Raw genomic sequence first — 72,089 nt, 5'->3', positions numbered from 1 at the left:
ACACTCACCTTTCCCCATCCCTGGTGGACGATTCTGAGGCACATTCTGTAGAACTCCACTGGGGCCCTGCTAGTATTGAGCCCCAGGTGCACCCAGCCACCTTCTTAAAACTGCATCCTTGGATTGGCTTCCTTTCTTCCCTGTTCCACTCTTCCCAATCTGCTGTGCCTATCCTGCTTTATCAGATTTGGCTACAGTAGTTAATTAATAAATGGTTAATATACACTTCAAGAAAAATCACATTCCCTGGGAACCATTCATCAAGCCCTTGTCATAGAATCTGCTTTAGGGGGGAACCCAAACAAAATCAGAGAGTTTAAGTAATTTATAAAAGAGTCAGTTCATGTTGCAGTTAGAAAATAGGTCTTCTGTCTCTTTATGGAATGTGATTAAAAGCACAGGCACTAAAGTCACATTCACCTGGGTCTGAAACTAACTGGGGTACCTTAAGAATGTGACTTGATTTTTCTGAGGCTCAACCACTGAATTGGAATATTAATATAAATGATAATAACAATGGCCAGTCATTATTGAGTGCTTCCATGTGTACACTCTTTGCATATATTAACCTTCTAATCCTCACCGTAACCTTATGAGATATATATGTATTTTTTTTTATTCAAGACCCATTTATTCTCTAATTCTGCCCACATGGAGACACCCTCCTTGAAAAGGCATTGAATCCTTCCATTCACTTTAACACCTTGTGCTGAAAGCACGTGTTCCGAGGTTTCAACTATGAGATCCACATTCTTAAAGCACTGATTCTTAAACTTCATCTAGATTTCTCCCCTTGGATGGGGGGAGATTACCCAAACCCAGCGAAGAACAGCTCAGGACTGTGGGCTCTGCTCGCCCAGAAGACCTTGCAGCTCCCCTGACCAGCCGGCTGGAGCCAGGACTAGGGCCCTGAGACGAGGGGCGTCTGCCGGGCTGCCGCCCCTGCCCCCAGCTCCTGTCCTTTTCACCACGCTGGCTGTCACCTCTAGTTTCCCTGGAGTGTGGGGATTCCAGACGGTCTCTGCTCACACTTCTGTGTCACGCCTGCCGCCTCAGCACTGCTAATCCACACTAAGGGGGAAAAGCACACAGAACTGCTTTTCAACACACCAATGTTCCACACACAAGTTATTTGATAAGCCTGCAGGTTCTTTTTCAGCAGAGGAGATTCCCAAGGCCATGACTCCCCCCGGCTCCCCACTGCCCTCGCCGGCAGACTGCACGTGCCTGGCCGCAGTGATGAGTCGGGCACACCCCCCTGGCTCCAGTCCCACTCACTCTCCTGGAGAACTGAGGACGGTGCCCTGGGCTCATCTGTCCTGAAGCCAGTCCTAGAGTGACAAGAGCCACACCTGCAGGTCTGTTCCACTGACCAGCCGCCCAGGACCGAGCTGGGCCCACGGACCTCAGTCTGGATTGTCGGCTGGTCATTCTTGCTGAGATTCACAGGCCAACAGCCAGTGTCCTTCCTTCCGTGCTCATCACTGCACCAGCGGCTCACTCCTACCTGCTGCCGTCAGGCGCATGGCAACCTCGTGTTCCGGGGCCAGCCAAGAACTGAGACCCCAGCAGGCCCCTAGTTCCCAGCAGGCAAACTCCCCATTAAACTACCGCTGCCTGGCCGTGTTCTCGAGGCTTCAGAGTCCGGAAAGTGCGGAGGGCAGAGCAGGCAGCAGCGCCCCCAGCCCCGGACCCGCGATGCTCCGCGGAGGCGCCGGAACCTGGCCGCACCACCACCCCCAACACAAGCGACCTCTGCGCCCACCTGTCCCGCGGACCCGGGCGCACCTCCGGCCACTGCGACCCAAGACGCAGGCGCGGGGCGCAGGGCGCGGGGCTCGGCGCAGGGTTCGGCGCGGGGCGGGCGCTGGGGTGGGCGGGGACTCCGGGTTCCGGCCCCGAGGCCGCGCGGACCCACAGGCCCACCTCCGTCCCCTCCGCCCGGAAAGCGAGATATAGTAATAATAATAATAAGAAGAAGAAGAATATTACTAATATAATAATATATTAATAAGTAATATATAATTATATTTTATATAATAATATAATAATGTTGATACTATAATATTATTAATGTTAATATTAATAATATATTATTATTGTCACCATTTTGCAGATGAAGAAACTGGGGTACAAAAAGCTTACTATGCCCAAGATCATAGAGCCAATATGTGGCACTTCAGGTATTCCAACTCCAGACGATCAAATTCTAGGGCTCACTCATTTAATCATTATTAAACACATTTAAACACTATTAGCCTCCTCACAGGGTTGTAATAATAAAATTTAAAATAAAGCATTTAGCACAGTGCCAGTTGCATAAACAGTGCTTATAAACATTAACGCAAAAAGGAAAGAAAAATACTTTTTAAAAATTTTAAATCCTGATTTAAAAATTGACAAATACTTCTTTTCTGTTAATTTATCTTTGTTTCTCTAATTTCCTTTTTTCTTGGACTCTCTTCCATTAAAATGTCATTGCCCTTCCACCACTGTGACTCACTGATGTTTTACCTTTCCCTTGTTCCTGGTCCCCAGTCGCCTGCTCCAACTTCACCCATTTCTTCCTTTCAAAGCTCATTGTCTCAATTTCAAGGCTGCTGACAGATGAGCTTGTGAAACATTAGAGAGTTTATTTTCATACCATTCCCTTCAGAATATCACCAGAATAAACGTGTTTGTGGTATTTGAGACAAACACCCCAAAATACATGGACAGTTGCAATGAGTATCTGTCAGACCCTTCAGTACGTAAACAGAGGATTCTCAGTGATCAAAAGGGATCAAGAAGAGGATCTCCCTGCATTGTGGGTGCTGCTTACAGTCTGAGGTACAAGCAAAAAAAAAAGCAAATAAACTAAATAAACACTTTATTTGATTCACTGACAGATCGTCTTTCTTTTTAATTAATAGCATAAGTGCTAACTCACTTACCTTAACCTTTCCTCACAAATGATACCAATGAGGATAATTTGTATATGCAAAAGATTCACTCAGGGAGCTTTAATTAAGGTCCCTGACAACTTCTCTGATTGCATTTTTCATAAATGTCAAGAAACAGTGAACTGCAGTGTGGACTTTTTTCCCCTGGTGGAAGAATATTGTTTATAGAATTCTGAATGATTCGATGATCACTAGTGAAACATCAGCAGACGACACATAGATGATTCCACAACTGATGCACTTTGTCTCCTTAAGCAACCTTGAATTATCCTAAGTTTTAAGAAAGCAACATCTGTAACAGCTTGACTCTTCTTTGGAACTAAGCCGAGTATGAATTAATTTAATTTATTTTAATTATATTAGGTATTTCCCAATGAAGAAACATTCCCAGGCACCATAAGTAAACTTGCAACTTAGGATCTCCCATTGATATAGCCAATATTTTATGATAACTGTAAATGGAGTAAAACCTTTAAAAATCGTGAAACACTACATCGTAACTTATATAAGATTGTACATCAACTATACCGAAATTTTTTTTAAATAAGACCTTCCATTGAACAACCTTTTCAAGGTGGTTGGCACATTGACATTTCCAAGGTTTGCACTGGTTCCTCTATTCCTGTGGAAAACAGCCATTTGCTCTGACTTCTGCACAATGGTTAATTAATAAAAAAATTAAACTACACATCAAAAGAGCTTAATGGATCCACATCTCACACTGAAATATTCTCCCAGCTGAAGAGTTTACATATTGCTTACTCTTTCAGTCATCACTTGTTTCAAATGAGTAATTAAACGAAAAGCAAGATTCACAGGACCCACATATTCAATGGTATCTGTGTTTGTCTAATGTCAAGGATGTGCATTTCCTTGCATTTTAGGAGATAATGTTTTCATGCCAAATATCAATATACTTCAGTGGTAATCATATAAATGTCTATAATTTCAATTTTCTCTGTGTGTTCCCAGTCTAGTTAACTCAAATATAGAACCCCATATTAACATTCTGAAACATTGTATCCTCCAGCTTTATCAGTTGAAGAAGTTGTACTGAACTTTAAAATATAATGGAATAAGATGTTTTTAAAGGGGAATTCTTAGCACCACTTTTCCAGAGCACTCTTGGTACAGGAATCAAAATTATTAGCTGTGCCTCTTTTTTTTCTTGTTTTAAGAGACTTCTCATTTTTGGCTGATGGTTACATCTCTAAATAGATTTCACACTCCATGCTCAGAGAAAGAAAACCACACACAGCTCTCCTAATATCTGAATAATAATCTCTTCACTCATCATCACAAAAGTCCAATCTCTATCCCAGAACCTATTAAATTAAATACAAAATCTTTGCTGGACTCGAATTCTCACCAAAAAAGCCTGTCTGTGAGGACACTGTACTCCTTTAACCTCACTATTCTACAGGATGTTCCTACATTCCAGAATGTACCTGAAAGGGTTAAAAAAAGTCCTTTCATGTGATCCTGTGAATTAATCACAAGGACTGCTCTCGAAGACTAAGAATGGCCCACATGAGGGAAATCTGAGTGTAAGAACTACTGCTTGGTAAAAGCTCTGGCTTAGGGATATGCCATCATTTAGCCATAGGAAGTTCAACTTACTATAGTTCAAAAACAAGAAAGGGATTACTTGCAGAATCCAATTGAAGATGGTAACAATCCAAGAGGCAACTGATTCCAAGGGAGGCACTGACACCAAAGCTAAGCAGGGCTCTAAGAGAATAGCCAACATTGGAGGTCAGAAATCGGGTCATAGAGTAAGGGTATCAGGAGGGGGCAACAGGCGATCAGCTCAGAGGACACCTACTCCCCAGGAGTGACACACCCCCACTGGTCCTTAAAGACCTACCACGGCAATGGTGCCTGGCAGGAAATATTCGCGAGAGATGAAAGCTTTTCCTTTTGAAGCTTTGATGGCTCTCCATAGCCTACTACTACCCAGAATCATCCTGTGCTGCTGCAAGGCATGCAGCTAACAAGTGAGAATGGCACTTTCATCCATTTGTTTCTCAATTCTAGAATGCTATCATTTTAAAAGAATATTCGAAAGAGATCTTACAGTGACCTCGGAGAAGGGGGACACACTGGGTGCCAATATGTTGCTGTCACACACACTCATTTAGTGCTGACTCCATCTCTCCCAATATCACCTTCCCCACAACCATCACTATCAGTCAGTTCACCAAGAACCAAGAAGCAATATTACCCAAAGTTACCAAAAATTTAATTTTAAGTTCAAAATGGTTTCAGAGGGTGTCAAAATTGCTAATGCTACAGGGCCTAAGCCAATGCTTCTCAAACTTTAATGTGCACACAAAGCTCCTGAAGGATCTTGTTAAAATTCTATAGTTCTGGGGTGTTAACTGAGTGCTTGCATTTGTAACAAGCACTCAGGTGATGTCAAAAGCTGCTGATCTATGGATCAAACCGTTGAGCCCCTTGGTGACTCAGAACCCCCATAATTGTCCAATACTCTTGATGCTCCTTCAGATTAGAATTCAGCCTAGAATCAAATCAAATTCTCCAAACCAAGGGTTCTCAAACTGAACTCCGTGGGTCTCCAGCTCTGGCACCAGACTGCCTAGGTTTTCATCTCAGTTCCTCTGCTTACTTCCTCCATTTCCTCATCTTATAGAATGAGTATAACATAGAACCTGTCTCATCAGGTCATTGCTGGAATTAATTGAGATGACTCAGGTAACATTCATCGCATAGTTCTTAGCATGGTAATCAAACAACAAAGGTTAGTTGTCCTTAGAGGACCCCAAGAAGAACTTCAGGGCACTCTATGAAGCCTTCAAAGTTATTTCTAAAATATTCTATGTGCTGAAATTCATTTACCCGAGAGAGAGTCTATGACTTTCATAGATTCTCAATGGGATTCACAACCTCAAAACGTTTGAGAACTGAATTTAGCAGCACATTAAAAGTACTATACACCATACCCAAGTGAAATGCAGTGATGATTTAACATATGAAAATCAATCATTGTAATACAGCAAATTAACAGAAGGAAAGACAAAACCACGTGATTATATCAAATGATGTAGAAAAATCATTTCACAAAGTTTAATACCCTTTCATGATAAAAACACAGTGAACTATTAAAGAAGGAAAGTACTTCAACATTATAAAAGCCATATATGAAAAACCCACAGCTAACATCATACTCTGCAGTGAAAGACTTAAAGCTTTTCCTCTAAGACCAGGAAGACAGAAGAGATACCCACTCTCATCACTACTATACAACATAGTACTAAATGTCCTAGCCAGAGAAATTAGACACACAAAAAAATAAAATAAAAGGCATCCAAATTTGAAAGGAAGAAGTAAAATGATCTCTGTTCACAGATGACATATTAGGCACAAAAATTCCTAAAGATTACACACACACACACACACAAACCTGTTAAACCCAAGAAATAATTTTAGCAAAGTTGCAGAATACAAAATTAACATACAAAATTCAGTTGCATTTTTATACATTAACAATGATCAATCTGAAAGAGAATTAAGAAAATAATCTCTTTTACAACAGCATCAAAAAGGAGAAAATGCTTAGGAATAAACTTAGCCAAGAAGGTGAAAGACTTGTACATTGAAAACTACAAAACACTGCTTAAAGATATCAAGGAAGATTGTATTTGTATATAAATGGAAAGACATCCCATGCTCAAGGAATGGAATATCGATAAAATGGCCATGCTACCCAAAGAAATCTACAAATTGAATGCAATTCCTATCAAAATCCCAGTAGCAGAAAAATATCTTATGATTCTTATGGAACCTCAAGTAGCCATAACAATCTTGAAAAAAACAAAGTTAGAAGCCTCACACTTCCTGATTTCAAAACACAGCACAAAGCAACAGTAATCAAAGTGGTATGGTACTGGTAGAAAAACATTTAGACCAATTTAGCAGAATAGAGAGCCTAGAAATTAACCCTTGCTTATATGGCCAAATGATTTTTGACAAAGGTGCCAAAAATACACAATGGGGAAAATACAATCTCTTAAACAAAGGATATTGGAAAACTGGATATCTACTTGCAAAAGAATGAATTTAAAAACTAAGTACAGGACCAAAACTATAAAATGCCTAGAAGCAAACATAGGGTAAAAATTTCAGGACATTACATTTGGCGATAATTTCTGGGATATGACACTAAAAGCACATACAACCATGCAAAAGTAGACAAATAGGACTACATCAAATTTTAAAACTTCCATGCAGGTAAGGAAACAATCAACAGAATGACAAGGCAACCTATTGGAATGGGAAAAATATTTGAATATCTTATATCTAATACGGGATTAATATCCAAAATATCTGAGTAACTTCCACAACTCAACAAAAAAAACACACAAATAACTGATTTTTTAAGGGCAAAGAACTTGAATAGAAAATTCTCCAATGAAGATATACAAATGGCCAACAAGCATATGAAAAGATGCTCAACATCACTAAACTTAAGAGAAATGCAAATCAAGACCACAATGAGACATTATCTCACACCCATTAGGATGGCCACTGTCAAAAGAACAGAAATAACGAGTGTTGAAGAGGACATGGAGAGGTTAGAACCCTGTGCCGTCTTGCTGGCAATGAGAAATGGTGCAGCCACTATAGAAAATAGTACAGAAGTTCCTCAAAAAATTAAAAATAAAAGTACCATATGATCCAGCAATCCCACTTCTGGGTTTATATGCAAAATAATTCAAAGCAGGATCTCAGAAATAAATCTGCACACTCTGCAACATTATGCACAATAGTGAGGAGGAGGAAGCAAACAAAATATTCCTTCGCAGATGAATGGACATACAAACAATGAAATATTATACAGCCTTTAAAAAAAAAAAGAAGGGAATCCTGTCAAATGCTACAACATGGATGAATGCTGAGGACATGATGCTAAGCAAAATAAGCCAGTCACAAAAGGACAAATACTGTATGATTCCTCTCATATGAAGTATGCAGAGTAGTCAAAATCATAGAAACAGAAAGTAGAAAAGTGGTTGCCAAGGAAGGGCTGGAAAAAGGAGGGTGGGGGAATTAGTGTTTAATGGGTATCGAGTTTCAGTTCTGCAAGATGAAAAAGTTCTAGAAGTCTGTTGCACGACAATGTGAATACACTTAAACTGCTAAACTATAACCGCTAAACTGCATTCAAGAAGCTATTTTTAAAAGTTGGTAGGAAATCTTAAATCTATAGCCTTCAGTCCCTGGCTTACTTTCATCCAGGTGCATAAGGGTTTTCAAAAGTAGTCAGGTTAGTTACCCCATATCACAACCCCACGTTTGTGGCAGAGATATAAAAATGTAACATGATATTTAAGGTTTTAGTTGCAAAATCATCAAGCCTCCCAGACAGAGGCAATAGAGCAAAATGATTACAGAGGCATGGATTTTGATTTGTTCCAGTGTCTTGGGCAAGTCACTTGGCCTCTGTATTTACTTGTACTTATCTGCACTTATCTGTCACTTGGGGGTTATAATTGTAACTAGTCCATGGGTATGTTGTACAAATTATCTGTAAAGTAGTCAGAAGACACCGACACAGAGTAAGCACTCCACAGACATTGGCTATTAGCTATTGGAAATATTTCTCCATGAAAAAGATTACTTTATCAGTGGATGACTCGGTGGGAGACAGTGAATCACAGAATCACAGCATGTTGAAGGTGACCTAGTTCACACTCTTATGTGAAAAAAAGAAAAGTGTGTATGTGTAGAAAGTGTCTGAAAGTTTACATAACAAATAGTTAATCACGTTAACTTTGAGGATTAGAATAAATCAGGAAAGGAGTAAAGAAAAAATTGAGTGTAATTCAATTTCTTTATCATTTGTGTTTCTACACTGAGACTTTTAATACACTGGAAGTGCAATTTTTTTTTAATGTGGCAGGATAAAGGTTTTCAAGTTTTCCTGATACATCTGTATTATTATTTCAGAATTTCTGGCATTTCTTGCCGTCTTCGGATCTACACCCATTTGAGTCAGTGGGCCATTCTGGACGGAGGAGATAATAGAGCAGAAGTGAAGTGAGAGAAAAGGAGAGAAGAGAGAAAAGATTTTCTCTTTTCTCTTAAAAGAGGAAAGGGCTTTGGAATGGGAACAACTCACAACCAAACCTTGGGGAAAGGATTTGATGGGAAATGAGAAAAACATCCTACCCCTGTGATGAGAAGGATTCCTTGGGCTGGATGGAGGGAGGTCGGAGGTGGCTGGACAAGGAAACCAACGAGGAAGAAACACACACAAGTGCAGAGCAAACACCCTGAGGCCACGCAGCCTGACTCCATGCAAACATGTGTCCAACAGCCAGCCCTTCCCCTGTGGCTCCCCAGCAAGACAGGTACCTCGGGGGTACCAACTCATTCTGAGTCCATTATGCCTGGCCATTCATAAACTGCTGTCTAACTTGTGAGGAATAAACTCTAAATGTTTATGAGGAAATTGGGGAAGGAGATTGAAAGGTTACTTAAACGGAAAAAAAAGTTCAGGAAGGCAGGATGGTAGAGAGACAAGAAAAGGACCTTAAAAGATAGAAAGGATTGGCCAAAGAAGAGAAAGAAAAAGAAATGATTCCGAATGGGTTAACCTGCAGCTAGGAAGTTAAGGAAGATTACTGATGTGTGAAGACTATGGAATAAAGTGAATAAAATTTATCAGAAGTTGCTGAGAATATGGTAAGAAGCATGATTATCAAATTATGAATTTGCTGCAATGGCATTCTAGGGGGACACTAGGAAGGGGAAGCAAATGTTCATGAGATGACAGTAGCAGGTGGAAAGTTGTTTCAGGGGAAGATCAGTCTTGCAGAGTGTGTATCAGAGGAGGGCAAGTGTGAGCAAGCAATGAAATACTAAGTGTATACAGTTCCTTCATTGAGTGCACCCAGCCCCGTGGTCAGCCTTGAGAACACGCAGGACTTCAGGTACTGGAGCTACTCTGCATTCATCAAGACTTGAGAAAACACCCTTAACTCAGGTCTTCTCTTCAAACTCCATCTTTCCTTCTTGAGCTTCATTTGGCCTCCTCCCTTACCCTCAAGCTGTGGACTAATGCCACAGAGCAAGATGGGTCACTAGTGTCCTCCAGCCCCTAGCAACTGTGGTTCACATCAGTGGAGTACCAAAGGCAATAACCAAGTAACAGAACCAAGAGTGTATGAACAAGAAGAGATTCTGATAAGGCTTTCTGTGACAGTGTGGACCAAGTCGGCTGTATACGCCTGCTATCACCTTAATTATGAGCATCCTTAGGGGAGAAGTTCTCAGAAGGCAGAGCCTGGATCTCTAGAGGTTCTGCGTCCTCACAGCCCACTCGAAGACCTCAGTTACAGCTTCGACCCCCAACATCTCTCCCTCTGCCTACTCACAGTTTTTGAAGTCTTTCCTCCACATTTCTCTTGAGAGATGGAGGAGGAGGAGGAGGTTCAGGCCAGCTCAGACTCCCCTGGGAGTCTCCCAGCAGGATGCCTATCATTAACCTCCCATCTTCTAGGAAGCTCCTAAGGTCTCCACATTTGGGGGAGTTTTCATTTCATCTGTGCTTCAAATTGCTGGCTGGAGATGGCCTGTTGGAAGGTGGCTAAAAGCAAGTAGGAATCCTTTGGGCCGCCTGGCCTTTCTCGACTGTCAGACATCTTCCGGGATATTCTAAGAAACACTGTTTGTTCTAGAGAAGGGAGGGAAACAATCCAATTGTCCAATAATGCTTGAATGGAAGATAAACGATGCTATATGCATATGATGAAATAATATCAAACAGTCAAAAATAAAAGACCTAGATCTATATGGATTGGCATGGATAAATCTTGAAAACATAATATTGATTGAAAGAAAATAACATAAAGAATGTTAGATTATGATAACAGTTATGTAAGTATTTAAATATTTAAATCAATTCAACATATTGCTTGTATATATAGAGATGCAAGAAAATAAACTTTATTCAAAGAACACATTATTTACATTTAATATGCTCATTTATCTAGGAAACCCAAAAGAACCCACAGATAAACTAGTAGGAACTAATAAGACAGTTCAACAAGGCAGACAGATACAAGATCAATACATTTTAAAACTCAATCAGGGTCCTCTACACTGGCGATAACAAATTAGAAACTGTAAAAGAAAATAAGAAAAAAATAAGATATTAAAAATAGCCACAAGAGGAGATTAGGACAAGATGGTGGAGTAGAAGGACGTGCTCTCACTCCCTCTGGCGAGAAAACCAGAATCACAACTAGCTGCTGGACAATCATCGACAGGAGGACGCTGAAACTCACCAAAAAGGATACCCCACATCCAAAGACAAGGGAGAAGCCACAATGAGACGGTAGGAGGGGCACAATCAGAGTAAAATCAAATCCCATAACTGCTGGATGGGTGACTCACAGACTGGCGAGTACTTATACCACAGAAGTCCACCCACTAGAGTGAAGGTTCTGAGCCCCAGGTCAGGCTTCCCAACCTGGGGGTCCGGCAATGGGAGGAGGAATTCAAAGAGAATCAGACTTTGAAGCCTACTGGGAATTGATTGCTGGACTTCAACAGGACTGGGGGAAACAGAGACCCCACTCTTGGAGGGCGCACACAAAATAGTGTGTGCATCGCGACCCAGGGGAAGGAGCAGTGACCCCGGGGGAGACTGAACCAGACCTACCTGCTGGTGTTGGAGGGTCTCCTGCAGAGGCAGGGGGTGGCTCTGTTTCACTGTGGGGATAAGGACACTGGCAGCGGACGTTCTGGGAAGTACGCCCTGGCATGAGCCCTCCCAGAGTCTGTTATTAGCCCCACCAAAGAGCCCAGGTAAGCTCCAGTGTTGACTTGCCTCAGGCACAACAACCAACAGGGAGGGAACCCAGCCCCACCCATCAGCAGTCAAGTGGATTAAAGTTTTACTGAGCTCTGACCACCACAGCAACAGTTAGCTCTACCCACACCAGAGCCTCCCATCAAGCCTCTTAGATAGCCTCAACCACCAGAGGGCAGACAGCAGAAGCAAGAAAAACTATAATCCTGCAGCCTGTGGAACAAAAGCCACATTCACAGAAAGACAGACAAGATGAAAAGGCAGAGGGCTATATACCAGATGAAGGAACAAGATAAAACCCCAGAAAAACAACTAAATGAAGTGGAGATAGGCAACCTTCCACAAAAGGAATTCAGAATAATGATAGTGAAGATGATCCAGGACCTCGGAATAAGAATGGAGACAAAGATCCAGAAGATGCAAGAAATGGTTAACAAAGACCTAGAAGAATTAAAGAACAAACAAAGAGATGAACAATACAATAACTGAAATGAAAACTACACTAGAAGGAATCAATAGCAGAATAACTGAGTCAGAAGAACGGATAAGTGAACTGGAAGAGAGAATGGTGGAATTCACTGCTGTGGAACAGACTAAAGAAAAAAGAATGAAAAGAAATGAAGACAGCCTAAGAGACCTCTGGGACAATATTAAACGCAACAACATTCGCATTATAGGGGTCCCAGAAGGAGAAGAGAGAGAGAAATGACCTGAGAAAATATTTGAAGAGATTATAGTCGAAAACTTCCCTAACATGGGAAAGGAAATAGCCACCCAAGTCCAGGAAGCACAGCGAGTCGCATACAGGATAAACCCAAGGAGAAACATGCCGAGACACGTAGTAATCAAATTGGCAAAAATGAAAGACAAAGAAAAATTATTGAAAGCAGCAAGGGAAAAATGACAAATAACATACAAGGGAACTCCCATAAGGTTAACAGCTGATTTCTCAGCAGAAACTCTACAAGCCAGAAGGGAGTGGCATGATATACTTAAAGTGATGAAAGGGAAGAACCTACAACCAAGATTACTCTACCCGACAAGGATCTCATTCAGAGTTGATGGAGAAGTCAAAAGCTTTACAGACAAGCAACAGCTAAGAGAATTCAGCACCACCAAACCAGCTCTACAACAAATGTTAAAGGAACTTCTCTAAGTGGGAGACACAAGAGAAGAAAGGAACCTACAAAAACAAACCCAAAACAATTAAGAAAATGGTCCTAGGAACATACATATCGATAATTACCTTAAACGTGAATGGATTAAATGCTCCAACCAAAAGACACAGGCTGGCTGAATGGATACAAAAACAAGACCCATATATATGCTGTCTACAAGAGACCCACTTCAGACCTAGGGACACATACAGACGGAAAGTGAGGGGATGCAAAAAGATATTCCATGCAAATGGAAATCAAAAGAAAGCTGGAGTAGCTATACTCATATCAGATAAAATAGACTTTAAAATAAAGAATGTTACAAGAGACAAGGAAGGACACTACATAATGATCAAGGGATCAATCCAAGAAGAAGATATAACAATTATAAATATATATGCACCCAACATAGGAGCACCTCAATACATAAGGCAACTGCTAACAGCTATAAAAGAGGAAATCGACAGTAACTCAATAAGAGTGGGGGACTTTAACACCTCACTTACACCAATGGACAGATCATCCATAATGAAAATAAATAAGGAAAAAGAAGCTTTAAATGACACAATAGACCAGATAGATTTCATTGATATTTATCGGACATTCCACCCAAAAACAGCAGATTACACTTTCTTCTCAAGTGCGCACGGAACATTCTCCAGGATAGATCACATCTTGGGTCACAAATCAAGCCTCAGTAAATTTAAGAAAACTGAAATCATATCAAGCATCTTTTCTGACCACAACGCTATGACATTAGAAATGAATTACAGGGAAAAAAACATAAAAAACACAAACACGTGGAGGCTAAACAATACGTTACTAAATAACCAAGAGATCACTGAAGAAATCGAAGAGGAAATCAAAAAATACCTAGAGACAAATGACAATGAAAACACGACGATCCAAAACCTATGGGATGCAGCAAAGGCAGTTTTAAGAGGGAAGTTTATAGCTATACAAGCCTACCTAAAGAAACAAGAAAAATCTCAAGTAAACAATCTAACCTTACACCTAAAGAAACTAGAGAAACAAAAACAAACAAAACCCAAAGTTAGCAGAAGGAAAGAAATCATAAAGATCACAGCGGAAATAAATGAAATAGAAACAAAGAAAACAATAGCAGAGATCAATAAAACTAAAAGCTGGTTCTTTGAGAAGATAAACAAAATTGATAAGCCATTAGCCAGACTCATCAAGAAAAAGAGGGACAGGACTCACATCAATAAAACCAGAAATAAAAAAGGAGAAGTTACAACAGACACCACAGAAATACAAAGCATCCTAAGAGACTACTACAAGCAACTCTATGCCAATAAAATGGACAACCTGGAAGAAATGGACAAGTTCTTAGAAAGGTATAACCTTCCAAGACTGAACCAGGAAGAAACAGAAAATATGGAACAGACCAATCACAAGTAATGAAATTGAAGCTGTGATTAAAACTCTTCCAACAAACAAAAGTCCAGGTCCAGATGGCTTCACAGGTGAATTCTATCAAAGATTCCAAAAAAAACTCTTCCAAAAATTTGCAGAGGAAGGAACACTCCCATACTCATTCTATGAGGCCACCATCACCCTGATACCAAAACCAGACAAGGATACTACAAAAAAAAAAAAAATTACAGACCAATATCACTGATGAACATAGATGCAAAAATCCTCAACAAAATACTAGCAAACAGAATCCAAAACAACACATTAAAAGGATCATACACCATGATCAAGTGGGATTAATCCCAGAGATGCAAGGATTCTTCAATATACGCAAATCAATCAACGTGATACACCATATTAACAAATTGAAGAATAAAAACCACATGATCATCTCAATAGATGCAGAAAAAGATTTTGACAAAATTCAACACCCATTTATGATACAAACTCTCCAGAAAGTGGGCATAGAGGGAACCTACCTCAACATAATAAACGCCATATACGACAAACCCACGGCAAACATCTTCTCAATGGTGAAAAACTGGAAGCATTTCCTCTAAGATCAGGAACGAGACGGGGATGTCCACTCTCACCACTATTATTCAACATAGTTTTGGAAGTCCTAGCCACGTCATTCAGAGAAGAAAAAGAAATAAAAGGAATCCAAATTGGAAAAGAAGTAAAACTGTCACTGTTTGCAGATGACATGATATTATACATAGGGAATCCTAAAGATGCCACCAGAAAACTACTAGAGCTAATCCATGAATTTGGTAAAGTTGCAGGATACAAAATTAATGCACAGAAATCTCTTGCATTCCTATACACTAATGATGAAAAATCTGAAAGAGAAATTATGGAAACACTCCCATTTACCATTGCAACCAAAAGAATAAAATACCTAGGAATAAACCTACCTAGGGAGACAAAAGACCTGTATGCAGAAAACTATAAGACACTGATGAAAGAAATTAAAGATGATACCAACAGGTGGAGAGATACACCATGTTCTTGGATTGGAAGAATCAATACTGTGAAAATGACTCTACTGCCCAAAGCAATCTACAGATTCAATGCAATCCCTATCAAATTACCAATGGCATTTTTTATGCAACTAGAACAAATCATCTTAAAATTTGTATAGAGACACAAAAGACCCCAAATAGCCAAAGCAGTCTTGAGGGAAAAAAACGGAGCTGGAGGAATCAGACTCCCTGACTTCAGACTGTACTACAAAGCTACAGTAATCAAGACAATATGGTACTGGCACAAAAACAGAAACATAGATCAATGGAACAAGATAGAAAGCCCAGAGATAAACCCATGCACCTATGGTCAACTAATCTAGGACAAACGAGGCAAAGATATATAATGGAGAAAAGACAGTCCCTTCAATAAGTGGTGCTGGGAAAACTGGACAGCTACATGTAAAAGAATGAAATTACAACGCTCCCTAACACCATACACAAAAATGAACTCAAAATGGATTCGAGACCTAAATGTAAGACCGGACACTATAAAACTCTTAGAGGTAAACATAGGAAGAACACTCTTTGACATAAATCACAGCAAGATCTTTTTTGATCCACCTCCTACAGTAATGGAAATAAAAACAAAAATAAACAAATGGGACCTAACGAAACTTCAAAGCTTTTGCACAGCAAAGGAAACCATAAACAAGACGAAAAGACAACCCTCAGAATGGGAGAAAATATTTGCAAACGAATCAACGGACAAAGGATTAATCTCCAAAATATATAAACAGCTCATGCAGCTCAATATTAAAGAAACAAACAACCCAATCCAAAAATGGGCAGAAGACCTAAATAGACATTTCTCCAAAGAAGATATACAGATGGCCAAGAAGCACATGAAAAGATGCACAACATCACTAATAATTAGAGAAATGCAAATCAAAACTACAATGAGGTATCACCTCACACCAGTTAGAATGGGCATCATCAGAAAATCTACAAACAACAAACGCTGGAGAGGGTGTGGAGAAAAGGGAACCCTCTTGCACTGTTGGTGGGAATGTAAATTGATACAGCCACTATGGAGAACAATATGGAGGTTCCTCAAAAAACTAAAAATAGAATTACCATATGACCCGGCAATCCCACTACTGGGCATATACCCAGAGAAAACCGTAATTCAAAAAGACGCATGCACCCCAATGTTCATTGCAGCACTATTTACAATAGCCAGGTCATGGAAGCAACCCAGATGCCCATCGACAGATGAATGGATAAAGAAGATGTGGCACATATATACAATGGAATATTACTCAGCCATAAAAAGAAATGAAATGGAGGTATTTGTAATGAGGTGGATGGAGTTAGAGTCTGTCATACAGAGTGAAGTAAGTCAGAAAGAGAAAAACAAATACAGTATGCTAACACATATATACGGAATCTAAGGAAAAAAAAAAAAAAAGGCCATGAAGAAGCTAGTGGCAAGACGGGAATAAAGACACAGACCTACTAGAGAATGGACTTGAGGATATGGGGAGGGGGTGGGGTGAGATGTGACAGGGTGCGGGAGTGTCATGGACATATATACACTACCAAATGTAAAATAGATAGCTAGTGGGAAGCAGCCGCATAGCACAGGGAGATCAGCTCGGTGCTTTGTGACCACCTAGAGGGGTGGGATGGGGAGGGTGGGAGGGAGGGAGATGCAAGAGGGAAGAGATATGGGAACATATTGTATATGTATAACTGATTCACTTTGTTATAAAGCAGACGCTAACACACCATTGTAAGGCAATTATACTTCAATAAAGATGTTTAAAAAAAAAAAACAAAAAAAAACCCAAAAAGACGCATGCACCCCAATGTTCATTGCAGCACTATTTACAATAGCCAGGTCATGGAAGCAACCCAGATGCCCATCGACGGACGAATGGATAAAGAAGATGTGGTACATATATACAATGGAATATTACTCACCCATAAAAAGGAACGAAATTGAGTCATTTGTTGAGACATGGAGGGATCTAGAGACTCTCATACAGAGTGAAGTAAGTCAGAAAGAGAAAAACAAATATCGTATATTAACGCATGTATGTGGAACCTAGAAAAATGGTACAGATGAGCCGGTTTGCAGGGCAGAAGTTGAGACACAGATGTAGAGAACACACATATGGACACCAAGGGGGGAAAACTGTGGTGGGGTGGGGATGGTGGTGTGCTGAATTGGGCGATTGGGATTGACATGTATACACTGATTTGTATAAACTTGATGACTAATAAGAACCTGCAGTATAAAAAAACAAACAAACAAAACAACTAATACTAAACTTTCATGGGGTTAACTGTATGGAAGTATGTTAATATAAATGTTTCAGACATTACGTGAAATTTCTAAAAATCTTGTATGTTCTGGTATAATGTCATAATTCATAATTCTAGTTATTACTTTAAAACGTATATCTCAGAAAAAACTAAATTTCCTTGTCAATTGCACTATTATGAACTTTCATCAAATCTTTAACCATGGTCCTTTTTAAGTCTTTTGTCAGTTACAGACACTTCTGGGTGTACTCTGATGCTTTTGCAAATATGTTCCTATAAAAGGGTTTCATCTCCAAGGAATTCATAGAAAAGACTCTGACAAGTACAAATTTCTGGTAACTGACTGTACTGCTGAACTGAATGAATAAGCATTTTCAGAACTCTAATGAAAAACTGATGAACTCATAAAAGTGTTAACAAAAGATCAGGATGAAAAAGAAAATTAATTACATGGGACTGAGTGAACTGATGAGGATGATTATAATTTTTGTGATTTTCTGCTTGAAATTAAAAAAAAAAAATCCCACAAGGACTCAGAGGCAAAGAATATAGAAATCAATTTTCATTGCAAAGTAAAGGAGCTGTTACAGTGGAGGATTACTGGACTGAATGTCAATATTATGACATAGTATGAGTGTGTTTCGTGTTTGGTAATTGCAATCATTGTTGCTTTTGTTGTGGTCATCCATTTACAATGCTTGGTGTCAGTCTATTTATCTCTTGTAAAAATAAAATACAGTGTGCCTGTGTGAAAAAAAAAAAAAAAAAGAAAGGCAAACTCATAGAAACCGAGAGTAGAAAAGTGGTTGCCAGTGGCTGGTGGTGGGGGAAATAGGGAGAGGTTGGTAAAAGTAAAAGGGTATAAATTTTCAGCTATGAGATGAATAAGGCCTGAGAATCTGATGTAAAACGTGGTGACTCTAGTTAATAGCACTGTATAGTGTAATTGAAATTTGCTGAGAGTAGAGCTTAAATGTTCTCCCACACACAGAAAAGGTAAATATGTGAGGTGATGGATATGGTAATTAACTCACTGGGGGAATCATTCCACAATGTATACGTGTATCAAATCAGCACGTATGCTTTAAGTATCTTACGATTTTATTTGTCAACTAGACCTCAGTAAGGCTGAGGTGGAAAAAAAGAACAGACACACGGGAGGGAGCCACAGGTGAGTGGGGGAGGAGCCTTCCAGGCAGAGTCCAAAGGTGCTCTAGGTAGAGGCCTAGAGGGTTTTGAGATAAGACGTAAGAGATAACGAAAGCATCAGCCATGCAAAGAGCCAGGGCAGAGGGCCCTGGGCAGAGGGAACAGCGTGAGGTGTGTTCAAGGAACAGAGAGGGTCCAACCAGGAAAGCAGCGTGGGCAGCTCTTGGTGGGGATCCTCCTCTGCCCTCTCCCCTTGGGCGGAAAGACTCGCTCCTTCTCCAGAGTATCCTCACTGACGGAACTCCAGCCACATTAAATAACAGTTAGTCTAGTAAGAAAGACAGTATTTTAATATCCCCAGCAACCGCTCAGTGCCTGGAGCTTAGCAGGTGTCTGTAAGATGAGTCTTTGTTGACTGACTGACTGATGGACTGACTGGTAGACGACAGGCTACTTCTATCTGACTACAGACAGCCTAAGAGGAATAATGTCTGGCTCTAGCTTTACTCTCTGCTCTTGATATTTTCCCCTGTGAGAGCCTATTCCCCTGAGGAGGCAGAAAGCAGCCAAGACACCAGCATATTCCTCCCTTTGAGCGTCCTGCCCGTGGCTGGAGGAAAGGCAGCAGGTGTACGCACTCCTGTGTGGAGTTTCTCTCCTGCCCAAAGCGGCAGTCATGACCCCACCTCAGTCCTGCCCTTGTTCCAGGGTTTTCTGCCTTTTCCGGTCCTACCACCCCTCAAACCGCCAGCTCCTGCCCCTTCCCTGCCTCTTACTGGTGACCAGCTTTTACTGCACAGAGGAGGCAGAAGCCACTGGAGGGAAGCCCACAGCCCCTCTCCCGCCCCCTCCTCTGCGCTCTGCCTCAGTCCCCTCTCCCTCTGGTACCGGAGAGGGACCTCCGGCCCGGGTCCCCATCTCCTCTCTCAGTGCTTAACACACCAGCAACTCTCCCCTCTCCACTGCAACCTTCCACCGCCTCACAAACGTGGTCTTATTTCTTCTCTTTAAAAGACAACGACCCTCTCTTAGCCCACTTCCCTCCCAGGTGTTGCCCCATTTCTCCTCCCCTTTGCAGCCCCGTCCTCGAAAAGCTGCGTGTAATTCTGTGAGGGAACGAAACCGCCCGCCTCGGCCCGGCACGAGGATGACCACTTGCCTGAGGCGTCTCACAACAGGAGGTCCCGACACGGAACACGGTGCTGCCGAGGAAAACTAACCAGCAGGACTCGGGAGGGGCCAGAAGACGGCGGAGACGACCAACCTCGCAGAGCCCTTCGCACTGGAATCCATCTTGGCTGAGAGATGCGCGCGCCACCCGGAAGGACCCTGAGGCCGACTACAGGCCAAGCAAGGTGATGGGCCGGCGGCAACCCGGAAACTAACCCCATTACCGTGAAGCCCGAGACTGCGAGGCACGTGGCAGAGCAGTCTGCCTGGGTTCCCTAACCCTGCTGCTCTCCGCCCGGGCGCTCCTTCCCAATAAAGCCTCTTGCTGTGTCAGCAAAAAACAAAAAAATAGTCACAAGAGCTATATACATTACTTAGAGTTACGCATATGTAAAAGTAAATATAACTAACAAACTGAGTATGACCAATTAAACTCTGCCCAACCCAAGGATTAAAAAAACTGTTCTTACTTTATGAGAACAGACCCTCTTCCTAAGTAGCAGATCAGTAAGTTAGAGTGAATCAAAGAAACACAGCATTTGAAGAGTCAGCTAGTCCAAGCCTCTTGATCACACATACAGAAGCTGAAGCCCAGATAGGTTGAGTTACTTGGTAAAGGGCCCGATGTCCTGACTCAAGGACTAGCATTTTTCACTAATTCAAAAGACACAATCAAATTCAGTACCTTGGAAAGAGATGGGGAAAAAAATGAAGAAATCAATCATAGAGATACTCATCTTTAAGTAGAGAAATAGCCATGACAAAATTACAGGTATTGAGGGAAAACTGAAGTGCAGAGTTTAAAATGTCAATAATCCACAGGGAAACGGGAGACTATTTAAAATATTAATATTAAATCTCTATCTAAAAGACATTAAAAGATCTCCAATCAAAATGTTAATTTTAGAATAGATATGGTATGATACAATTTATAAATCAAAAATACTTAGAAGAAACACAATCTGGTTAACAGGTAAAGTCACAAGGCAATTGCAGGAGAAAAAGAGTATCTTTCTCGAAGTGTCCATCAATAGGGGAATAATTATATTATGATTTGTCACTAGAAGTAAATAAATAACATTTGCCTAAAAAATGGGATAGACCTACACCAAAGATTTATACTAAATCTCTATATTAAAGACATCAAAATATCTCCAATCAAAATCTTAATTTTAGAATAGATATGGTATGATATAATTTATAAATAAAAAATCTCTATAAAGCTATAAATCACATATAAAGCACCTACATAAGTAAATTCATGGACCAAAAGTCTTGAAATCAGACAGCTAGTGATCAATAATCTCTACAAAAGGAAGTAGTCTTCAGAGTGGGGTTGGGCGGTTATGAAGGGGGACTTTTATTGTACTTTTATACATTGTACCCTTTAAAATAATTGTTTTTTTTAATTAATTTATTGATTTTTGGCTGCATTGGGTCTTTGTTGCTGCTAGCGGGCATTCTCTAGTTGCAGTGAGCGGGGGCTACTCTTCACTGTGGTGCACGGGCTTCCCATTGCAGTGGCTTCTCCTGTTGCAGAGCACAAGCTCTAGGCATGCAGGCTTCAGTAGTTGTGGCACGGGGGCTCAGTAGTTGTGGCATGGGGGCTCTAGAGTGCAGGCTCGGTAGCTGTGCTGCACGGGCTTAGTTGCTCTGCGGCATGTGGGATCTTCCCAGACCAGGGCTCGAACCCATGTCCCCTGCAGTTGCAGGCAGATTCTTAACCACTGCGCACCAGGGAAGCCCAATAATTCAGTTTTTTATAAAGAGAATATTCCTAATATTATTACTAAATTTTAAAAATATATAGTTGGATAACACTATGAAAAATTAACTGATATCTTTTATTATTTCTCTTTGCTCCCTGGATTTTTTCCCCCATGCAGTCAGCTAGGCACTCTGAGTTCACTGCATTAGGAAGGTAAAGACTCAGCAGAAATGAGGGAGAAAAAAAGAAACTTCTCAGCTTTGGAATGTTAAAAACGGAAGCCACAGTAGAACAGGTGAGAATTCTGTGAACAAAATATAAATCTCATCTCAAATGTAAAAAGTATTCTCTGCACTCGGAGGCAGGAAAGGGAGGGAGGGAAGGACTGAAGGAGAGAGATCAGTGTGGCCAGGGACATGGAAACTGTGCTTGAGGACGACATGCCCAGGAAGAGAATCAGAATCTGGAGGAGATCCAGCCTGCACGTGATCATTGCCTCCAGCCAGCACCCCCATCTCAGACCTCGGGCAATTCACAGAGTGAGTGGGAGTAAGTCAGGAGGGCCACGCGCATAGTCTGTGTGGCAAGGGTTGTGGCCATTCCCTATTTGTGAGAAGTCCCCAGCAATTTCCAGGCCTCCTTCTGGAAAATGCTGGTGGACGTCCCTAGTGCTTATGTGAAAGCTTGTTCACGAACCCTGAAAGATACAGATGTAGATGACTGATAGATAGATGCATAGATAGATAAATGTAATTAAATGAAACACCCAGGAAAGGTTTGGAAAATGCCCTTTATTGCCTATGATATTTATACTGTCATATGATGTTAGACTGAGTGCTGGGCCCTTCATCCTCCTTCAGACCACTGGCACTCTGTCTGCTACTACTATCCCGAGGGTCCTTTCTTCTCCCTGGAAGGGATAAAACAAATGAGGCAGAACAGGAAGAGACAAGAAGCACTATAAGCTCTGCTGGTCAGGGTTACCCTCCAGCGTTGCCTTAAAGCTGAGAGCCACACACACCACAGTGAGCTTGGCTCCAGATCAACTACCGCACAACGAAGGTTCTGGAACATTTCCATATCTCGGGGGACCTCATTTCCACCTGACTCCCTTTCACATTTCCCTTTGTCCCAGAAGGCTAGGTACACTGGTCAGGGTGAGATCTCAGCTCAGGCCACAGGCTCTCAGACCTCAAACTTCTGGTCCTGCGAGGCCCCCTGTCCTCTCTTCAGACCACCCCTGGCTCTCTCTGCCGAGAAGGAGCTGCTGGCAGTACGTCCTCTTAGAGCTGAGGCCCATCATGCAGACCCTGAGAAAACTCCTAGTCAAAACGCTCCACATTCTTGTTTAAGTCAACACAGGTCAATTCCTTTGGAAGTGCTGGGTGTGTCCCAAGTTGATGCAACTGCAGAGCCATTAGATAAACCAGCACATCTCTGCGGCCCCTTCCCTTACACTCCTCTGGGCCCTCGTGACATAGGCTCAGAAGACTGTGCCAGCCTCAAGCCTTACCTCTTCCAACAGAAGGCCACACCGTCTTCTAGGATCTTCTATCCCATGAATCTCAGTTGCTGTGTGGAAATCAAAAGAGAGAAAAACACTTCTTAGCTAAAGAGAATTTCCTGTGGAAGCTGAAAAGCTCAGGATAAATTCCCACTTACAGTCATTACTTTATTATTACATGACTGGGCCAGAAGCACGGGAGCCGGTTATCTCCCCTTCAGTTATCCCCTGAGGTGCTAAAGCCCCCAACTCTCCCTTATGGAAGCATGAGTCTGGGGTGGAGAGACGGGACTGGCTCGGAGAAGGTACAGCTCCCTCCACAGCCCCAGCCCCTGCTCACTTCCTGTCCTTCGGAGAATGAAACACGCAGCCTGGACGTTGGCTCCACGGTCTCCTCGGGCTGAGGTCTTCCCCCGTGGGCTGCTCCTCCTCATTCTCCTTTGCTCCTTGCTTCTCCTCCTCCTCCACCTCCTCCTCGGTGGTGCTCTCGGATTCCACATTGCCCATCAGCTGGGCCATGGTGAGATGAAAGACATGGCAGCTGAAGCCCTCCTGGACGCCGTACCGCACGTGTTGCCGGAGGATCTCCAAGGTGGGGAACACCCGGCAGCAGGCCATGCACCTGAAGCCGGCCTCCATGGTCACCAGCCTGTCCGGTGTCTTGGCCCTGGGTCTCTCCTGGACTGCAGCTGACCCTGATGGGCTGTATGACTCTGCCCTTTCCTCACACTCTTTCTCCTCCCCAGTGGGCTCACTGTCAGACAGGAGGTTCCTGGTGGACACATCAGAGCGGGGAGTACCTACCCGCACATCCTCAGGAAGGGTCACTTCTTCTATCCTCGGCCGCTTTTCTAGCAAGCCCAAGGGTTTCTCTGTCTCCCAGGAGACAGCTACACCCTTGATCGTTTTCACCCGCATGTAGTATATTTTCATGCCTCTTTCCTCTTTGTTTGTATACAGAGAGGTCTTATCGGATGAAGGGGATGAGAAGGCGACACACTGTGGTGGGGGAGCGGTCTCCCCTTGTTCCTGAACCCGAGCTAGGGGTGCTCTAGGCTGGGGAGTGTCTCGATGTAATCTCCAGATTCCTGGGAAAGGAAATTAAAAACATAATAACATGCACGGGCCATGCTGGAAGCTGAGGGAGCAGGTGTGGTAGGTGAGAGAGGGACATTTGCATGACGTAGCTGTGTCATGAGCTTGGTGTCTGTTGGCCGTAGGATGGAGTGGTGTATCTGGTGTCATCTGTGGGCTTTTCATCTGCGTGTGGGGGGATACTGGAGTGGTGTGTGTATACAGGGGTGTGGAGTATGGTGGTGAGGGCTGTGGTATGTGAGGGATGTGGGAGGATGCGTGTACTACGAGGAGTGTGAGTTTGGGAATATCGGGTGCATTACTTGTGGAATGGGGGTGTAGGAGAGGAGCACTGTGGATCACGTGCTTGGGGTTTACGTGTGCACTGAGAATGGCTGTGCCTGGAGAGCGGATGTATGTGTGAGCTGGGTGGACCTCAGCTGGATGGTCCTGCTCTCAGGCTGGAGGTCTATGATGAAGAACTCTGTCCTTCTCTAGAAGCAAAGGCAAAGGCAAACCCTACATTTTCCTCTGAAGATGCTTAATCTGGTCCCTCTGCCCTCCACCTCAAGCCCAGACCTTTCCGGCCCCTGCTCCTTAACTTCCCCACCATGGTGGTACCAGGATTCACACGCCCCCAGACTCAGCTGAGATCCACGCCCTCGTTCGTACAGCTCAGCCATCCTGCTCAGGCTCCTCCACAGAGCCCTCAGCGCCTCTGATGACCCTGGGTTTCCTCTCAGCCTCCCTGGGACCTGTGTGCCTCCTGCCTCCCAGCCAAGCAGCCCGTCACCTGAGGAGCCCCGCGCCCTTACCACCGTGGATGAGCTTGCGTGGAGAAGAAGCACAGGAGAAGTATTCAGAGGCAGAGGAGACCTCCCCTGCCCCTGGGCTGCAGCCTTGGGCCACCACAGGGGATCCAAGCCGAGGGGGATCCTCTTGTGACTTCGAGATTCCTGAGGGAGGAATGAAAGGCTCAGGGTGGGTTCCTCAATGCTCTGTCCACAAATATTTACTGACGGTCTGACACGTGTCAGGTGCAGTGAATACACACAGTTGAGAGTGTGGTTCCCAGTGGATACTCCAGTATTTAATTAAAATCAATACTTATTCTGTCAGTGTCTCGTGGGTAATGTGGGCCTAGGTGGTGACTGTGAGTATGTGTCAAGAGTGAGTGATGTGTATCACTTAAGTCTGTGGTAAGAGTGGGGTTGGCGTGGGGAGCACAGTGCAGATGTGTGTATCTGTATCTGTGGCCTCTGTGTGCATGATTTCTGTTCACAAGTCAGGAATTCTGGGACATGTAACTTTTCCTCATCACACGGTGTGGCTTGTATTTATGGTGTGTGTTCATTCATTCATTCACCAAGGTTCGGTAAGCAGCTACTCCTATGTATCCGGCACTCTTCCATTGTTCTAGTCTCTGGTAATGCTGCACATTCTAGTAGAGGAAGACAAACACTAAACAACAATACAGTAAATATATAACACATCAGCTGGCGGTAAGTATATAACGGTTGCCAGACTTAGCAAACAAAAATACAGGGCACCCGGTTAAATTCAATTTCAGATAAACCCAGAATAATTTTGTAGTGTAAGTATTCCCATGCAGTATTTGGTCTTACTTATTTTTCGTGTAAGTATGGCCCATACAATATTTGGGACATACTCATACTCAAAAATTACTTGTTGTTTATCTGGAATTCAAATTTAACTGGACAGCCCATATTTTATCTGGCAACCCTGACATGGGTTAGTGAGACTGTGCTTTACTGTGGTTTGTACAAAGCGGGTCTGGCATCACTAAAGAATGTGTTATAAGTGTGGTGTGTATGACATGTGACTGGTTCTTACAGAGGTATTTAGAGATAGCTGAAGTTAGCTGTGTTTGCGAGAGTTGAGGAGATACATATATATACAGTGTGTCATATATATATAGTGTGTGTGTCTATATACATATCTCATCTCCAGCGTTTGGTGTTGGAGGAGAGGATTGTGACACAGGTGGGTTGTATGAGAACGTAGTACAGGAGTGATGCGTGTATATACCTACATGTGCTGTGTGTGGTTTAATAAGGAAGTTATATGTGGGGTGTGTGATATATTTGCTGTATCAGAGTGTACATGGGTGTATGAGATACTGTCTCATAAAACACCCCTAACAAGAATTCTGTATACACCGAGTGTCACCCAGGTCAAGGCAGGGTGACAAGAACTTTACCATGCAGACTTTATATCTGATAAGAACTCTACCCCCATTCATCCCGCTCTTCTCTCCACTACCACACACACACACACACACACACACACACACACACACACTCACTCACACACACTGGAACATAGAGAAAAATATTCTGAATGGTCAGGACAGGGGCAGTCATTGCCTTCCCCAGCCTGTCCCAGCCACTGCCTGAAAATCTGCCTGCTGTCTAGACCTCCATTCCCAGGGCCCATCCTAGTCTCCAGGGCCCTGGGCCTGGTAGCAGCTACTGGGCTCTAATCTGGGGCAGATGCCTGCAGCTGGAACTCTGGGGTAGGCTCCACTCTGCCCCACTTCCTCACGTGACCACCCCTCTCCCAAGGCAAGCTACTCGCCTATGTTTAAGGCACGCAGGCACCACGTGGCCCGTGGCTCTCAGAGCTCCCCGCAGGACCCTGAGGACATCTCTCACCCCCGCCCATGCGGTCTCAGTCTCTGGAAAGCCCTTCCCTTCCCTTGATCTCCTTTGGGAAATTCTTCCTGTCGAAGGAATAAAACCTCCTTGCTTTCAATGACACCATCCCTAGACAAACAATCTCCTTTCGAACTGCATTCCACTTCTCAAGATACTTTTCAACAAGGCCTTCAACTCATGGGGCTTCTCCTTCCACTTTGGCAAAAGGGGCCAAGCAGCTCATGGGTCTCTCTCAGCACCTTGCATCCTTCACATCCCCCACCTCGTGACCCCAGGGGAAGATCAAAGAGAATAAGAGAGAACTCGGGGACTGAGAAAAGCTGCACCTCTAGGCCTGTGCAAGCAGGATACAGCCTGCTGAGTCCGACAAAGCTCCAGGCCCGGCAGCCCCAGGAGAGGGTCCTCAGTCCAGCGGAGCTGACCTCCCATCTCCCAGGGGCACCTGGCCGTTCTGTGCCATCTCACACCACAGGGACCCTCCGCGTGGATACGGCAGCATCAGTGAGACAAGGTCTCTCGCACCCTGCTTCACAGATGACACGTTCTCAGTACCCCCCTTCCTAGAGAAGGCTCAGGTTGGCAGAAACCCATGTGCCCCAGACAAGTTGCCCCCCACATACCTCCTCCCTTCTCGGCAGTTTCCTGGGACTCTTCACTTTCCAGATGTTTCCTCTTTTGTCGCCGTTTCATCCTACCAACTGGAAGATTCCCTTAGAAGATGCCTCACGTCCAACTCCTCCTCTTCCCTACAGGTTGGCCCTTCTTGGCTTTTGGGAAATCCGTTGAAATGATTCAATACAAATAAAAATAGTCAAGTCTCCTAAATGGCTGAAGAACTTGGACCACTTAGTGAACAAGCAGTACTGCTTAGTGCTCACCAGGGCTGTTAAGTTTCAAAGGTTGCCAGGCCTACAGCAGAATTCTCTAACCTCAATGATGGCATCAGAGCATTCTGTGGACCTAGGTTCAACAGTCTCTGCAACAGCACAGACCCCATTTTCAAGAACAACTCCTTTTTCCCAGCAGAACCTTTCCCATGAATTCAACTCTCACAACTTTCAAATGTGGCAGGATACTTTGAGATGTTAATCTGTTCCTGTTCATTTTTTTCCTTTTCTTCCTTTATTTCACCCTTTCCCTTCTGCATTCAAGTGGGTAGCAGACCCTATGTTCACTGGCCAGTGGAAGAGCCCGGCAGGGCATAGCAGAAATAGCATGCTCATCATCTTGGCTTTTATTTCTAAAATCGCAAACTCCATGGAAAAGAGAGGATACTTGAGCAGAAACATAACAGAAGCAGGTTTTTGAAATTAGGTACTGTCTTGTTTCCCTACTGGAGTGTTGAAATGTGCTAATTAAGTCAGAGAGAGATGTCTGTAAATCCTGGAGGAGAAAAGGCCTCTCAAGTGTGGCTGGAGGGGTAAATGGAGCAAAAATTCTAAAAGCAGATGGCTATAGTGTGCATACAAGCAGAATCATGGCAACCTGTCCCACGCATGGCACTGGAGCCACCAAACCTAAAGGAGGCATGACCTCCGAGCTGATGGGCATCTACACTTACAACTGTGGGCTCCAGTCAACAATGATCATGCTTCCACCCACTCCCTCAAAACTTTGGCCTGTATGACTTCCAAATAGGGACGGCGGAAATCCAAACAGGACACCAGCAGGATCAAGGCTTAAAATACAAATTACATGGAGTTATAAAAAAATTTTCGTACTATTTCTTGCACACCTCTGCTTGTGGGCTGTAATTTATACCAGTTATAAGTGGCAATGCATCTGGATCCTCCTGATTCCACTCTAGAATTAGAGACACCTCATTTTGAGGTAGTGGCCAGGATCCAGTGGGAAGATCGGTGCACGGGATGAGGTAGCCTCCCAGAAGTCACTGCTTTCATTAGAAATACCACATGGACTGAGGCGGGTCCCAATTTGAAAGGGCACTGCAGAATGACTTAAGGTTTCAGGCAGCGGGAGAGTGAAGAGAGGACAACTTCAGCCTTGTGAGGGTTTGCTGATGAGATTCAATCTTCCTGCTTCTTGGAGAATCCCTAGAAAAGAAGAGGCAAGGAGGATTTTTTTCTTAATTTTTTTGTGGTAGAAATTTTCAAACATACACAAAGTAAAGAGAATGATATAAAAGGAATGCAGCACCATTTACCCATCACCCAGTTTCAACAATTATCAAAAGTCTGCCATTCTTCTTCTGCTACACACACACACACAAACACACACCCTCACTCGCACACTTTTAGTTTTTTGTGTATGTATTTTGGTTTAGGAGTTTGGGGAGGGTGGGGGAAGTGCTGTTTTTTATTGTAAATCTCAGACATTATGTCATTTCTCCTTACATGCCATAGTATTTACCTCCAACAGATAAAAACTTGTTTCTAACATAACATCATTATCTCACCCAACAAATTTAATCATCATTTCTTCTTACCACAATAACTAAGCCATACTCAATTGCCTCCAAATGTGTTTAAATGTCTTTTTTATACATCATCTATTGAAATCAAGATCTAAAGAAGGTCCACGCCTTGCAATATGTCCATGTGTCTTTTAGTCTACAACAGTTCTCCCTCCCTTTGATTTGGCACCGATTTATTGAAGAAACTAAGTAATTTATCCTGTAGAATTTTCCACAGGAGTCTGTTGATTGTATCCCTCTGATGTCATTTAAGATGTTCCCTATTACCTCTATTTCCTTATAAACAGGTAGTTATAGCTAGAGAATTAATTAGGTTTAGATTCGATTTCATCTTACTACAAGATTATTTTATAAGTGATGCTGTGTACCTTCCTATTGCATTGTAACAGTAAGTACAAAAAGTTGTCCGGTTTTTAATGAAGTTAAGATTGATCAGTGAGCTCAGGTACTGTCAGCTTGGTCCCTCCATCCATAATCCATATAATATATTATATAATAATATAATAATGTTGATACTATGATATTATTAATATTAATATTAATAATATATTATTATTCTCACCATTTTGCAGATGAAGAAACTGGGGTACAAAAAGCTTACTATGCCCAAGATCATAGAGCCAATATGTGGCACCTCAGGTATTCCAACTCCAGACGATCAAACTCTAGGGCTCACTCATTTAATCATTATTAAACACATTTAAACACTATTAGCCTCCTCACAGGGTTGTAATAATAAAATCTAAAATAAAGCATTTAGCAGAGTGCCAGTTGCATAAACAGTGCTTAAAAACATTAACACAAAAAGGAAAGAAAAATACTTTTTAAAAAGTTTAAATTCTGATTAAAAAATTGACAAATACTTCTTTTCTGTTAATTTATCTTTGTTTCTCTAATTTCCTTTTTTCTTGGACTCTCTTCCATTAAAATGTCACTGCCCTTCCACCACTGTGACTCACTGATGTTTTACCTTTCCATTGTTCCTGGTCCCCAGTCGCCTGCTCCAACTTCACCATTTCTTCCTTTCAAAGCTCATTTTCTCCATTTCAAGGCTGCTGACAGATCAGCTTGTGAAACATTAGAGAGTTTATTTTCATACCATTCGCTTCAGAATATCACCAGAATAAAAGTGTTTGTGGTACTTGAGACAAACACCCCAAAATACATGGACAGTTGCAATGAGTATCTGTCAGACCCTTCAGTACGTAAACAGAGGATTCTCAGTGATCAAAAGGGATCAAGAAGAGGATCTCCCTGCATTGTGGGTGCTGCTTACAGTCTGAGGTACAAGCAAAAAAAAAAGCAAATAAACTAAATAAACACTTTATTTGATTCACTGACAGATCGTCTTTCTTTTTAATTAATAGCATAAGTGCTAACTCACTTACCTTAACCTTTCCTCACAAATGATACCAATGAGGATAATTTGTATATGCAAAAGATTCACTCAGGGAGCTTTAATTAAGGTCCCTGACAACTTCTCTGATTGCATTTTTCATAAATGTCAAGAAACAGTGAACTGCAGTGTGGACTTTTTTCCCCTGGTGGAAGAATATTGTTTATAGAATTCTGAATGATTCGATGATCACTAGTGAAACATCAGCAGACGACACATAGATGATTCCACAACTGATGCACTTTGTCTCCTTAAGCAACCTTGAATTATCCTAAGTTTTAAGAAAGCAACATCTGTAACAGCTTGACTCTTCTTTGGAACTAAGCCGAGTATGAATTAATTTAATTTATTTTAATTATATTAGGTATTTCCCAATGAAGAAACATTCCCAGGCACCATAAGTAAACTTGCAATTTAGGATCTCCCATTGATATAGCCAATATTTTATGATAACTGTAAATGGAGTATAACCTTTAAAAATCATGAAACACTACATCATAACTTATATAAGATTGTACATCAACTATACCGAAATTTTTAAAAAGAAAGACCTTCCATTGAACAACCTTTTCAAGGTGGTTGGCACATTGACATTTCCAAGGTTTGCACTGGTTCCTCTATTCCTGTGGAAAACAGCCATTTGCTCTGACTTCTGCACAATGGTTAATTAATAAAAAAATTAAATTACACATCAAAAGACCTTAATGAATCCACATCTCACACTGAAATATTCCTCCAGCTGAAGAGTTTACATATTGCTTACTCTTTCAGTCATCACTTGTTTCAAATGAGTAATTAAAGGAAAAGCAAAATTCTCAGGACCCACATATTCAATGGTATCTGTGTTTGTCTAATGTCAAGGATGTGCATTTCCTTGCATTTTAGGAGATAATGTTTTCATGCCAAGTATCAATATACTTCAGTGGTAATCATATAAATGTCTATAATTTCAATTTTTTCTGTGTGTTCCCAGTCTAGTTAACTCAAATATAGAACCTCATATTAAACACTCTGAAACATTGTGTCCTCCAGCTTTATCAGTTGAAGAAGTTGTACTGAACTTTAAAATATAATGAAATAAGATGTTTTTAAAGGGGAATACTTAGCACCATTTTAACAGAGCACTCTTGGTACAGGAATCAAAATTATTAGCAGTGCCTTTTTTTTTTCTTGTTTTAAGAGGCTTCTCATTTTTGGCTGATGGTTACATCTCTAAATAGATTTCACACTCCATGCTCAGAGAAAGAAAACCACACACAGCTCTCCTAATATCCAAATATTAACCTCTTCACTCATCATCACAAAAGTCCAATCTCTATCCCAGAACCTATTCAATTAACTACAAAATCTTTGCTGGACTCGAGTTCTCACCAAAAAAGCCTGTCTGTGAGGACATTGTACTCCTTTAACCTCACTATTCTACAGGATGTTCCTACATTCCAGTATGTACCTGAAAGGGTTAAAAAAAAAGTCCTTTCCTGTGATCCTGTGAATTAATCAGAAGGACTGCTCTCGAAGACAAAGAATGTCCCACATGAGGAGAGATCTGAGTGTAAGAACTACTGCTTGGTAAAAGCTCTGGCTTAGGGATATGCCATCATTTAGCCATAGGAAGTTCAACTTACTATAGTTCAAAAACAAGAAAGGGATTACTTGCAGAATCCAATTGAAGATGGTAACAATCCAAGAGGCAATTGATTCCAAGGGAGGCACTGACGCCAAAGCTAAGCAGGGCTCTAAGAGAATAGCCAACATTGGAGGTCAGAAATCGGGTCATAGAGTAAGGGTATCAGGAGGGGACAGCAGGCGATCAGTTCAGAGGACACCTGCTCCCCAGGAGTGACACACCCCCACCGGTCCTTAAAGACCTACCACGGCAATAGTGCCTGGCAGGAAATATTGGCGAGAGATGAAAGCTTTTCCTTTTGAAGATTTGATGGCTCTCCATAACCTACTACTACCCAGAATCATCCTGTGCTGCTGGAAGGCATGCAGCTAACAAGTGAGAATGGCACTTTCATCCATTTGTTTCTCAATTCTAGAATGCTATCATTTTAAAAGAATATTCGAAAGAGATCTTACAGTGACCTTGGAGAAGGGGGAGCCATACCCCCTGGGTACTGGCATACTGGGTGCCAATATGTTGCTGTCACACACACTCATTTAGTGCTGACTCCACCTCTCCCAATATCACCTTCCCCACAACCATCACTATCAGTCAGTTCACCAAGAACCAAGAAGCAATATTACCCAAAGCTACCAAAAATTTAATTTTAAGTTCAAAATGGTTTCAGAGGGTGTCAAAACTGCTAATGCTACAGGGCCTAAGCCAATGCTTCTCAAACTTTAATGTGCACACAAAGCTCCTGAAGGATCTTGTTAAAATTCTATAGTTCTGGGGTGTTAACTGAGTGCTTGCATTTGTAACAAGCACTCAGGTGATGTCAAAAGCTGCTGATCTATGGATCAAACCGTGGAGTCCCTTGGTGACTCAGAACCCCCATAATTGTCCAATACTCTTGATGCTCCTTCAGATTAGAATTCAGCCTACAATCAAATCAAATTCTCCAAACCGAGGGTTCTCAAACTGAACTCCATGGGTCTCCAGCTCTGGCACCAGACTGCCTAGGTTTTCATCTCAGTTCCTCTGCTTACTTCCTCCATTTCCTCATCTTATACAATGAGTATACCATAGAACCTGTCTCATCAGGTCATTGCTGGAATTAATTGAGATGACTCAGGTAACATGCATCCCATAGTTCTTAGCATGGTAATCAAACAACAAAGGTTAGTTGTCCTTAGAGGACCCCAAGATGAACTCCAGGGCACTCTGTGAAGCCTTCAAAGTTATTTCTAAAATACTCTATGTGCTGAAATTCATTTACCCGAGAGAGAGTCTATGTCTTTCATAGATTCTCAGTGGGATTCACAACCCCAAAAAGTTTGAGAACTGAATTTAGCAGCACCTTAAAAGTACTATACAGCATGCCCAAGTGAAATGCAGTGATGATTTAACATATGAAAATCAATCATTGTAATACAGCAAATTAACAGAAGGAAAGACAAAACCACGTGATTATATCAAATGATGTAGAAAAATCATTTCACAAATTTTAATACCCTTTCATGATATAAACACAGTGAACTATTAATAGAAGGAAAGTACTTCAACATAATAAAAGCCATATATGAAAAACCCACAGCTAACATCATACTCTGCAGTGAAAGACTTAAAGCTTTTCCTCTAAGACCAGGAAGACGGAAGAGATACCCACTCTCATCACTACTATTCAACATAGTACTAAATGTCCTAGCCAGAGAAATTAGACACACAAAAAAATAAAATAAAAGGCATCCAAATTTGAAAGGAAGAAGTAAAATGATCTCTGTTCGCAGATGACATATTAGGCACAAAAATTCCTAAAGATTACACACACACACACACACACACACACAGACATACACAAACCTGTTAAACCCAAGAAATAATTTTAGCAAAGTTGCAGAATACAAAATTAACATACAAAATTCAGTTGCATTTTTATACATTAACAATGATCAATCTGAAAGAGAATTAAGAAAATAATCTCTTTTACCACAGCATCAAAAAGGAGAAAATGCTTAGGAATAAACTTAGCCAAGAAGGTGAAAGACTTGTACATTGAAAACTACAAAACACTGCTTAAAGATATCAAGGAAGATTGTATTTGTATATAAATGGAAAGACATCCCATGCTCAAGGATTGGAATATCGTTAAAATGGCCATGCTACCCAAAGAAATCTACAAATTGAATGCAATTCCTATCAAAATCCCAGTAGCAGAAAAATATCTTATGATTCTTATGGAACCTCAAGTAGCCATAACAATCTTGAAATTGAACAAAGTTAGAAGCCTCACACTTCCTGATTTCAAAACACAGCACAAAGCAACAGTAATCAAAGTGGTATGGTACTGGTAGAAAAACATTTAGACCAATTTAGCAGAATAGAGAGCCTAGAAATTAACCCTTGCTTATATGGCCAAATGATTTTTGACAAAGGTGCCAAAAATACACAATGGGGAAAATACAATCTCTTAAACAAAGGATATTGTCATTCACTTCTGGATATCTACTTGCAAAAGAATGAATTAAAGAACTAAGTACAGGACCAAAACTATAAAACTCCTAGAAGCAAACATAGGGTAAAAATTTCAGGACATTACATTTGGCAATAATTTCTGGGATATGACACTGAAAGCACATACAACCATGCAAAAGTAGACAAATAGGACTACATCAAATTTTAAAACTTCCATGCAGGCAAGGAAACAATCAACAGAATGACAAGGCAACCTATTGGAATGGGAAAAATATTTGAATATCTTATATCTAATATGGGATTAATATCCAAAATATCTGAGGAACTTCCACAACTCAACACAAAAAAAACACAAATAACTGATTTTTTAAGGGCAAAGAACTTGAATAGACAATTCTCCAATGAAGATATACAGATGGCCAACAAGCATATGAAAAGATGCTCAACATCACTAAACTTAAGAGAAATGCAAATCAAGACCACAATGAGACATTATCTCACACCCATTAGGATGGCCACTGTCAAAAGAACAGAAATAACAAGTGTTGGAGAGGACATGGAGAGGTTAGAACCCTGTGCCCTCTTGCTGGGAATGAGAAATGGTGCAGAAATAAATCTGCACACTCTGCAACATTATGCACAATAGTGAGGAGGTGGAAGTAAACAAAATATTCCTTCACAGATGAATAGACATACAAACAATGAAATATCATACAGCCTTAATAAAAAAGAAGGGAATCCTTTCAAATGCTACAACATGGATGAATCCTGAGGACATGATGCTAAGCAAAATAAGCCAGTCACAAAAGGACAAATACTGTATCATTCCACTCATATGAAGTACGTAGAGTAGTCAAAATCATAGAAAGAGAAAGTAGAAAAGTGGTTGCCAAGGAAGGGCTGGAAGAAGGAGGGTGGGGGAATTAGTGTTTAATGGGTATCGAGTTTCAGTTCTGCGAGATGAAAAAGTTTTAAAAGTCTGTTGCACAACAACGTGAATACACTTAAACAGCTAAACTATACGCTTAAAATGACTTAGATGATAATCACTGTCAGGTGTTTTTATTACAATTTTTAAATATATCCTGACGTCTGAGTGCTAACCACAGAGAATATCATTTAATTTGTCTGGGATGCAGACTGGACACTGGGATTCTTTAAAGGCCTCCTGTAATTCATCAGAGCCATACAGGACCATGGGCCTAGTGTTGTCAGATGTTATGATTTTTCCAAGAGAGGCTAAAATCAAGATTTTTATCTTTATTTTTAATGTTTACATAAACATTGCTGATTTTTTTTAATGCTGGCAACTAATTTTTTAAATTCTGTGCAAACCAAACACACCACTTGCTGCCTCTTGGGCTACCGATCTCCAAGTTCCTTTCTAGCTTAAAATGTCTGTGGATCAAAATTAAGTTTCCTGTGTCTCAGTAGCTGGCCTCCTTACCAGGGGACTCTCCTCTGGCTTTTGAATCTTCCTATGTGAAGTACTCATCAATAAAATGGGTCACTATGCACAATGGGGGGGGTCCCAAGAAGTGTTTCATGGTTACAAGTCCTTAGCAGGTGTGGATTATCGTTTTGGTCAGTAAACTAGATTGGAGGTTTTTGAACAACAATGTCAGGCAGAGAAACCTGTTTTTTTTGAGGGGGTGGGTCATGTTTGTTTATTTGATTTCCAGTTTGAGAGAACCCTGTAGTTTAAGCTGAATAGTACATGGATTCCTAAATACATTTACCATACAAAAGCTGAATTGCTTTGATGTAAGTAGGACTGGAGAAGTGGGAAGTGAATGACTGTAATTCATTTCCTGCCTTATCAACAGGCTTTTCTGTCCTGAGTAAACTCCACTCCACAGAGCCTCCATCCACGTTATCCACGTTCAAAGGGAAAGGGTCAAGGGCTGGAGGAGGGAAAGCAGTGAGCTGAACATCTTCATCCCCTGCTCCTGAGTAACCACTGCTCTTACCCACTGTACTGAGCTTCTACTTAAGCTTTTGTTAGAAAAGGGGTTCAAGTGCTTTAAAGAAAGAAAGAAGTTAAAAAACCCTGACCTAGATGAGGGTATCTAGAATACTCATTAACTTTTCAGATAACACCAATAGAGAGAAAAGTAACTGCACAAATAGAAAATACAAGCACCCATGAACAGTGAATGAATAGATGGAAAAGAAAGTGGAATTCTGAGGCTATCCAACGAAGCAAATCATATGTTATTGTTTATAACACAACTTCAAGCTAGAGAAAGCCTAAGTAAAAGCATGGGGACGTAAGGTCCCTTGCAGCCTCCTCACTGACCTTCCATGTGGAGCAACACTCCAGGCCAGACTTTAGTGTCTATGGGAGTGAAAAGCATGCTCAGCACTGAGGTTAAGTAAAGGTCTATAACATGAATCTTGAGGAAACAGTAAAATAACCAAGATTATTCTTTCAAGAAAAAAAACACTATAAAAGATTGAATATAAAAAGACAAAGGCTGCAGAAGCAGCAAAAGAAAAAAATAGGTAAATTGGACTGTATCAAAATTTAAAACTTTTATGCATCAAACTTTTGTACTATCAACAAAGTGAAAAGGCAGCTCATGGAATGAAACAAAGTATTTGCAAATTATATATCTGACAAAGGGTTAATATCAAGAATATAAACAGAACTCCTACAACTCAACAACAAAACAAACAAACAACTCAATTTAAAAATGGGCAAAGGACTTGAATAGGAATTTCTTCAAAGAAAATATACAAATATCTAATAAGCGCATGAACAGATGGCTTTACATCTCTAATATTAGGGAAATACAAATCAAAACCACAGTGAGATACCACTTCCCATTCATCAGAACGGTTATTATCAAAAAAACAAAAAATAACTATTGGTGAAGATGTGGAGAAATCGGAACTCTTGTGCACTGCTGGTGGGAATATAAAACAGTGCAACACTGTGGAAAGGAGTATGGCAGTTCCTCAAAAAATTAAAAATAGGATTACTATCTGATCCAACAATTCCACTTTTGGATATATACCCAAAAGAATTGAAAGCCAGGATGTGAAAAGATAATTGCCCGCCCACATTCATAGCAGTAGTATTCACAATAGCCAAAAGGAGGAAACAACCCAATTGTGCATCAACAGATGAATGGATAAAGAAAATGTGGTATACACCTACAATGAAATATTATGCAACCTTAAAATGGAAGGAAATTCTGACACATGCTACAACATGGATGAACCTTGAAGATATTATGTGAAGTGAAATAAGCCAGTCACAAAAGGACAAATACTGTATTACCCCACTTATATACGATACCTAGAATAGTCAAATTCATAGAGACAGAAAGTAGAATGATAGTTGCCAGGGGTTGGGGGAAGGGAGGAAAGAGGAGTTATTGTTTAATGAGTACCGGGTTCCCATTTTACGAGATGAAAAAAGTCCTCGAAGTGGATAGTAGTGATGGGTGCACAACAGTGCGAATGCCACTGAACTGTATACCTTTTTATAAAATGGTTATAATAGTAAATTAAAAGTTATGTATATTTTACCACAACGTTTTTAAAACGTTCTTTAAAAACAAAGACTATAACAATCATGAAAGCATATTAGTCCACGTGCCAAGTGAGTTTCATGAGATGCCAGCCATACGGACTTAACATATTTCTTCTTTACAATATCATCCCACTTCATCTGATAGACATGAGAATCTGTGATCCACCAGGGTGAACTCTGAGTGCACCTGCAATGGCAGGACTGGTCATAGGGTCTGTGGCTTAGAGAAGGAAATCAATGGAAACAAGAAAGAAAGCTTACAAGGGCTGGTTGAACACAATGAGGTGAGCAGGAAAACTGAAAGCATTTCAGGCCAAAGGGATTTTAGTGAACCTGATGATTCTTGAACATTATTGGCAAGGCTACTTGTAACAGACATCAAACTACTTATTATAACAGGGGAGATAAAAGTCAACTGGTACAGTTTGTGAGAATGAAGTCTTTAGACTACTAACAGGACAAAAGTGTAGACAGTAGGGACTGTTTATCAGACACTAAATGTAATACAGAGAGAAACTAAAGAATCTCATTGCAAAAACACATAAAATTGCCTCATGGATGCTGAAACAATCTTGCGGTTGGAGACAGCAATGATTTCACACATTTTACAATATTAGAAGGTCTGGCCCCGCTTCCTCTGGAAAAGTGAAGATTCTGCTTTTTTTTCATCCTCTCTGCTTCACGTGGATCTGAGAAACTCAGACTTATTTGGCATGACGTGTACCACCATGAAATATGCTTACAGGAGTTTAAATATCAATGGATAATGAATAACGTAAAATTAACAATGAATAAAAGACATACCAAATTTGACACTTCCACGAATTGAGAACTAATAGCAAATTCACAGCAAATAAGAGAAAACTCCAACAAAGTAACCAGGAAAAAGCTCCAAAAGATTTAGTTATAATGTAAAAAAGAATTTTCAAGAAAACGTGTCAATTAAGCTTTGGGCAAGATTTAAGAGCAGAGGCAAAGCTCTCAAGTTCATGGTGGTGCTAGAAGATCCAAGTCCCTGCTGTGCCTAAGGTGAGCAGTGAAGGAAGAAGATAAAGACACGATGCTCCCTGGGAGGTAAGAACAGCAGGAAGATACACAAAGAGCTGCCAATGAGCTCCATCAGCAAGGGGCCCCCCAGTCCACTGGCAGCACAAAGGGACCCAGACACCTGTCCACAATGCCTGAAGCACACACCAGAAGGATGTTCTGTGTCCAAAGACACGCCCAGCTTCAGAGCCAAAGGCCTGTCCAGGTGGGCAAAAGGTAATTGACCTATGTGCTTTTCTTCCTTTTATTCCTCTTTTTATTGATGTCAGGTCACTGAATATTTGTATTATAAAAGCTATGCTCCATTTCATAGAGATAGCCATTTCAGGGTTTGGGATTTAGACAAATGATCTACTTCACAACAGCCAGCCATAAGACCCACATCACTTTACTTCTCAGTATTCAACCTTCCTAAATCCTCCTAGATGGCTACATTTTACCCAAAAGACATCTCTCCATTCACAGGAGCAGGGCTTCATGGGGGAGCAATTGCTCACACTTTCTGTGACTCGCCAACCACGTTTCTTGCGAGTAAATGTCACCACGGCTTAATAACACTTTCTGTGTAGAACATGGAGAGGAATACAATTGCATTTTATAATCAGATCTACGTTTGTCCTTGTGACATAGCAACAGAGGAGAATAAAATATTCACTGACTGTCAAGCCTCAAAAGATGCCTTTAAATCGCCCAGCTTTATGTTTCAGTGGCCTTTTTTATTGAAACATAATCAATGCATATTTGATGAAACAGACACAAGACTATGGGAAGAACAACGATTCCAAATGTGGAGAAGGTCTGGACGTCTTACTGTTTGTTATTTCAGTAATTTAAGCGTTTTGAGATTCAGGTCTATGAAACTCCTTTCTAACCCAAGTCAAGGACTTGGTCTCTCTCCGAAGTTTTTTAAAGAAAACACGGGTTCAAAGTGAATGCACATCAGTCATGTGGGGGAAAGGCGGCTTTTGTAGTGAGACACGGATCTGAATCTCAGCCTTATCACTTACTAGTTACATGACCTGACGTTAGTGTCTTTACCTCTCTGAGCCTCAATTTTCTGTCTGTAAGATGGTGCGGATAGTGCTTACTTCTGCTGCTTGCTGAGGATATTAAATGGGGTAATGAAACCTACATTACCTGGCACAGAGCCAGGGACATGGTCAATGTTTTAAAAATTGAAGGTAAAAAGAGGTTAGGAAATTTCTGGCTTCTATATGTTCTGAGGAGAAGGAAGAGGATGGGGAGAGAAGGAAAGAAAAGAAGGAGTATCACAGCACAATGCACTGATATCCCTAAGATATGTCACTGTCCTAACATCCTTTCTAATAGAAACACGGAATAGAATCAAAGACCCATCTTATGCAGCCAACTCATAAAGCAGGTATAGGACTCCCACCATAACATCAGGAGTCCAACGGGTTCCACTGTAATTAACTTGGATTTGTGCTCAGACCATTCAGATGTGAGGATAAAATCATTTCTTAAATAAACTAATGGGAATTTAAAGCTATCCCTCTACCCCCAGTCTCTACTGCAAGGGATAAAGAATTTCCATATTCGTCTCCCTTTCCCACTCACTTCAGACATGCCATGCCCCCACTAGGATGCATTTATCCTACTTCCCTGTCTTCCATCTCTGTTTGGGTGAAAAAACTCATCCATTCCTGAATTGGTTCAGTCTTTTGGATCGTTTCTAATCGATTTTCTTCATATCTCATCACAGAATGATAACTTTAGGCAAGGCTTGAAGAGTAAACTGCAGCCAACTAGCAAATTCAAAACAAGCCCAAGGTCAGCAGCACACCAGTGAGACCAGGGTTCATTACTTAAACGTTAGAATCATTTCACATGAAAATGAAAAGGAGGGTTAACCAGTTAATGAATCTGGCACGGTAGCATCCAGAGGGGCAGGGGAGGACAAAACACTGAATGAGTTCAGAAACCAAGGAGACATTATAAACAAAGAGGGTCATTGCCTACATGTTCCTGCTTGCTTCTCTCCTTAAGATATGAATGTCCTTTGAATCCTATCATTTAAGAGTGCAACCCTTTCCAGCTCTGGGAGGCTTGAATGCCTCTAGTGAAATGCCAGCATTAATGAAAGTCCAATACCTTTCCACCTGCAGCACCTGTGCAGACAAATTGTCCCAGGCCTCAGACCAGCTGAAGAGCCTCCGTGTGCTGTAGATGGAACAGCTGGTAGAGTCAGTGTTCATTTGCTGAATGGTTCCTGTAATCCCAGCTTGAGCTGGATAGGAAACTCTACAAAGGTAGCTAACTCGGAGCTTCCACGCAAGAAACATCTGTCAACTAAACAACTTTGTGTGAGACGCCTGCCTTCTCGGTTGTGGCGAATGATGACAAAGACTGCCACCAGACAGAGTGACAATGGTAGTCAACACATCCTTTCTGAAGTGACACAGCAAGACTCCATCGCCACTAGCTCCAGTTGTTAAACAACATCTGGCACAGAACCAGAGTCATTTACCCAACCCCCTCCTTGGAATAAAATGAACACTTGGTTATTCACACTGCATTTGGTCCCCTTCCATTGAGAGGTATTTTAGCTACCTATTTGTTCTATCTATTGACTTTATTCTGCATCATTGTATCTACTCTACAAAGCCTGTAAGCATTATTATCAAAAAGAAAGATGAAAACAACCTTTTCAGGAACAGAGTGGTAGAAACCTTCAAACCACCCAACTAACTTCAAAGTATTATCTTACTCCCAGAATCACCCCAGTGGGTACAAGCATATACTATGGAGAGAGTGTATTTTTCAATAAAAGATTCCCTTGGTTTGTATGCATTGGCTGAAACATGCCCTATCTTCTTATGCAATTATTAGTTCGTTATTAAAATTCTTCAATTGAACTATTTCTTGAGATCTGTTCCTTTGCTGATTCATACCCACTATCACTGATCCTAATCCCACCCTATACCACAGATTCTCAGTAAAAGGAAACGAGAAGATTGTACATACACAAAGCCTATGTTCACACCTTCTCTCCAAAACTAATACACCAATAAAGCCAATAAACCAGTTGAAAATCAATAAAGAGAAAAAGAGATCCTTCCATGCTCCATGCCCACCTGATCTCACATTGTCCTACTTCTACTCTCAGCTTTGTCTTCCATTTCTAGATCTTTTCCTATCTTTTGGGAAAATCTGAACTTATCTTCTGAATGAGAAAACTAAATGCCTTTAGTGAATACTCACCCCTACGTCTTCCTTCACTACACAAACTTCATCGTGCATTTTCAAGGCAAGCACCTTATCTGAGCTCCCCCTGACTCTCCACAATGAGGGAACGGGACTGTCCAAAATTTCCCATCAGAATGAAACTGGATGCAAAGAGCCAGCCGAACTTTTAGGCTAGAATAGGTTGTTCTGAATTTCACTCTTTGAGGAAAAGGATTTCTTTACATGATGGTCCTTTAAAATGTTGATCTATTTTTGGCAATGTGCTTCAGCATCACTTTAGGGAAAAACAAATGACACTTTGTTTCCTATACACACTTTATAGCCTACAAGCTGAGTCGGTTAATGCTTGATATTCAGTACAACATCATGGCCCAAAAGCTAATAAGAAAATTATTATGAATGACTTCACAGCCTAAGACAGTAGCCTGCAATTCCTTCCCATTACTGGTTCTGTCCTCCGAGCCTCATGATTATTCCTGCACGTAACTTTACACTTTGATTTTTTATCACTACCAAGCCATCAGACATGGATTAGGTGCAAAGTCAAAGTAATAGGAAGTCATATCTCAATATTATTTTTGAGCAACTAACAGTTCCCACTTGAATGAAATGGATTTTATTTTACACCAAACTCAATGATATAGCTGTCGCCTGGAACTTCAGTGCTATACTCTACTTACTGGAAGTTTAGCTCATTGGATTCCTGGATTTTAGCACAGAAACCCTGAGTTCCACTCTTCAGGCCTGCCATCGAGTTACTATGTAATCATGCCTAAGTCATTTTTTGATTTCTTTGCTTTTTCTCCATTTGTAAAATGGCAATAATCCAAATTCTCCAAGTCAGGGACCTCATTTTAGGATTTATTTTTAAGCTATGTTTCTAGAAGCCCTAATATTCTGCATAGTTGTTTCAGGTGTTACATACAAATAATTTAGTCCAAATTTTTTATTTTTAATGTATATTTTAACACTGTGGGAATATTCTAGGAGTCACTAACTCACATGTGATATATACTAGATTTTAACACATTTTGGTGAACCTCCTTGCAAGATATGTCTGGTTAACTCATTCTTGTCTGCAAATCTCAGTGTAAAACTCCTACCAAATCTGTGTATATAAATGACCTTACTTTAAATATGTTATTTATTAGTAAGTGTGTAGATTAGCCCTGGTCATTTTTTTATAACGGCAGTACCTGGTTTGCTCTCATTTCCAAAGATGTGTAATCAAGTCCTCATGTATGTGAAAGCCTTGTCAAAGCCTACATGCTAAACCGGTCCATATTGGGCATGTGCAGTACCTAGTCTTATCATGCAACTTTCGGGCAATGAGGCAAGATGGTGCTAGTGGTATAGTGAGAAACTACTAGAGCCAGGTGACAAGGGCTGGTTGAATAATGGCAGATTTTGCAATCATGTTGGGGAATCATGCTGGATTTTCAGGGTGACAAACAGTTTTCGGGACCGTAAAGGGTTAGATCAGACACCATTCTGGGTTTCATGCAACTGGATAGGACCTCAGAGAATGGAGAATCCATGTTCCTTGAACACCTCACAGACTGGCCTATTGGTACAATTTGCTAAGTACATATCATTTAAGTTTATCACAGTAAACTGTCCCTTCTCTAAGATTTATATAATAAGAGAACTCAGTTTTCCCATATCAGTAACCCAGTTCTACAATAACATGCCCCTCCAATTTCTACACCATGTAAAATTCAGACTCATCTACCTGGAACACAGTCTTATCACATAATAGTCAATTACTCAATAACTAATTTCCAACAGATAATGTTTTAATATTATTTAATTATAAACCTTTTAGTACTTATTAGAAGTTTTGTGTGCTTCTTCTCTGACTTTGATGCTTATTTTAAGAAATACAAGCAGTAGTTAGGTATTGTTGGTGATGCAATATTGAAATGGAATTTCTTACTATACCTCCCATGGGTTGCTGGGTAAATAATAACGGCAGAGTGTCCTGAGACCACACAGCAGTCCATTACCATTTGCAACTACCTGCCTGTCAAATCAGTATTTTCATAATATAGTTTATATTTTGGAGTTCTAGAGAAAATTATATTTGTAAAAGGAATCAATCACTGGGGAAAAAAATGTTTGAAAACTGCTATTTTGAAGATACAACCAGGGGCATCATTTGTAAATCAAACCTGATAGGTAGAACCAAAACATCCAATGTGTATTCCATGCTGTATTTTGTCTGAGTTTTGAGTAGGCATCCCCACTGAGAGGGAGACTGCTTACTTCAGCCCAACTCAAAACACAGATGGCAAGCTCTCCAAAATCAAATAGCGGTCAATGCATGGAAATAGAAAAAGTAAGTTTTGTGGGGAGACACAAAATTTGGGTTTCATCTGAATCAGAAAGAATACACAGAGGTCTCATGATGATACTATCATGTCACTGATATTTATAATAAATATTGGATGCCTCTGGCCTGGTTTTATATTTAGATAAGGAATTAAAGCAGTTGTTAAATGCTGAGCTGTGATTACACATGGGTTCCAGCTATGCTCTTAGCCTTCCGGTCCGATTCAATCTTTTTTTTTTTTTTTTAAAAACATCTTTATTGGAGGATAATTACTTTAAAATGGTGTGTTAGTTCATGCTTTATAAAAAAGTGAATCAGCTATACATATACATATATCACCATATCTCTTCCCTCTTGTGTCTCCCTCCCACCCTCCCTATTCCACCCCTCTAGATGGTAACAAAGCACTGAGCTGATCTCCCTGTGCTATGGGGCTGCTTCCCACTAGCTAGCTATTTTACATTTGGTAGTGTATATATGTCAGTGCCACTCTCTCACTTCGTCCCAGCTTACCCTTCCCACTCCCCGTGTCCTCAAGTCCATTCTCTACATCTGCGTCTTTATTCCTATCCTGTCCCTAGGTTTTTCAAAACCTTTTTAAATTTTTTTTTAGATACCATATATATGTGTTAGCATACGGTATTTATTTTTCTCTTTCGGACTTACTTCACTCTGTATGACAGTCTCTAGCTCCATTCACCTCACTACAAATAACTCAATTTTGTTTCTTTTTATGGCTGAGTAATATTCCATTGTATATATGTGCCACATTTCTTTATCCATTCATCTGTCGATGGACACTTAGGTTGTTTCCATATCCTGGCTGTTGTAAATAGAGCTTCAATGAACATTGTGGTACATGACTCTTTTTGAATTATGGTTTTCTCAGGGTATATGCCCAGGAGTGGGATTGCTGGGCCATATGGTAGCTCTATTTTTAGTTTTTTAAGGAACCTCCATACTGTTCTCCATAGTGGCTGTATCAATTTACATTCCCACCAACAGTGCAAGAGGGTTCCCTTTTCTCCACACCCTCTATGGTTTGTAGATTTTTTGATGATGGCCATTCTGACTGGTGTGAGGTGATACCTCATTGCAGCTTTGATTTGCATTTCTCTAAAGATTAGTGATGTTGAGCATTCTTTCATGTGTTTGTTGGCAATCTCTATATCTTCTTTGGAGAAATGTCTATTTAGGTTTTCTGCCCATTTTTGGATTGGGTTGTTTGTTTTATTGATATTGAGTTGCATGAGCTGCTTGTGAATTTTGGAGTTTAATCCTTTGTCAGTTGCTTCGTTTGCAAATATGTTCTCCCATTCTGAAGGCTGTCTTTTCATCTTGTTTAGGTTTTCCTTTGATGTGCAAAAGCTTTTAAGTTTCATTAGGTCCCATTTGTTTATTTTTGTTTTTACTTCCATTTCTCTAGGAGGTGGGTCAAAAAGGATCTTGCTGTCATGTATGTCATAGAGTGTTCTGCCTATGTTTTCCTTGAAGAGTTTTACAGTGTCTGGCCGTACATTTAGGTCTTTAATCCATTTTGAGTTTATTTTTGTGTATGGTGTTAGGAAGTGTTCTAATTTCATTCTTTAACATGCAGTTGTCCAGTTTTCCCAACACCACTTATTGAAGAGGCTGTCTTTTCTCCATTGTATATTCTTGCCTCCTTTATCAAAACTAAGGTGACCGTATGTGCGTGGCATTACCTCTGGGCTTTCTGTACTGTTCCATTCATATATATTTCTGTTTTTGTGCCAGTACCATACTGTCTTGATTACTGTAGCTTTGTAGTATAGTCTGAAGTCTGGGAGCCTGATTCCTCCAGCTCCGTTTTTCTTTCTCAACAATACTTTGGCTATTCAGGGTCTTTTGTGTTTCCATACAAATTGTGAAATTTTTTGTTGTAATTCTGTGAAAAATGCCATTGGTAGTTTGATGGGAATTGCATTGAATCTGTAGATTGCTTTGGGTAGTAGGGTCATTTTCACAATGTTGATTCTTCCAATCCAAGAATATGGTATATCTCCCCATCTGTTTGTGTCATCTTTAATTTCTTTCATCAGTGTCTTATAGTTTTCTGCATACAGGTCTTTTGTCTTCTTAGGTAGGTTTATTCCTAGGTATTCTATTCTTTTTGTTGCAATGGGAAATGGGAGTGTTTCCTTAATTTCTCTTTCAGATTTTTCATCATTAGTGTATAGGAATGCAAGAGATTTCTGTGCATTAATTTTGTATCCTGCTACTTTACCAAATTCATTGATTAGCTCTAGTAGTTTTCTGGCAGCATCTTTAGGATTCTCTATGTATACTATCATGTCATCTGCAAACAGTGACAGCTTTACTTCTTCTTTTCCAATTTGGATTCCTTTTATTTCTTTTTCTTCCCTGATTCCTGTGCCTAAAACTTCCAAAACTATGTTGCATAATAGTGGTGAGAGTGGACAACCTTGTCTTGCTCCTGATCTTAGAGGAAATGGTTTCAGTTTTTCACCACTGAGAATGATGTTGGCTATGGGTTTGTCATATATGGCCTTTATTATGTTGAGGTAAGTTCCCTCTATGCTTGGTTTCTGGAGAGATTTTATCATAAATGGGTGTTGAATTTTGTCGAAAGCTTTTTCTGCATCTATTGAGATGATCATATGGCTTTACTCCTTCAGTTTGTTAATATGATTTATCACATTGATTGATTTGCGTATATTGAAGAATCCTGCATCCTGGGATAAACCCCACTTGATCGTGGTGTATGATCCTTTTAATGTGCTGTTGGATTCTGTTTGCTAGTATTTTATTGAAGATTTTTGCATCTATGTTCATCAGTGATATTGGCCTGTAGTTTTCTATCAATGTGACATCTTTGTCTGGTTTTGGTATCAGGGTGATGGTGGCCTTGTAGAATGAGTTTGGGAGTGTTGTTCCTTCTGCTATATTTTAGAAGAGTTTCAGAAGGAGAGGTGTTAGCTCTTCTCTAAATGTTTGATAGATTTTGACTGTGAAGCCATCTGGTCCTGGGCTTTCGTTTGTTGGAAGATTTTTAATCACAGTCTCAATTTCAGCGCTTGTAATTGGTCTGTTTATATTGTCTATTCCTTCCTGGTTCAGTCTCGGAAGGTTGGGCTTTTCTAAGAATTTGTCCATTTCTTCCAGGTTACCCATTTTATTGGCATAGAGTTTCTTGTAGTAATCTCTCATGATCCTTTGTATTTCTGCAGTGTCAGTTGTTACTTCTCCTTCTTCATTTCTAATTCTGTTGATTTGCATCTTCTCCCTTTTTTTCTTGATGAGTCTGGCTAATGGTTTAACAATTTTGTTTCTCTTCTCAAAGAACCAGCTTTTAGTTTTCCTGATCTTTGCTATTGTTACCTTCATTTCTTTTTTATTTATTTCTGATCTGATTTTAATGATTTCTTTCCTTTTGCTAACTTTGGTCTTTTTTGTTCTTCTTTCTCTAATTGCTTTAAGTGTAAGGTTAGGTTGTTTATTAGAGATTTTTCCTGTTTCTTGAGGTAGGATTGTATTGCTATAAACTCCCCTCTTAGAACTGCTTTTGCTGCATCCTATAGGTTTTGGGTCATCATGTTTTCATTTCACATAACTGATGTGTCTTAGATGCTTAACATGAAAACAAATATTCTAAAATCAGCAGTGCCCATTTGCTTTTTGTATCACTTCTATATGATATAATTATTTAAACAATACTGTAGTCAATTAATGTGCATAGGGAAAAATGAATCAACCATAAAGAAAACTTAAGTTTTTCTATTATTTAATATCTTTTCATAGAAGGCAACGTGAAAACTTTTTTTCTCAAGAAAATGACTTCCTATGGGTTTTCCCAGAATCAAACCCAATCATAAACATTCCAGTTCAAATAGTTAATATGAGAAATGGAAGAAACCCCAATAGGAAAGTGAGATAGGGAAGAGAAGGCAAGCATTAAATACTGTGTTATTAGCCAGGTAAGAGTGTGGAAAAGTGGAGGTAATCCATACAGAAACTCTGGGAAACACAAGCCTCCAACTTGAAGGGCCAGGGAGCTGGGGCATTTAGATACCCAATCCCATCAGTCCTTGGTTGAGGACTGCTGCTGGGAAACTATTAATTCCCCTCACTTCCTCCCTGCCATCTACTCAGGCAGAGCTGACTTCAACAGCTTCAGAAGTTCCTGGGCTGGAAAATGCCAAATAATGTCAGTTGAAAGTTAGCCACATGCACAAAATGGTAGGGTCTAAGAAATATAGGAGGGACATTGAACAAATTGCCAATAGCAGGCAAGTGGCAAACGCAAATTCAGAGGGCTTCACAAGTGATCTTAGCAATTAGAATAGATAATAAGAAACCTCTCTCAACAAGAGCCGGAGATCCACTATTCTTATCATTTGAATAATGAGCGCTGGTTTCCATTTATTAAACAGTTCTTATGTGGCAGGTACTGTACCAACGACCCAACGTCCATCATCTCATTTAATGCCCACACCAATCCTATTATTACATCACCAGTTTATAGATGAGGAAGTTGGACTCAGAGGGATTAAGTAATTTACTGAAGTAACAGACACCAGCCCAGGTCTCTCAGTTGCCAAAATATTATCTCCTTCTGCCTCCCACTGTTTTCAAAGTCCCTAGATGGACAGATATATTTTCTTCAGCTTGAGTATGTCATTAGCTCTGGAAATTCTATCTAGAAAACATCACAGTCCCCCCCTTTCAGAGAAAGACCTGTGTCTTCATATCTTTGAAATTCCAGCCTGTGTACCAAAAATGGAGAGACTTCCCACCTGGCGCCCCTGCCAATTTTGCCGCATGGACTTTTACGAGAAGCTCTCATTTAGTGCTCTGCACCTGCCCCTTGGTGGTGAGCACTTTCAAAGAGCTGCAGGTTCCATGAATTACAAAACCATCTCTGCTTCTATTTCCTTTCCCGTCTGATTTCCATTTGCTCTGCCTGGTCATGGATGGGAAGTTTCTTTTTTTGTAGCATCATTCCACTCTGACTTTTCTTTCACCTCTTCACACTCCACATTCCATCAAGTGGCAATTTTATTCTAAGATCACCAGTTAGAACTTTAAAATAGATTTTCAAAGAATATCTGACTGTTAGAACTTCAAATAGCTCAAATATAAACATTTTCTTCAATAAACCTAAATTCGAATCTATTTTAAATAGCATTTTGAGCAAAATAATAATTCATACTCACTTGTATTAGTCCCTTTTTACTCCTGAGTCTCCAAGTCATTCTTAAAACCTTCAGACTTTTAAGTCCTCTAACGCTATCACAGCACATTTTTAATTATTGGTATCGAAAGAAAGGGACTATCATAGGGGAAAAGAATTCTATGTCACTTTACCAGCTTAATTTCTACACAAAAGCTTTGAAGTAATCAACAAAAAGAAGAAATGTGAATCCAAATAAGCCACAAACTAGGAAGACAGTCCAAGAATTAACAATGAAGATCAAATCCAAGTACAACAAATCCCATGGAGAATACCGATACGTTTTGCTGTAGTGACATTTCATGGTTAATTGGTGGTTTGTTAAAGATTGTATTTCCAAGATCAAAAGGAATAATGATAAAACACACTCAGAAATGGAAAGCAAGAGGGCTCTATAAACAGTAGCTGTTTGGAAACTATAATGATACTAAATGACTACTAAGGAAGATAAACAGCTTATCACTTCTCAGGGAATTTTGTAACTTTCAAACCACAGAGTGTTGTGGGCAGAATTTGATCAAAGGTCTCTAGAGTACACTTTCATCCTCATGAGGTTGGGGTCAGGAAGAGGAGAAGGTAAAGAGGACCAGGAGCTATAAGACTGTGAGTTGGAAAGGCCTATAGCGGTCATCTACTTCCAGCATCCTGCCCCAGAATTCCTCAAATTCCAATTTTTCCCATAAGCTTTATTTCCATCCAGGTGTTACATGTGCCAGACCCCTATTCTACAGCAATGGCGCTTTCAGGTCTTGAGGTAATTTAAAATAATACAAAGAAAAATCTGCCTTGCAGAATCTTAGGAGATTTCACTGATTTCACATTGCTCTTAATGGAACGAAGGCATGGCATCATCTGCCTAGCCTCATATAAAAAAGGAGGAAAAAAGCAAAACACACTCATTGCCCCGCTGAATCTGGTGACCTACATAGTCCCATGTGTGACACTGGTCCCACATAGAAAAATTTGAGTTTACTGTCCACGCTGATGCTCAGTTAAACCCACCCTATACACAGTCACCTAAGTGACTTTTCTAGAACACAATCTGATGGAGTCACTCCTCTGCCTTCACCTTCAATGAATCCTCATTGCCTACAGAACAAAGTCTAAATGACAGAGCCCTGCCTCTCTTTCCAGCCATATCTCCTAGCAACCCCCATTCTCAGAGTTCATGCCCCAGCCATGCTGAAGAACATACAATATTCTCCTTATCTTAAGGATTTTGTACAGAGTGGTCCCTCTGCCGGAAACTTTCTTTCTTCCTTCCATCTTTGCCTGGGAAGGTCCTGGAAAGTTTCTACTCACCCTGCTGATCTCCACTATCACTTCCTTCAAGGAGTCCCTCTGGGTCTCCCATTCCTTACCTCCACCACTGGGCTTAGTTAAATTTACCCTCCTGTTTACACCCACAAAGACCCACTTCCTCTATCAAATGACTTATTTCCTATGTTGTAATTACCTATTCCTTTATCAGTCTCTCTGACTGAACTATACACTCCTTAAAGACTGAGAATTTGTTTCCTTCACTATCGCATCTCAAAACCTAACAGAGTAACTGACACATGACAGAAACTCAGAAAATACGTGTTGGATGAATGAATGAATGAACGAATGAAAAACGCATTGACCAGCTGTATGAGGCCAATCTCTGGTCCATCCCTCCCTCTCTTACTTGCAACCTAAAACAAAGCCCAGTACTTCTGGTGGTCTTCCCTGGTCCTGGAGCATTTGTGAAATTACAGCAACATCGTTCCCATCCCAGACACCTCCACTTCCAATAATTTGTTCTCCTTGGCTATAGGAACACCAGTTACCTAAATTTCGCCCGTCTTCTCCCACCACGTCCAAAATCCTCTGAGCCAGAAGCAGCAGCTTCCTTTCCCAATGCTAGGACAGGCCACGAAACAGATGATAATCCCTTTGCACATTTCAAGGAGAAGCACCAAGGGAACAGTACCTGGGAAATGCCACTGACAGCTCAAAATATCCACGGCATTGCTACAGCCTCGGCACCGCTCTCGCTCTGGGAATGAAGGTCCAAAAAGCACATCAGAGAACGTTCATCGTTGTAAACAAGCTCCACCTTTGAATCACAATCTAGATAGAACCAAATATAAAAGCCTGCACAATGGATGAAGCCAAGGTCTCCTCCATGATTTCCCTTCTGACAACCCTACTGTCTCCTCAACCATAAAAGGTGAACTTGAAACTCAGGACCTTGCCTTGTCACCAGAAACATCCAAGCTTGGATCAGTCTTTCTGAGACCAGATATTTGCTCTGTGAACTATTAGAGACTTGTCACATACACAGAAGTATAACAGGATTATTTCTGTCTTCCTGGGGACCTGGAGTCTTTCACATTGCTGCTGTTAAAACTCTCAGAACAGCAAAACTTTACCTACAAAGGGTTAAAGCTATGACACTCCCAAGTTTCACAAACCTCCTCATCTCTTGTGAGTCACATGCAGCCAATTCCAGGAATTGGAAACATGGTTGTGAGGATGAAACTGACTTTGGGGCCCCCCTTGGATATGGTCTTCCAGACTTACCAAAAGGCCATTAAGAGGAAGGTTTACCCCACCTCAGGGAAACCCGAGGAAGTACTTGCAGTCAAGGGCTGGCCATGGCTTCTGAGCTACATCCAAAAAGGATTTCATACTGTACCTGGATCTGCTGAAGCAATTTCTGACTGTCCGAGAGCCAGCATGTACCGTTCCTGAACTGCCTCCATTGTGGATCATCAGTAGGGCTGTCAGATTTAGCAAATAAAAATACAGGACACCCAGTTAAACTTGAACTTCAGATGAATAATAGTTCATTATTTTTAGTATAAGTATATCCTATGTACTATTTGGGGCATACTTACCTTAAAAATGTACTCATTGTTTTTCTGACATTCATATTTAACTAAACAGCCTATATTTTATCTGTCAACCCTACTCATCAGAAACGACGGAGGCTTACAGAGATCCAAGAGATGCCTCAGAGCACCCTCGACTTCTACTTATATGTCCTGGACAGTGAGCACGAACTTCCCACTCCCATTAATTGGCTACAATGGAGTATATTCTCAATTTTAGAGCTTTTTCTACTTGTCATTGTTATTATCTTCTTTATTTTAAAGAGATGTTTATTTTTTTCCAAACTTAATAGCTCATCAAAAAGTATTTGAAAGTTCATTAGACAAGGGAAAAACAACATGATTCTGAAAAGTGAAGGAAACCGCCTGGTGTTTAGTAAAGAAGTATTAGGGAGATTGAAAAAGCCAAACTTAATAAGCAAATCTCTCCAAGGGTCTTTTCATAGCTTCATACCCTCCCACACCCTGAAAATATTATTACATCAAGAATGTACAACTGCTAACCAAATGTAAGGCTTCCATAGGATTCTATCAAACTGAGGATGCTTCTTTACTAAGCAGTGAGCAGACTTGCTGCCCCAGGGACCTTGGCAGTTGCAACATAGAGCTCTACCCTTTGAGATGGAAACAGCAAGCTTTCCTGTGGTCTACACGTTGGCCCCCAAAATACTACCCTCCCAATACTTGTCCACTTTAAGTATGTTTCTACATATCTCCATTTTTCTGTTGCTACTTGGACTACATCCTAGACTTGACATTACATAAATTGCATTCAAGAAGCTATTTTTAAAAGTTGGTAGGAAATCTTAAATCTATAGCTTGCAGTCCCTGGCTTACTTTCATCCAGGTGCATAAGGGTTTTCAAAAGTAGTCAGGTTAGTTACCCCATATCACAACCCCACGTTTCTGGCACAGATATAAAAATGTAACATGATATTTAAGGTGTTAGTTGCAAAATCATCAAGCCTCCCAGACAGAGGCAATAGAGCAAAATGATTACAGAGGCATGGATTTTGATTTGTTCCAGTGTCTTGGGCAAGTCACTTGGCCTCTGTATTTATTTGTACTTATCTGCACTTATCTGTCACTTGGGGGTTATAATTGTAACTAGTCCATGGGTATGTTGTACAAATTATCTGTAAAGTAGTCAGAAGACACCGACACAGAGTAAGCACTCCACAGACATTGGCTATTAGCTATTGGAAATATTTCTCCATGAAAAAGATTACTTTATCAGTGGATGACTCGGTGGGAGAGAGTGAATCACAGAATCACAGCATGTTGAAAGTGACCTAGTTCACACTCTATGTGAAAAAAGGAAAAGTGTGTATGTGTAGAAAATGTCTGAAAGTTTACATAACAAATAGTTAATCATGTTAACTTTGAGGATTAGAATAAATCAGGAAAGGAGTAAAGAAAAACTTCAGTGTAATTCAATTTCTTTATGTGTTTCTACACTGAGACTATTAATACACTGGAAGTGCAATATTTTTTAATGTGGCAGGATGAAGGTTTTCAAGTTTTCCTGATACATCCATATTATTATTTCAGAATTGCTGGCATTTCTTGCCGTCTTCGGATCTACACCCATTTGAGTCAGTGGGCCATTCTGGACGGAGGAGATAATAGAGCAGAAGTGAAGTGAGAGAAAAGGAGAGAGAAGAGAAGAGATTTTCTCTTTTCTCTTAAAAGAGGAAAGGTCTTTGGAATGGGAACAACTCACAACCAAACCTTGGGGAAAGGATTTGATGGGAAATGAGAAAAACATCCTACCCCTGTGATGAGAAGGATTCCTTGGGCTGGATGGAGGGAGGTCGGTGGTGGCTGGACAAGGAAACCACGAGGAAGAAACACACACAAGTGCAGAGCAAACACCCTGAGGCCACGCAGCCTGACTCCATGCAAACATGTGTCCAACAGCCAGCCGTTCACCTGTGGCTCCACAGCAAGACAGGTACCTCGGGGGTACCAACTCATTCTGAGTCCATTATGCCTGGTCATTCATAAACTGCTGTCTAACTTGTGAGGAATAAACTCTAAATGTTTATGAGGAAATTGGGGAAGGAGATTGAAAGGTTACTTAAACGGAAAAAAAAGTTCAGGAAGGCAGGATGGTAGAGAGACAAGAAAAGGACCTTAAAAGATAGAAAGGATTGGCCAAAGAAGAGAAAGAAAAAGAAATGATTCCGAATGGGTTAACCTGCAGCTAGGAAGTTAAGGAAGATTACTGATGTGTGAAGACTATGGAATAAAGTGAATAAAATTTATCAGAAGTTGCTGAGAATACGGTAAGAAGCATGATTATCAAATTATGAATTTGCTGCAATGGCATTCTAGGGGGACACTAGGAAGGGGAAGCAAATGTTCATGAGATGACAGTAGCAGGTGGAAAGTTGTTTCAGGGGACGATCAGTCTTGCAGAGTGTGTATCAGAGGAGGGCAAGTGTGAGCAAGCAATGAAATACTAAGTGTATACAGTTCCTTCATTGAGTGCACCCAGCCCCGTGGTCAGCCTTGAGAACACGCAGGACTTCAGGTACTGGAGCTACTCTGCATTCATCAAGACTTGAGAAAACACCCTTAACTCAGGTCTTCTCTTCAAACTCCATCTTTCCTTCTTGAGCTTCATTTGGCCTCCTCCCTTACCCTCAAGCTGTGGACTAATGCCACAGAGCAAGATGGGTCACTAATGTCCTCCAGCCCCTAGCAACTGTGGTTTACATCAGTGGAGTACCAAAGGCAATAACCAAGTAACAGACACAAGAGTGTATGAACAAGAAGAGATTCTGATAAGGCTTTCTGTGACAGTGTGGACCAAGTCGGCTGTATATGCCTGCTATCACCTTAATTATGAGCATCCTTAGGGGAGAAGTTCTCAGAAGGCAGAGCCTGGATCTCTAGAGGTTCTGTGTCCTCACAGCCCACTCGAAGACCTCAGTTACAGCTTCGGCCCCCAACATCTCTCCCTCTGCCTACTCACAGTTTTTGAAGTCTTTCCTCCACATTTCTCTTGAGAGATGGAGGAGGAGAAGGAGGTTCAGGCCAGCTCAGACTCCCCTGGGAGTCTCCCAGCAGGATGCCTATCATTAACCTCCCACCTTCTAGGAAGCTCCTACGGTCTCCACATTTGGGGGAGTTTTCATTTCATCTGTGCTTCAAATTGCTGGCTGGAGACGGCCTGTTGGAAGGTGGCTAAAAGCAAGTAGGAATCCTTCGGGCCGCCTGGCCCTTCTCGACTGTCAGACATCTTCAGGGATATTCTAGGAAACATTGTTTGTTCTAGAGCAGGGAGGGAAACAATCCAATTGTCCAATAATGCTTGAATGGAAGATAAATGATGCTATACGCATGTGACGAAATAATATCAAACAGTCAAAAATAAAAGACCTAGATCTATATGGATTGACGTGAATAAATCTTGAAAACATAATATTGATTGAAAGAAAATAAGATAAGGAATGTTAGATTATGATAACAGTTATGTAAGTATTTAAACATTTAAATCAATTCAACATATTGCTTGTATATACATAGATGCAAGAAAATAAACTGTATCCAAAGAACACATTATTTATATTTAATATGCTCATTTATCTAGGAGACCCAAAAGAACCCACAGATAAACTAGTAGGAACTAATAAGACAATTCAACAAGGCAGACAGATACAAGATCAATACATTTTAAAACTCAGTCAGGCTCCTCTACACTGGCGAAAACAAATTAGAAACTGTAAAAGAAAATAAGAAAAAAATAAGATATTAAAAATAGTCACAAGAGGAGACTAGGACAAGATGGCGGAGTAGAAGGACGTGCTCTCACTCCCTCTGGCGAGAAAACCAGAATCACGACTAGCTGCTGGACAATCATCGACAGGAGGACGCTGGAACTCACCAAAAAAGATACCCCACATCCAAAGACAAGGGAGAAGCCACAATGAGACGGTAGGAGGGGAGCAATCAGAGTAAAATCAAATCCCATAACTGGGGGCTTCCCTGGTGGCGCAGTGGTTGAGAGTCTGCCTGCTGATGCGGGGGACGCGGGTTCGAGCCCTGGTCTGGGAGGATCCCACATGCCGTGGAGCGACTGGGCCCGTGAGCCGCGATTGCTGAGCCTGCGCGTCTGGAGCCTGTGCTCCGCAACAAGAGAGGCCGTGGCGGTGGGAGGCCCGCGCACCACGATGAGGTGTGGCCCCCGCTGGCCACAACTAGAGAAAGCCCTCGCACAGAAACGAAGACCCAACACAGCCAAAAATAAATAAATAAATACATTTATTAAAAAAAAAAAAAATCCCATAACTGCTGGGTAGGTGACTCACAGACTGGTGAATACTTATACCACAGAAGTCCACCCAATGGAATGAAGGTTCTGAGCCCCACGTCAGGCTTCCCAACCTGGGGGTCCGGCAACGGGAGGAGGAATTCATAGAGAATCAGACTTTGAAGCCTAGTGAGAATTGATTGCTGGACTTCGACAGGACTGGGGGAAACAGAGACCCCACTCTTGGAGGGCACACACAAAATAGTGTGTGCATCGGGACCAAGGGGAAGGAGCAGTGACCCCGGGGGAGACTGAACCAGACCTACCTGCTGGTGTTGGAGGGTCTCCTGCAGAGGCAGGGGGTGGCTCTGATTCACCGTGGGGATAAGGACACTGGCTGCAGAAGTTCTGGGAAGTACTCCTTGCATTGAGCCCTCCCAGAGTCTGTTATTAGCCCCACCAAAGAGCCCAGGTAGGCTCCAGTTTTGGCTTGCCTCAGGCAAAACAACCAACAGGGAGGGAACCCAGCCCCACCCATCAGCAGTCAAGTGGATTAAAGTATTACGGAGCTCTGACCACCACAGCAAAAGTCAGCTCTACCCACCACCAGAGCCTCCCATCAAGCCTCTTAGATAGATAGCCTCAACCACCAGAGGGCAGACAGCAGAAGCAAGAAAAACTATAATCCTGCAGCCTGTGGAACAAAAGCCACATTCACAGAAAGACAGACACGATGAAAAGGCAGAGGGCTATATACCAGATGAAGGAACAAGATAAAACCCCAGAAAAACAACTAAATGAAGTGGAGATAGGCAACCTTCCACAAAAGGAATTCAGAATAATGATAGTGAAGATGATCCAGGACCTCAGAAAAAGAATGGAGACAAAGATCGAGAAGATGCAAGAAATGTTTAACAAAGACCTAGAAGAATTAAAGAACAAACAAACAGAGATGAACAATACAATAACTGAAATGAAAACTACACTAGAAGGAATCAATAGCAGAATAACTGAGGCAGAAGAACGGATAAGTGACCTGGAAGACAGAATGGTGGAATTCACTGCTGCGGAACAGACTAAAGAAAAAAGAATGAAAAGAAATGAAGACAGCCTAAGAGACTTCTGGGACAACATTAAACGCAACAACATTCGCATTATAGGGGTCCCAGAAGGAGAAGAGAGAGACAAAGGACCAGAGAAAATATTTGAAGAGATTATAGTCGAAAACTTCCCTAACATGGGAAAGGAAATAGCCACCCAAGTCCAGGAAGCGCAGCGAGTCCCATACAGGAAAAACCCAAGGAGAAACACGCCGAGACACACAGAAATCAAATTGGCAAAAATGAAAGACAAAGAAAAATTATTGAAAGCAGCAAGGGAAAAACGACAAATAACATACAAGGGAACTCCCATAAGGTTAACAGCTGATTTCTCAGCAGAAACTCTACAAGCCAGAAGGGAGTGGCATGATATACTTGAAGTGATGAAAGCGAAGAACGTACAACCAAGATTACTCTACCCGACAAGGATCTCATTCAGATTTGATGGAGAAATCAAAAGCTTTACAGACAAGCAACAGCTAAGAGAATTCAGAACCACCAAACCAGCTCTACAACAAATGCTAAAGGAACTTCTCTAAGTGGGAAACACAAGAGAAGAAAAGGACCTACAAAAACAAACCCAAAACAATTAAGAAAATGGTCCTAGGAACATACATATCGATAATTACCTTAAACGTGAATGGATTAAATGCTCCAACCAAAAGACACAGGCTGGCTGAATGGATACAAAAACAAGACCCATATATATGCTGTCTACAAGAGACCCACTTCAGACCTAGGGACACATACAGACGGAAAGTGAGGGGATGCAAAAAGATATTCCAAGCAAATGGAAATCAAAAGAAAGCTGGAGTAGCTGTACTCATATCAGATAAAATAGACTTTAAAATAAAGAAGGTTACAAGAGACAAGGAAGGACACTACATAATGATCAAGGGATCAATCCAAGAACAAGATATAACAATTATAAATATATATGCATCCAACATAGGAGCACCTCAATACATAACACAACTGCTAACAGCTATAAAAGAGGAAATCGACAGTAACACAATAATAGTGGAGGACTTTAACACCTCACTTACACCAGTGGACAGATCATCCAACATGAAAATAAATAAGGAAACAGAAGCTTTAAATGACACAATAGACCAGATAGATTTCATTGATATTTATAGGACACTCCATCCAAAAACAGCAGATTACACTTTCTTCTCAAGTGCGCACGGAACATTCTCCAGGATAGATCACATCTTGGGTCACAAATCAAGCCTCAGTAAATTTAAGAAAATTGAAATCATATCAAGCATCTTTGCTGACCACAACGCTATGAGATTAGAAATGAATTACAGGGAAAAAACCGTAAAAAACACAGACACATGGAGGCTAAACAATACGTTACTAAATAACCAAGAGATCACTGAAGAAATCAAAGAGGAAATCAAAAAATACCTAGAGACAAATGACAATGAAAACACGACGACCCAAAACCTATGGGATGCAGCAAAAGCGGTTCTAAGAGGGAAGTTTACAGCTATACAAGCCTACCTCAAGAAACAAGAAATATCTCAAATAAAAAATCTAACCTTGCACCTAAAGGAACTAGAGAAAGAAGAACAAACAAAACCCAAAATTAGCAGAAGGAAAGAAATCATAAAGATCAGAGTGGAAATAAATGATATAGAAACAAAGAAAACAATAGCAAAGATCAATAAAACTAAAAGCTGGTTCTTGGAGAAGATAAACAAAACTGATAAACCATTAGCCAGACTCATCAAGAAAAAGAGGGAGAGGACTCAAATCAATAAAATTAGAAATGAAAAAGGAGAAGTTACAACAGACACCGCAGAAATACAAAGCATCCTAAGAGACTACTACAAGCAACTCTATGCCAATAAAATGCACAACCTGGAAGAAATGGAAAAATTCCTAGAAAGGTATAACCTTCCAAGATTGAACCAGGAAGAAACAGAAAATATGAACAGACCAATCACAAGTAATGAAACTGAAACTGTGATTAAAAATTTTCCAAAAAACAAAAGTCCAGGACCAGATGGCTTCACAGGTGAATTCTATCAGACATTTAGAGAAGAGCTAACACCCATCCTTCTCAAACTCTTCCAAAAATTTGCAGAGGAAGGAACACTCCCAAACTCATTCTATGAGGCCACCATCACCCTGATACCAAAACCAGACAAAGATACTACAAAAAAAGAAAATTACGGACCAATATCACTGATGAATATAGATGCAAAAATCCTCAACAAAATACTAGCAAACAGAATCCAACAACACATTAAAAGGATCATACACCACGATCAAGTGGGATTTATCCCAGGGATGCAAGGATTCTTCAATATACGCAAATCAATCAATGTGATACACCATATTAACAAATTAAAGAATAAAAACCATATGATCATCTCAATAGATGCAGAAAAAGCTTTTGACAAAATTCAACACTCATTTATGATAAAAACTCTCCAGAAAGTGGGCATAGAGGGAACCTACCTCAACATAATAAAGGCCATATATGACAAACCCACAGCAAACATCATTCTCCATGGTGAAAAACTGGAAGCGTTTCCTCTAAGATCAGGAACGAAACGAGGATGTCCACTCTCACCACTATCATTCAACATAGTTTTGGAAGTCCTAGCCACGTCAATCAGAGAGGAAAAAGAAATAAAAGGAATACAAATTGGAAAAGAAGAAGTAAAACTGTCACTGTTTGCAGATGACATGATATTATACATAGGGAATCCTAAAGATGCCACCAGAAAACTACTAGAGCTAATCAATGAATTTGGTAAAGTTGCAGGATACAAAATTAATGCACAGAAATCTCTTGCATTCCTATACACTAATGATGAAAAATCTGAAAGAGAAATTATGGAAACACTCCCATTTACCATTGCAACAAAAAGAATAAAATACCTAGGAATAAACCTACCTAGGGAGACAAAAGACCTGTATGCAGAAAACTATAAGACACTGATGAAAGAAATTAAAGACGATACCAACAGGTGGAGAGATATACCATGTTCTTGGATTGGAAGAATCAATATTGTGAAAATGACTATACTGCCCAAACCAATCTACAGATTCAATGCAATCCCTATGAAATTACCAATGGCATTTTTTACGGAACTAGAACAAATCATCTTAAAATTTGTATGGAGACACAAAAGACCCCGAATAGCCAAAGCAGTCTTGAGGGAAAAAAACAGAGCTGGAGGAATCAGACTCCCTGACTTCAGACTATACTACAAAGCTACAGTAATCAAGACAATATGGTACTGGCACAAAAACAGGAACACAGATCAATGGAACAAGACAGAAAGCCCAGAGATAAACTCACACACCTATTGTCAACTAATCTATGACAAACGAGGCAAAGATATACAATGGAGAAAAGACAGTGTCTTCAGTAAGTGGTGCTGGGAAAACTGGACAGCTACATGTAAAAGAAGGAAATTACAACACTCCCTAACACCATACACAAAAATAAACTCAGAATGGATTCGAGACCTAACTGTAAGACCGGAGACTATAAAACTCTTAGAGGAAAACATAGGAAGAACACTCTTTGACATAAATCACAGCAAGATCTTTTTTGATCCACCTCCTAGAGTAATGGAAATAAAAACAAAAATAAACAAAAGGGACCTAATGAAACTTAAACGCTTTTGCACAGCAAAGGAAACCATAAACAAGACGAAAAGACAACCCTCAGAATGGGAGACAATATTTGCAAACGAATCAATGGACAAAGGATTAATCTCCAAAATATATACACAGCTCATTCAGCTCAATACTAAAGAAACAAACAACCCAATCCAAAAATGGGCAGAAGACCTAAATAGACATTTCTCCAAAGAACACATACAGATGGCCAAGAAGCACATGAAAAGATGCTCAACATCACTAATTATTAGAGAAATGCAAATCAAAACTACAATGAGGTATCACCTCACATCAGTTAGAATGGGCATCATCAGAAAATCTACAAACAACAAATGCTGCAGAGGGTGTGGAGAAAAGGGAACCCTCTTGCACTGTTGGTGGGAATGTAAATTGATACAGCCACTATGGAGAACAATATGGAGGTTCCTTAAAAAACTAAAAATAGAATTACCATATGACCCGGCAATCCCACTACTGGGCATATACCCAGAGAAAACCGTAATTCAAAAAGACGCATGCACCCCAATGGTCATTGCAGCACTATTTACAATAGCCAGATCATGGAAGCAACCCAGATGCCCATCGACGGACGAATGGATAAAGAAGATGTGGTACATATATACAATGGAATATTACTCACCCATAAAAAGGAACGAAGTTGAGTCATTTGTTGAGACGTGGAGGGATCTAGAGACTCTCATACAGAGTGAAGTAAGTCAGAAAGAGAAAAACAAATATCGTATATTAACGCATGTATGTGGAACCTAGAAAAATGGTACAGATGAGCCGGTTTGCAGGGCAGAAGTTGAGACACAGATGTAGAGAACACACATATGGACACCAAGGGGGGAAAACTGTGGTGGGGTGGGGATGGTGGTGTGCTGAATTGGGCGATTGGGATTGACATGTATACACTGATTTGTATAAACTTGATGACTAATAAGAACCTGCAGTATAAAAAAACAAACAAACAAAACAACTAATACTAAACTTTCATGGGGTTAACTGTATGGAAGTATGTTAATATAAATGTTTCAGACATTACGTGAAATTTCTAAAAATCTTGTATGTTCTGGTATAATGTCATAATTCATAATTCTAGTTATTACTTTAAAACGTATATCTCAGAAAAAACTAAATTTCCTTGTCAATTGCACTATTATGAACTTTCATCAAATCTTTAACCATGGTCCTTTTTAAGTCTTTTGTCAGTTACAGACACTTCTGGGTGTACTCTGATGCTTTTGCAAATATGTTCCTATAAAAGGGTTTCATCTCCAAGGAATTCATAGAAAAGACTCTGACAAGTACAAATTTCTGGTAACTGACTGTACTGCTGAACTGAATGAATAAGCATTTTCAGAACTCTAATGAAAAACTGATGAACTCATAAAAGTGTTAACAAAAGATCAGGATGAAAAAGAAAATTAATTACATGGGACTGAGTGAACTGATGAGGATGATTATAATTTTTGTGATTTTCTGCTTGAAATTAAAAAAAAAAAATCCCACAAGGACTCAGAGGCAAAGAATATAGAAATCAATTTTCATTGCAAAGTAAAGGAGCTGTTACAGTGGAGGATTACTGGACTGAATGTCAATATTATGACATAGTATGAGTGTGTTTCGTGTTTGGTAATTGCAATCATTGTTGCTTTTGTTGTGGTCATCCATTTACAATGCTTGGTGTCAGTCTATTTATCTCTTGTAAAAATAAAATACAGTGTGCCTGTGTGAAAAAAAAAAAAAAAAAGAAAGGCAAACTCATAGAAACCGAGAGTAGAAAAGTGGTTGCCAGTGGCTGGTGGTGGGGGAAATAGGGAGAGGTTGGTAAAAGTAAAAGGGTATAAATTTTCAGCTATGAGATGAATAAGGCCTGAGAATCTGATGTAAAACGTGGTGACTCTAGTTAATAGCACTGTATAGTGTAATTGAAATTTGCTGAGAGTAGAGCTTAAATGTTCTCCCACACACAGAAAAGGTAAATATGTGAGGTGATGGATATGGTAATTAACTCACTGGGGGAATCATTCCACAATGTATACGTGTATCAAATCAGCACGTATGCTTTAAGTATCTTACGATTTTATTTGTCAACTAGACCTCAGTAAGGCTGAGGTGGAAAAAAAGAACAGACACACGGGAGGGAGCCACAGGTGAGTGGGGGAGGAGCCTTCCAGGCAGAGTCCAAAGGTGCTCTAGGTAGAGGCCTAGAGGGTTTTGAGATAAGACGTAAGAGATAACGAAAGCATCAGCCATGCAAAGAGCCAGGGCAGAGGGCCCTGGGCAGAGGGAACAGCGTGAGGTGTGTTCAAGGAACAGAGAGGGTCCAACCAGGAAAGCAGCGTGGGCAGCTCTTGGTGGGGATCCTCCTCTGCCCTCTCCCCTTGGGCGGAAAGACTCGCTCCTTCTCCAGAGTATCCTCACTGACGGAACTCCAGCCACATTAAATAACAGTTAGTCTAGTAAGAAAGACAGTATTTTAATATCCCCAGCAACCGCTCAGTGCCTGGAGCTTAGCAGGTGTCTGTAAGATGAGTCTTTGTTGACTGACTGACTGATGGACTGACTGGTAGACGACAGGCTACTTCTATCTGACTACAGACAGCCTAAGAGGAATAATGTCTGGCTCTAGCTTTACTCTCTGCTCTTGATATTTTCCCCTGTGAGAGCCTATTCCCCTGAGGAGGCAGAAAGCAGCCAAGACACCAGCATATTCCTCCCTTTGAGCGTCCTGCCCGTGGCTGGAGGAAAGGCAGCAGGTGTACGCACTCCTGTGTGGAGTTTCTCTCCTGCCCAAAGCGGCAGTCATGACCCCACCTCAGTCCTGCCCTTGTTCCAGGGTTTTCTGCCTTTTCCGGTCCTACCACCCCTCAAACCGCCAGCTCCTGCCCCTTCCCTGCCTCTTACTGGTGACCAGCTTTTACTGCACAGAGGAGGCAGAAGCCACTGGAGGGAAGCCCACAGCCCCTCTCCCGCCCCCTCCTCTGCGCTCTGCCTCAGTCCCCTCTCCCTCTGGTACCGGAGAGGGACCTCCGGCCCGGGTCCCCATCTCCTCTCTCAGTGCTTAACACACCAGCAACTCTCCCCTCTCCACTGCAACCTTCCACCGCCTCACAAACGTGGTCTTATTTCTTCTCTTTAAAAGACAACGACCCTCTCTTAGCCCACTTCCCTCCCAGGTGTTGCCCCATTTCTCCTCCCCTTTGCAGCCCCGTCCTCGAAAAGCTGCGTGTAATTCTGTGAGGGAACGAAACCGCCCGCCTCGGCCCGGCACGAGGATGACCACTTGCCTGAGGCGTCTCACAACAGGAGGTCCCGACACGGAACACGGTGCTGCCGAGGAAAACTAACCAGCAGGACTCGGGAGGGGCCAGAAGACGGCGGAGACGACCAACCTCGCAGAGCCCTTCGCACTGGAATCCATCTTGGCTGAGAGATGCGCGCGCCACCCGGAAGGACCCTGAGGCCGACTACAGGCCAAGCAAGGTGATGGGCCGGCGGCAACCCGGAAACTAACCCCATTACCGTGAAGCCCGAGACTGCGAGGCACGTGGCAGAGCAGTCTGCCTGGGTTCCCTAACCCTGCTGCTCTCCGCCCGGGCGCTCCTTCCCAATAAAGCCTCTTGCTGTGTCAGCAAAAAACAAAAAAATAGTCACAAGAGCTATATACATTACTTAGAGTTACGCATATGTAAAAGTAAATATAACTAACAAACTGAGTATGACCAATTAAACTCTGCCCAACCCAAGGATTAAAAAAACTGTTCTTACTTTATGAGAACAGACCCTCTTCCTAAGTAGCAGATCAGTAAGTTAGAGTGAATCAAAGAAACACAGCATTTGAAGAGTCAGCTAGTCCAAGCCTCTTGATCACACATACAGAAGCTGAAGCCCAGATAGGTTGAGTTACTTGGTAAAGGGCCCGATGTCCTGACTCAAGGACTAGCATTTTTCACTAATTCAAAAGACACAATCAAATTCAGTACCTTGGAAAGAGATGGGGAAAAAAATGAAGAAATCAATCATAGAGATACTCATCTTTAAGTAGAGAAATAGCCATGACAAAATTACAGGTATTGAGGGAAAACTGAAGTGCAGAGTTTAAAATGTCAATAATCCACAGGGAAACGGGAGACTATTTAAAATATTAATATTAAATCTCTATCTAAAAGACATTAAAAGATCTCCAATCAAAATGTTAATTTTAGAATAGATATGGTATGATACAATTTATAAATCAAAAATACTTAGAAGAAACACAATCTGGTTAACAGGTAAAGTCACAAGGCAATTGCAGGAGAAAAAGAGTATCTTTCTCGAAGTGTCCATCAATAGGGGAATAATTATATTATGATTTGTCACTAGAAGTAAATAAATAACATTTGCCTAAAAAATGGGATAGACCTACACCAAAGATTTATACTAAATCTCTATATTAAAGACATCAAAATATCTCCAATCAAAATCTTAATTTTAGAATAGATATGGTATGATATAATTTATAAATAAAAAATCTCTATAAAGCTATAAATCACATATAAAGCACCTACATAAGTAAATTCATGGACCAAAAGTCTTGAAATCAGACAGCTAGTGATCAATAATCTCTACAAAAGGAAGTAGTCTTCAGAGTGGGGTTGGGCGGTTATGAAGGGGGACTTTTATTGTACTTTTATACATTGTACCCTTTAAAATAATTGTTTTTTTTAATTAATTTATTGATTTTTGGCTGCTTTGGGTCTTTGTTGCTGCTAGCGGGCATTCTCTAGTTGCAGTGAGCGGGGGCTACTCTTCACTGTGGTGCACGGGCTTCCCATTGCAGTGGCTTCTCTTGTTGCAGAGCACAAGCTCTAGGCATGCAGGCTTCAGTAGTTGTGGCACGGAGGCTCAGTAGTTGTGGCATGGGGGCTCTAGAGCGCAGGCTCGGTAGCTGTGGTGCACGGGCTTAGTTGCTCTGCGGCATGTGGGATCTTCCCAGACCAGGGCTCGAACCCATGTCCCCTGTATTTGCAGGCAGATTCTTAACCACTGCGCCACCAGGGAAGCCCAATAATTCAGTTTTTTATAAAGAGAATATTCCTAATATTATTACTAAATTTTAAAAATATATAGTTGAATAACACTATGAAAAATTAACTGATATATTTTTTATTATTTCTCTTTGCTCCCTGGATTTTTTCCCCCATCCAGTCAGCTAGGCACTCTGAGTTCACTGCATTAGGAAGGTAAAGACTCAGCAGAAATGAGGGAGAAAAAAAGAAACTTCTCAGCTTTGGAATGTTACAAACGGAGGCCACAGTAGAACAGGTGAGAATTCTGTGAACAAAATATAAATCTCATCTCAAATGTAAAAAGTATTCTCTGCACTAGGAGGCAGGAGAGGGAGGGAGGGAAGGACTGAAGGAGAGAGATCAGTGTGGCCAGGGACATGGAAACTGTGCTTGAGGACGACATGCCCAGGAAGAGAATCAGAATCTGGAGGAGATCCAGCCTGCACGTGATCATTGCCTCCAGCCAGCACCCCCATCTCAGACCTCGGGCAATTCACAGAGTGAGTGGGAGTAAGTCAGGAGGGCCACGCACATAGTCTGTGTGGCAAGGGTTGTGGCCATTCCCTATTTGTGAGAAGTCCCCAGCAATTTCCAGGCCTCCTTCTGGAAAATGCTGGTGGACGTCCCTAGTGCTTATGTGAAAGCTTGTTCACGAACCCTGAAAGATACAGATGTAGATGACTGATAGATAGATGCATAGATAGATAAATGTAATTAAATGAAACACCCAGGAAAGGTTTGGAAAATGCCCTTTATTGCCTATGATATTTATACTGTCATATGATGTTAGACTGAGTGCTGGGCCCTTCATCCTCCTTCAGACCACTGGCACTCTGTCTGCTACTACTATCCCGAGGGTCCTTTCTTCTCCCTGGAAGGGATAAAACAAATGAGGCAGAACAGGAAGAGACAAGAAGCACTATAAGCTCTGCTGGTCAGGGTTACCCTCCAGCGTTGCCTTAAAGCTGAGAGCCACACACACCACAGTGAGCTTGGCTCCAGATCAACTACCGCACAACGAAGGTTCTGGAACATTTCCATATCTCGGGGGACCTCATTTCCACCTGACTCCCTTTCACATTTCCCTTTGTCCCAGAAGGCTAGGTACACTGGTCAGGGTGAGATCTCAGCTCAGGCCACAGGCTCTCAGACCTCAAACTTCTGGTCCTGCGAGGCCCCCTGTCCTCTCTTCAGACCACCCCTGGCTCTCTCTGCCGAGAAGGAGCTGCTGGCAGTACGTCCTCTTAGAGCTGAGGCCCATCATGCAGACCCTGAGAAAACTCCTAGTCAAAACGCTCCACATTCTTGTTTAAGTCAACAGAGGTCAATTCCTTTGGAAGTGCTGGGTGTGTCCCAAGTTGATGCAACTGCAGAGCCATTAGATAAACCAGCACATCTCTGCGGCCCCTTCCCTTACACTCCTCTGGGCCCTCGTGACATAGGCTCAGAAGACTGTGCCAGCCTCAAGCCTTACCTCTTCCAACAGAAGGCCACACCGTCTTCTAGGATCTTCTGTCCCATGAATCTCAGTTGCTGTGTGGAAATCAAAAGAGAGAAAAACACTTCTTAGCTAAAGAGAATTTCCTGTGGAAGCTGAAAAGCTCAGGATAAATTCCCACTTACAGTCATGACTTTATTATTACATGACTGGGCCAGAAGCACGGGAGCCGGTTATCTCCCCTTCAGCTCCCCCTGAGGTGCTAAAGCCCCCAACTCTCCCTTATGGAAGCATGAGTCTGGGGTGGAGAGACGGGCCTGGCTCAGAGAAGGTACAGCGCCCTCCACAGCCCCAGCCCCTGCTCACTTCCTGTCCTTCGGAGAATGAAACACGCAGCCTGGACGTTGGCTCCACGGTCTCCTCGGGCTGAGGTCTTCCCCCGTGGGCTGCTCCTCCTCATTCTCCTTTGCTCCTTGCTTCTCCTCCTCCTCTCCTCCTCCTCCACCTCCTCCTCGGTGGTGCTCTCGGATTCCACATTGCCCATCAGCTGGGCCATGGTGAGATGAAAGACATGGCAGCTGAAGCCCTCCTGGACGCCGTACCGCACGTGCTGCCGGAGGATCTCCAAGGTGGGGAACACCCGGCAGCAGGCCATGCACCTGAAGCCGGCCTCCATGGTCACCAGCCAGTCCGGTGTCTTGGCCCTGGGTCTCTCCTGGACTGCAGCTGACCCTGATGGGCTGTATGGCTCTGCCCTTTCCTCACACTCTTTCTCCTCCCCAGTGGGCTCACTGTCAGACAGGCGGTTTCTGGTGGACACAGCAGAGCGGGGAGAACCTACCCGCACATCCTCAGGAAGGGTCACTTCTTCTATCCTCGGCCGCTTTTCTAGCAAGCCCAAGGGTTTCTCTGTCTCCCAGGAGACAGCTACACCCTTGATCGTTTTCACCCGCATGTAGTATATTTTCATGCCTCTTTCCTCTTTGTTTGTATACAGAGAGGTCTTACTGAATGAAGGGGATGAGAAGGCGACACACTGTGGTGGGGGAGCGGTCTCCCCTTGTTCCTGAACCCGGGCTAGGGGTGCTCTAGGCCAGGGAGTGTCTCGATGTAATCTCCAGATTCCTGGGAAAGGAAATTAAAAACATAATAACATGCGTGGGCCATGCTGGGAGCTGAGGGAGCAGGTGTGGTAGATGAGAGAGGGACATTTGCATGACGTAGCTGTGTCATGAGCTTGGTGTCTGTTGGCCGTAGGATGGAGTGGTGTATCTGGTGTCATCTGTGGGCTTTTCATCTGCGTGTGGGGGGATACTGGAGCGGTGTCTGTATACAGGGGTGTGGAGTATGGTGGTGAGGGCTGTGGTATGTGAGGGATGCGGGTGGATGCGTGTACTACGAGGAGTGTGAGTTTGGGAATATCGGTGGTGCATTACTTGTGGAATGGGGGTGTAGGAGAGGAGCACTGTGGATCACGTGCTTGGGGTTTATGTGTGCACTGAGAATGGCTGTGCCTGGAGAGCGGATGTATGTGTGAGCTGGGTGGACCTCAACTGGATGGTCCTGCTCTCAGGCTGGAGGTCTATGATGAAGAACTCTGTCCTTCTCTGGAAGCAAAGGCAAAGGCAAACCCTACATTTTCCTCTGAAGATGCTTAACCTGGTCCCGCTGCCCTCCACCTCAAGCCCAGACCTTTCCAGCCCCTGCTCCTTAACTTCCCCACCATGGTGGTACCAGGATTCAGACGCCCCCAGACTCAGCTGAGATCCACACCCTCGTTCATACAGCTCAGCCATCCTGCTCAGGCTCCTCCACAGAGCCCTCAGCGCCTCTGATGACCCTGGGTTTCCTCTCAGCCTCCCTGGGATCTGTGTGCCTCCTGCCTCCCAGCCAAGCAGCCCGTCACCTGAGGAGCCCCGCGCCCTTACCACCGTGGATGAGCTTGCGTGGAGAAGAAGCACAGGAGAAGTATTCAGAGGCAGAGGAGACCTCCCCTGCCCCTGGGCTGCAGCCTTGGGCCACCACAGGGGATCCAAGCCGAGCGGGATCCTCTTGTGACTTCGAGATTCCTGAGGGAGGAATGAAAGGCTCAGGGTGGGTTCCTCAATCCTCTGTCCACAGATATTTACTGACGGTCTGACACGTGTCAGGTGCAGTGAATACACACAGTTGAGAGTGTGGTTCCCAGTGGATACTCCAGTATTTAATTAAAATCAATACTTATTCTGTCAATGTCTTGTGGGTAATGTGGGCCCAGGTGGTGACTGTGAGTATGTGTGAAGAGTGAGTGATGTGTATCACTTAAGTCTGTGGTAAGAGTGGGGTTGGCGTGGGGAGCACAGTGCAGATGTGTGTATCTGTATCTGTGGCCTCTGTGTGCATGATTTCTGTTCACAAGTCAGGAATTCTGGGACATGTAACTTTTCCTCATCACACGGTGTGGCTTGTATTTATGGTGTGTGTTCATTCATTCATTCACCAAGGTTCAGTAAGCAGCTACTCCTATGTATCCGGCACTCTTCCATTGTTCTAGTCTCTGGTAATGCTGCACATTCTAGTAGAGGAAGACAAACACTAAACAACAATACAATAAATATATAACACATCAGCTGGCGGTAAGTATATAAGGGTTGCCAGATTTAGCAAACAAAAATACAGGGCACCCAGTTAAATTTCAATTACAGATAAACCCAGAATAATTTTGTAGTGTAAGTATTCCCATGCAGTATTTGGTCTTACTTATTTTTCATGTAAGTATGGCCCATACAATATTTGGGACATACTCATACTGAAAAATAACTTGTTGTTTATCTGGAATTCAAATTTAACTGGACAGCCCATATTTCATCTGGCAACCCTGACATGGGTTAGTGAGACTGTGCTTTACTGTGGTTTGTACAAAGCGAGTCTGGCATCACTAAAGAATGTGTTATAAGTGTGGTGTGTATGACATGTGACTGGTTCTTACAGAGGTATTTAGAGATAGCTGAAGTTAGCTGTGTTTGCGAGAGTTGAGGAGATACATATATATATAGTGTGTGTCATATATATATAGTGTGTGTGTCTATATACATATCTCATCTCCAGCGTTTGGTGTTGGAGGAGAGGATTGTGACACAGGTGGGTTGTATGAGAACGTAGTACAGGAGTGATGCGTGTATATACCTACATGTGCTGTGTGTGGTTTAATAAGGAAGTTATATGTGGGGTGTGTGATATATTTGCTGTATCAGAGTGTACATGGGTGTATGAGATACTGTCTCATAAAACACCCCTAACAAGAATTCTGTATACACCGAGTGTCACCCAGGTCCAGGCAGGGTGACAAGAACTTTACCATGCAGACTTTATATCTGATGAGCACTCTACCCCCATTCATCCCGCTCTTCTCTCCACTACCACACACACACACACACACACACACACACTCACACACACACACTGGAACATAGAGAAAAATATTCTGAATGGTCAGGACAGGGGCAGTCATTGCCTTCCCCAGCCTGTCCCAGCCACTGCCTGAAAATCT

At 41.5% G+C, this 72,089-nt stretch overlaps 2 protein-coding genes across 2 annotated transcripts in view; both read right to left on the bottom strand.

Annotated features, from left to right (window-relative positions):
* Positions 1–22,591: 22,591 nt before the first annotated feature.
* On the bottom strand, positions 22,592–28,747 carry FAM170A (family with sequence similarity 170 member A). The gene is made up of 6 exons (XM_068534221.1): positions 28,690–28,747; positions 27,575–27,721; positions 25,092–25,232; positions 23,543–24,290; positions 23,212–23,270; positions 22,592–22,608 (listed from the first exon to the last, which is right to left on the bottom strand). The coding sequence occupies exons 2-5, from the start codon at positions 27,642–27,644 to the stop codon at positions 23,264–23,266; spliced, it is 966 nt and encodes a 321-aa protein (XP_068390322.1). The 5' UTR covers positions 27,645–27,721; positions 28,690–28,747; the 3' UTR covers positions 22,592–22,608; positions 23,212–23,263.
* A 39,112-nt stretch (positions 28,748–67,859) lies between these two features.
* LOC137757599 (protein FAM170A-like) overlaps positions 67,860–72,089 on the bottom strand; it is a 15,005-nt gene continuing 10,775 nt past the window's right edge. The window contains 5 exon segments of the mRNA XM_068534220.1: positions 67,860–67,993; positions 68,597–68,655; positions 68,927–69,053; positions 69,056–69,685; positions 70,489–70,629. Of these exon segments, the coding sequence (XP_068390321.1) occupies positions 68,649–68,655; positions 68,927–69,053; positions 69,056–69,685; positions 70,489–70,629 (905 nt within the window). The 3' untranslated portion in view covers positions 67,860–67,993; positions 68,597–68,648.

This window comes from Eschrichtius robustus, chromosome 2 (genome assembly GCF_028021215.1).
Source record: "Eschrichtius robustus isolate mEscRob2 chromosome 2, mEscRob2.pri, whole genome shotgun sequence".
Classification (NCBI taxonomy): Eukaryota; Metazoa; Chordata; class Mammalia; order Artiodactyla; family Eschrichtiidae; genus Eschrichtius; species Eschrichtius robustus.
The sequence above is the reverse complement of the archived record's forward strand: the minus strand, read 5'-3'. Positions and strand labels throughout refer to the sequence as shown.

Coding starts and splice junctions, on each gene's coding strand:
- FAM170A (XM_068534221.1), bottom strand. CDS start 27,644: ATGAAACGGCGACAAAAGAGGAAACATCTGGAAAGTGAAGAGTCCCAG. Junction 25,233..27,574: donor AACTGCCGAGAAGGGAGGAG/GTATGTGGGGGG, acceptor TTCCTCCCTCAG/GAATCTCGAAGTCACAAGAG. Junction 24,291..25,091: donor ACGCAAGCTCATCCACGGTG/GTAAGGGCGCGG, acceptor TTCCTTTCCCAG/GAATCTGGAGATTACATCGA.